This window comes from Henckelia pumila, chromosome 2, assembly GCF_033568475.1.
Source record: "Henckelia pumila isolate YLH828 chromosome 2, ASM3356847v2, whole genome shotgun sequence".
Lineage (NCBI taxonomy): Eukaryota > Viridiplantae > Streptophyta > Magnoliopsida > Lamiales > Gesneriaceae > Henckelia > Henckelia pumila.
The window spans coordinates 192,070,445-192,142,533 of NC_133121.1; the positions used below are offsets into that span (position 1 = coordinate 192,070,445).

The window sequence follows — 72,089 nt, forward strand, 5'->3', positions numbered from 1 at the left end:
TTCATGCCTAAAACAGAATGTAAATAAAAATAAAATGCAACCACATGCACATGATATGCTCACAAGTGTAGTGTTGCCTCTCGTGTTGACAACATCATCAACAACACCATAGTTTTTCAAAAAGTATTTGACACTTACACATATGATTACCTTTGATTTCAGAAAATTTCTAGAAGTGGTAGCGTGCAAACTAAAAGAACAGTCTTCATTGGACTCAATTAGGTAGCTTTTTCCATTTTTTCCTGATTATTTATTATGTTTGTACATATGACATTGGTCATCGAACTTATTAAAAAGTTGAACAATGAATTTGCGAAACCACCTTTCACATGGACAAGAACATGGAATACACGTACATCCCTAAACTACTTAGTGGTTTAGCTAGAGTTCGATTTACAAGGGCCAGTGTGTTTAATAAAAATTTTACTGAAAAACTTGGCGCCTGTCGAATCACTGTAATAGAGATTAAAACACTCCACATCACAAAGTTAATGCAAAATTCCTAAAATCCTAAACATGCATGAAAAAGAAAAACAACAGTGTGTCTATGGTGTTGTAACACCGGCGACAACACCAGCAAAGGGTTATAATGCACACATGTTGAGAGACCTCTGAAGAGTAAAGAATCTCTCGAAATCTAAAATTTTTGTGAATATAACTGCCAGTTTGTTATTATTTCCAAAAAAAACCATTCGGATCACATCATTTTCTACCAAATCTCGAATAAAGTGACGCCGAATATCAATGAGTTTTGTGTGCGAGAGTGTTGAACTGGGCGTTTTGAACTGTCAATCGCACTCAAATTATCGCAATAAACAATGGAGGGTTCACTTTTAAATCCACAATCCTCTATCATTTGGTTCATCAAAAAAATTGTGAACAAAAATTTCTATTTCCAGGAAAAAAACACCCTTCCATAGTGCATTTTCTATCATTCAAAATCTTAGCACATAAACACATTGTAAAACCAACAAGAATGGTATTTGTCTCCCTAGTGTACCACAATATCAAATCCAAGGTCTCAGATATGTATCTTAAGATACGTTTTACTTCTTTTAAATGCTTGACCTTAGGATCAGATTGATACCTAAAGCATAAACACACATTAAACATGATATCAACATGAATTGCAGTTAAGTACAAAAAACTTCCAATCATGATGTGGTACATGGTGTTGGCAACACAGGTTGCAACACCATTCTTACACAGCATTTCACTCGATCTCATTGGTGTTTTCATGCTTTTAGTATTCTCATTACAGAACTTTTTCACCAAAATTTTGACATACTTGCTTTGGGACAGAAAAATACCATCATGCATTTTCTTCACTTGAAAACCAAGAAAATAATTCAACTCAACTATCATGCTCAATTCAAAGATGGAAGACATGCATTCAACAAAATCATCAACATGATTTTGAGAAGAAGCACAAAAAATGTTGTCATCCACGAAAACTTGGCAAACAGGTATTTTACCTTTGAACTTTTGAATAAAAAATATTTTATCAACCTTACCTCGTTTGAAGACAATTTCAAGATGATAGTCAATCAACCTTACCTCGTTTGAGTAGATGGAACTCATGCATACTGACCCAATTACCTCGACGTAGTACACTTTGTCCTTTGTTCGAGTTTGCATTGTTCCAAAAACATCTTCAATAATATGTGACGATGGATGATTCTTCTGTATTTTGCTAAAAATGTCCTTACCATCATTTAACAAAGCAACATCATCATCGCTTGGTTGATTATCTTCAGGTTCAGTCACTGTTGGACCCAGTGTTAAGGATAAGGTCTTGCGAAATAAAGTCATTCCTCTGGTTTTAGTTCAGTGGCAGCGCCGAGGAACTGAAAAATCCACTTGAGAGCTGGAAAGCAGGATGCGTTCAGAACATCCTGAGTTATTTTGATTTTGTTTTCGAGTTGTATTCAATTGTGAACTCTTTTAACGTATAAATGAATAAGGATGTTTTTGCACATTGTTTCGCTTCCAGTACTTAAGATTTGATTTTGAGGACGAAATATCTTAAGTGGGGGAGAATGTAGTAGCCCGTAACCAAATAAAAAGATTAAAGAACTAATCGCAATTAGGAACCCTGAGTTCGGACGCTCCGAAAGGAAGATCGAAGGCTCCGAACGTGATCGGAGGATCCGAAGTCAGGATTGGAAGCTCCGAACGTGTTCGGACGCTTCGGCGGCAGGTTCGGACAGTCCAATTGGGGTCGTGTATTACATCATTGATTACGTCATCAAGATGACATCACGGCTGACGTATTGATGGGACTTCGGACGCTCCAAAGTTGAGTTCGGACGGTCTGAACGTGTTTGGAGGCTCCGAAGTGTGGTTCGGACGGCCCGAACTTTGTCTATATATAGGGGTGCCGAGCCTCATTTTCAGACGCACCAATCACCTCTCTTCTCTCAATTCCTTGGTCTTCCAGCTTATATCTAGAGCATTCTAGGCGTTCCGTTGGAAATCCGAAAGTGGCGTAGCGGTCCAGGCATCGTAGCGGAGCTGTGTCCTTGTTTTGAGGCAAGCGACAGCAAAGGGCTGACGACGGACGCAGGCATAGCTTTTTCTTCCTAAAAATATTTAGGAGTATGGAATAGCTTGGTTAAGGCTTTTAGAGCACTTTAATGATATTAGTATCATTTCGCAGTGTAGTGCGGAGTTTAGGCGTGGACCTAGAGCTGGTAGAGCTTGCCTAGTATTTGAGGTACGAAAGTACTGTTCAAGATATCCTGACTGAGTATGCATGTATTATGTGACTGCATGATTTACATGACATGATATTCTGCTGCATCCATTTGCATATCTTACTATCTCTTTTGAGATGCCTGTAGTAGGGTTTTACCATATCATGTTAGTGGATGGAGTATGGACTTCCATCGATTTGGGTCTAGAGTGTCCACTGGTATTTTGGTATGGGAGCCATCTCCTGATGCGAAGGCACAGAGTGCTACATACCAGGGCCCGGTCTGTCCTTGTTATCTGTTCCTTTGCCTCTGGTTTAGTAGGCGGTACACTTGCATTCATGTATTCATATGTACGGTATACTCATACTCTCGTGCTGAGCGTTTTATGCTCACGTCTTGTACTTTATGCTCTGGACACCCTATTCCATGGGGCAGGTTTGCGATTGGATGAGGCGGGTGGATCTAGGAGGGACTAGGCAGTGGATGACTAGTTGGAGCTTCGCCTAGGGTTTTATTTTATTTTATTGGGTTGATACAGTATTTCGATTTGGTTGTATAAATATTTGGGTATTTGTAGATTCCTTTCCTTGGGATTGTATATTGATTATTGCTTCCGTAGATTAATTCTGGTTTACTGTTTGATTAAGTTAAATGCATGCTTAAGTTTCTGTTAAGTAGGTGATCTGGGTAAGGGTCACTACATATAGTGACCATACCTCGTACAAAACGCAGTCTTTGAAACATCCGCATCACGAACTCGCAACTGATGATATCCTGATCTCAAGTCAATCTTAGAATACACTGAAGTACCCTAAAGATGATCAAAAAAATCATCAATGCGTGGTAAATGATACTTGTTCTTAATCATCACTTGGTTCAAACGTTTATAAACGATACAGAGACGCATAGAACCATATTTCTTCGTGACGAACAACACTGGCGCTCCCCAAGGCAAAACGCTCGGATGAATATATATTTTTTCCAACAAATCCTCTAGTTGTTGCTAAAACTCCCTCATATCTGATGGAGCCAGACGATAAGGTGCACGAGAAATAGGTTCAATCCCTGACACGATCTCCATCCCGAACTCAACCTCTCAGACAGAGGGAAACCCTGGAATCTCATTGAGAAAAACAACTGGGTACTCACAGACAACTGAAAACTCCTCAAGAGCCCTAATCCCCGTGGACCCATCAATATCATAGATAAGGTAGACTTCTCCACCAGCCTCTAAAGCCCAGCAAGCTCTCAAATGTAACACTCGGAATTTTTAATACGTAAATTTGCATGCATAATTAGGGAAAATAATTATTTAAAAATTTAGGAATGTGGGTTAAATGATATTTATATAATTTATATGCATGGTTTAAAGTATTTTAGCATTTAACCCGCAATTGCGTGATTTTTGAATTTTTGAGTAATTAATTGATTTTATCGCGTAAACGGAACCGTGGACGGACGAGATATTAGTTTTTCACCCAAAATATTTTATGAGATTTTTAGGAGGCTTAAAATATTATTTTAAGGTATTATTTCACAAAAAAATTGTAGTATTTATTAATATATTTATATGTGTGCCCATTTTTACCCAAAATAAGTCATTTTAATGACTTTTAAAGATTTTTAAAAAATCCCCTATTATATTATTTCGAATTTAAGGATTTAACATCAGATTTAATTCTTGTATTTAGGAGTTTAAATTGTATTTTAATAATACAATAACTAATTATCTATTTTTTAAAAAATATTATTATATTATAATATTATACCCTAATTAAATTCTACCCGACCCCACGCCTAACCACAACCCAGCCGACACTCTCATCTATTTCAACACCTTCTCCAATCTTTCACCATGCCCCATAGAAGACAAGAGACTCCATAGCCGTTTCCTTCAAGGATTTTTAAAGTTCTTCATCGATCCGTCATCTCGGAGCCCGTACACGCGTCTATATTCGAAAATAAATTGAAATGCATGTTGAATTCTCTTCTTTAACACCATATAAGCTACATAATTGTTTATGCATCAGAAACTTTTGATCTAGCAGGTTACATCATGAATTTATATTAAGTTCTTGCATATATGCCTAGGATACTCATGGTTTGCATGTTTCCTTGCATGAATCTCATGTTTTTTGACATGGTGAGAATCTGGGCTGCTGGATCTAAGTTAAAGGAGTGTATCAGGGTCCCAAGGGTCAAGATAGGTCGGGGTTTGAGGCTGATATAGGCTAGAAATGAAGCTTCCTTCTTCTGATGTTCATGGACGCGCAGATTGGGGTTCTGAGGAAGAAGACTTCGTTCTCTTTCCTCAGGCCACGGTTTGGGCTGAATTTTAGCTTGATGGAAACCTCTGGATGTTTTCTAGGATTGAGAAGTGGTTTCACCGAATAATATGGCCAGAGTAGAGAGAACATCGGATTTGGCAGAACTGCTCAGGCCTGCTCACGAGCTGAGAACAGCCTGAGTGTTAGGCTTTGTTCTATTTCCTCAGGCCACGATTTGGGCTGTTATTTAGCTTTTTGGAAACCTCTAGATGTTTTCTAGGATTGAGAGGTGGTTTCAGAAAAATATGGTTGGAGTAGGGAGAACAAACGGTTTTTGCCGAGCCGCTCACTTGTGCGCTCGAGTTCACATATGGGCTGGTGTTTGGGTTCATTCTCCACCTATAGTGCATGGTTTGAGTTTGTTCTTAGCTTTTTGGAAAGATCTTGAAGTGGGCTAGCCAGTGGCAGTGATTCGCCGGCCAGGGGCTGTCGGAGCTGGCCGAAAACAGGCCATAAAGGCCTGCTGCTCACGGCCGAGAGAGGTGAGAGATGGGGGTTCGGGTTTTGGGTTTTTTGGCCGGCCGGGTCGGGCCTGGGGGTCCGGGTCGGGTCCGTCGGATCATGGGTCAAGTTAGTGGGTCCGGGTCCTGGTTATGTTAGTCGGGTTCGGGTATTTTTATTTTTTAGTAATTATTAGATTAAGTGTTTTATTTGGGTTAAGTTAATTATTTTAAAATTTTATTTGGGCATTTAAATATTTTATTAGGCCTTAAAATAAGTTATTTCAGTAAGCCCAATAATTTTAATGGGTTTTGGAGCACATGGGAATTATTGGGCCAGCCTGTGAATTTTTGGGTTTGTCAATGATTAATATTGAGCTTAATTAATTTATTGGGCTTAAATATTTTATTTGGGCCAATTATGTTAAAGTATTTTTATTTGGGCTTATTTATGATGTTTGGGCTTAAATTAAGTTATTGAACCAGTCTTAGAATTTATGGGCTTTAAGGCTAAAGAGGACCAGCAGTCTGGACAATCCCATGAAAAATAATTAAGTCCGAAATATATATTTAATTTATTTTATGCATGAAGTTTATTTTAAGTATAAGAATATATATATTATGAAAATTAATTAAATATATATTACGGATATTTTTTAAGTGCATGCATACATTAAATATTTTTATGATGTGTTTATGATTGAGAATTGAGCATGAAAAATATTTTTATGGAAATTGAAGTGATGTGGCGGCACAGAGGTAGTTCTAATACCGGCATAGAGGTGGTTTTACCACTGGCACAGAGGTAGTTTACTACCGGCATAGAGGTGATTATTCACCGCCACGTACGTTAGTTCTTTTAGACTGATCAGTCGGCTCAATTATTAGTCACATTCATGGATATGACCAGACTCAGTTTTTATGATTATGACATGCTCAATTATGCTATGTATGATTAGTTATGATGTATGTATGACTGATGATGACATATTTTTTTTATGACGCATTATTTTAAGATCATGCATGTATGTTCACATATGTTATATGTATTAGTATGATTATATGTTTGCATGATTTTTAAACATTGTTATTATGAGATAAAACATGTTGGGCCTCTAGGCTCACTACGCTTATATGGTGCAGGTGAGTATGATGATGACACAATAGCTCCGACCGGCGGTGAGGGCCTATGAGTTCACACGCAGGCGGCACCCGTGACCGATGCTATCATTGTTTTTATGTCATGAGATTTTATCAGTTATTTTAATCAAGTCTTCCGTATTTACTTATTATGGTGGTTTCAAAATATTATTTTTATTATGTATGCTTGGCGAGTTGAATGATGGTTTGTGCATTGGTATCAATGAGAACGAATGCGGGAATACCGCCTAGAATAAATGTACCTGAAATAACATTCTCGTTCTCCTACTGACTCTAATCCTGACTTAGTGCAAAAACCTATCCAAAAACACGAGGCCTTTGATTGGTGCTCTCTATAGACTGTCCACGAGACCTCTGTGGAATAGAAGACTGAGAACCAGGACCAGACACTGATCATCCGACAATCTGCGAACAATCTCTCTTCATGTGGCCAACCTAGCCACAACGAAAACAAGCTTCTGGTGTCCTACGACACTTCTCAGTCAAATGGCGGCCTCCACAAGTCGCACATTGACCCTGGATTTTCTTCTTCCCAAAATGGTGAACACTACCTGAACCAAAACCAAAAGAAGAAGAAGAAGAAGACACACCCTGCTTCTTGAAATATTAAGTCCTCGGTCCCAAAGAACTAGCTGGTCTAGATGACAGAAAAGACATGTTACGCCAAATACTGTCCTCCTCTTGATGACATCGTCTAATCAAACCTTCGTAGGTCATGTTGTCACCAACAGCAACACAGTCATGGATCTCCAGACTAAGACCGTAAAGGAAAAAATCATACTTGGCCATGGAGCTGGCAGCAATATGTGTAAAATACGGCAATAACTCAAAGAACTTTTGCTGATACTCGTCGATAGATATCGTGCCCTACTTCAGACTCAGCAGCTCACTATTCTTTGCCTGCCGAAGTGCGGGAGGAAAAATACAACATCTGGAATGTTGCACGAATCTTCGCCCAAGTATCTGCGCCTCTCTTGGCCACAAAAGGTGCAGACGTGAACTTTCACCACTTCCGAGCACGCCCCTCCACTAGAAAGTTAACAGTCTCCATCTTCTGTTCCTTTTTGCACTAAAACTCCCGGAATCAGTTCTCCATGCGCTCTAACCAATTCTCCAGCGACTCACCTCCAACCAAAGGTTTGGGAACCATATGTATGAACCTATGCATACAAAAATGGCGACGATCATCACGATGATGACGATGGCCTCGTAGATTCTCACAATCATCCTCGTCACCCCAGCGTCCACCCCCGCTATCGTGACTCTCATCGTAGTTCGTCATCTGATAAAAGGCAACAATGATTATCCCCAAAACTATTTTCCTAAATCTCAAATTCAATGCATGCTCTGATACCAATAAATGTAGTGACCCAGACCGGAATCAACTATCAACAAAGTCTTAAGAATGCAATTAAATCTTACAGCGCAAATAAAATAAATCCAGCAAAAACTTAAACAATAAATACAAAATCACCGGCAGAACAACCAGCTTAAAAATTGAATAATTTTTTACAACCCCATCGAATGGAAATCACTAAAATCCAAAACTAGCAACCTGATATAGAAACGGGCAAAAAAACTCGAACCGCTGCAGCTCAACGACCGCTACCTCCGGGTCCGTCCAACCTAAGCCCTGCCCGATAAAATAGGGTGTCCAACACAAAATACTATGGACGTGATCATAAAACTCCCAGTAAAGAAGTATGAATATACATATACTATGCATGCTCATGCAATATGATGGGTGTTGGAAAACTTATATAGAAGACTGCAAAGTCAAAGAGCCATGGTATGCAGCACGTTGGGCCGTTGCATCAGGAGGTGACTCCCATACCATAAAAACTGTGGATATATCCAGACCCAAATCCATGGAATCCATCCACTAAAAATACGGGGCTGAGCGACCCCTACTATGGCTATGCAAATCAAGGCATAAAACTGCCACAGAAAACATGCAAACATAATACATGTATATTCAACCTGATATCTTGGATAATACGCCCGTACCTCTATCCATAAAATCAAGCACCCTAGCAATCTAACAATCCAGGTGCTCAAAGTCCAAGCCTATAAGCAATAATTTCCATATCACATATAATACTCTAAAAGCCTTAACTAATCTATTACATACTCCATAATCTCTATAGGGATCCAATGTTATACCTGCATCCGTCGTCAGCCCGCTGATGGTGACTTTCTCCAAACTTGGGCACAGCTCCGCTACTATCCCTGTAGCGCTCTACAACTCTCGGTCCTCCATTAGGACACCTAGAAAGCCCTAAACACGAGCTAGAATGAGAGAGGAGAGGAAATGGTGAAAGTGAAATAGGAATCTCTCGGCCCCTATATAAAAGCGCAGATCGGATGGTCTGATCTCTGAGATCAGATCGCCCGATCCTCTTCAAACCACCACCATCAAACACGTGTCCAATCTTCTAGAAAACTGGCTTTTGACAGAGTTCGGACCATTCGATCGCACACTTTGGATCATCCGATCTTCTATGACATCACCTTGATGACCTCATCCCATGGACAACTGGCCTTAGTTGCGTTCGGATTTTCCAATCTCTTTGTAGCTTCCAAACCCCACTGATCTTACAAACTCCCCCTCTTTGGATACTCCGATCCAGGAGTTTGTACCATCCGATCTCCCTGATGGCTTGAGACCCTTCGTTCATTTTCGATTGTTTTGAATCCATTTTTCAAATCCTTAAACTCATTTGGGGCTTCCTTAATCATTTTTTAGCCAATTAAACAAAACTAGGCATTGGATTAGCTTAATTTGTATGGGCTACTACAGGATGCTCCATTTTTTATCTATCAGTTGTCAAGCCTTTCTTCGCCTCTGCTCATATGGAACATGGGAAGATGCTTTGTACTATTAATGGAAGCAACTGTTCCTTCGATCAGCAATTTTTAGAAGATGCATTTGAACTGCCTACCAAGGGTTTGTGTAAATGCTTCGAACTACCAGATGGAAATGCTTCACACTGGGCTTTGGAATTCTCTCTTGATGGCACCCCAATCAAAATTCTATCCATTAAACAATATATAAAGGTACCTTACAGGTTGTTGTCCAACATCGTGGCCAAAACACTTCTTGCTCACGTTGGGTCATATGATAAGATCACTCTTGAAAAATTTCAATAAATGGCCTCCATCGCCTCTAAGATAAATGTCAATTGGTCTGACATTCTTTATGGAATTATTTGTGAAATTACCAAAGGAAAATGTCGATCAGAAGATTTTTCATTACAAATTTGTCACTTATTGGGCTTACTTGGTGTTGATCTATCTGCTACTGAGCCTCTTTATTAATTCAAATGGCTCAACGTGGTTACCATTCAAAAGTTTTTGAAAAATAATGAAGTAACTGATGACACTCTTAGAGAAATCAAGAAAGAGATCGGTGTTGCACAGGTGGCTCCAGTTAAGAAGAAGCGCTCTGTAGCGACCCAAACTGGATCCACTACCTAATTAGAGTTTAGAGCATAATTAAGCATGCATTAAATAAATCTCTGCAGAAGACTTAAATAAAAGCAAACCGACAGAGTACAACCGATTAAACAATTTCGATTATACAACCTAATCGAATAAACTTAAATAAACCTACAGCTAATCCTGATATCTTCAAGGGTCACTGGCCTCTCCAAGCTCCTGGTACACAATCATGTACCTACACCTGCCCTGTCGAATGGGGTGTCCAGATACACAAAAAAAACTAGACGTGAGCGACTATGCTCAATACATAAGCAATGATATATATAATATATACAACACATAAATGTATTTAAAACAAGGTAAAACAGTATACTCAGGGGCACCAGGAATATACAAGGCTGTGTCGGATAGCTAATTCGTGGTGCCGCTCCTATATTCCCCTATAAACTATAGCGTCTACTCCACCGTCGTGGTTGCTCCTAGTGATAGCAAAACCAGGTGCTGAGTCTCCCCAGACACGAATCCATAAGGAGTAACTCATCACCGATGGAAACTGTAATGACACACATCATACCAGATGCAGTCTACCGTAAAATCATGCATGTCCTAAAGCAGTAAAACATATAAACACGTAGCACATACTCATACAACACATATAATATATATCATGCTGGCCATCTTAGTCAGTACTTAGGTACCTTACTACAGGCAGTCCTAGCAGTTCCACTCTAGGTTCTCAAGCCTATCATCAACTCTACAATGCAAATACCCATGCATTATTTAGTAAGCTCTAAAAGTCTTAACTAAGTTATTGCATACTCCTAAATAATTTAAAGAGATCATAGATATATCTGCGTCCGTCGTTAGCCCACTGATGGCGACTACCCAACCACTTGGGCATGATACTGCTGCGCCTCCGTAGCTACGATCACAGCTCCGCTACTACGTCAGACACTGTCTGACTATGCTAAAATATATATTTTCTACTCCAACTCTAAAATAATAGTACCCAAAGCGCTAAAATAGAGCCACTCAGGAGAAGGAGAAGAAGTTGGTGCGGTTGTGAAATGAGCTTCTCGGCCTCATTTTATAGACAAGGGTTCAGGTAGTCTGAACCTGCCTTTGGATCGTCCGAACTCTGCATGCGTGACCACCTGATAGCACTTTGGACCATTCGATCGAGACTTCGGATCGTTCTATCTCGATATTACATCATTCATGACGTCACTCAACCGGACACCTGTCTGGCTATTGTTCGGACCGTCCGATCCATCACTTCGGATCGTCCGAACTCAACTTCCATCCAATCAGATAATTTCTTTATCTTATCTTATCTGATGAAGATCGGACCGTCCGATCCCTCTTCGGATCGTCCAAACTTCACACTCCCTAACATCTTCAAGCCCTTTGAACTTGGACACTTTGGATCATCCAATCCCAGGTTCGGAGCCTCCGATCCTGCCTAAAACTCGGAACATTCCCGGCCATTTCCAAGTGTTTTGAATCCATTTTCGGACTCTGTTAATCCATCAGGAATTTCCTTAATCATGTTTTACTTAGAGGGTGTTTGGCAAAGCTTAAAAAACTCTTTTAAATAGCTTATAAGATGTTTTAGAGCTTTTAAGCTCCAAAATTTTGTTTGGTAAAAATTTTTAAAAGTAGCTTATAAGTTGTTTGACAGTTTATAAGCTGTTTTTAAAAAAGTAAGGAGGGAGGTACTTTTTTCAAAAAGACCTTTTTTAAATAATTATCTTCACCAAAATATTCCTCATTATTTTTATTAATTCCACTCTTATCCTTCACATATTTTAATTTATTTTTTCAGTTTTTCTAAATGTAAATATAAAATAGATTTAAATATATATAAGTTTAATTTTTATTTTATAAAAGTGCAAAACTACTTCGTTTTTTATATATATAACTATTCATATTACATTAATAGTATTATACCCTTTTGGTAATTTTGTTAATAAAAAGATCTTATAATACCAAACACATCAATATTTTTAAGTTGTTTAAAATAAGTTTATCCAAACACTTTAACAACTTATTTTTAAAATAAGACCTAACAGCTTATAAGCTCTTAAAACAGCTTATAAGTTCTAGGAGCTTAAAAGCTGTTTTTAATAAGTTTAGCCAAAAACCCTCTTAATCTAAACATGATCACTTGATTAATTACTCATTAATCGTTAATTCTGGATACGGGTCACTGCATTCCCTCCACCCCCCCCCCCCCCCCTTTAAAAGACTTCGTCCTCGAAATCTAGGGACATCCCGAGAACATATTAAAAACCCCAACTGGTTCATACCATTGTCCAACCATCCAGTGGTTCCTCAACCACACTCGGTGCAGAACGCTTATAGTTAGGAAACACTCATCCTAACGCTGCTCTTGCCACAAAATAACTCGAATCTCTCCTCAATATAATTTAATCATCACAAGGTTATACTTTAATGTAACTGCTTCTCGTGATTCACAAACTGGTTCATTATTCCCATGTCCCCCTGAAGCAACGACAAGATTCTAAGGAATTACTAGGAACCCAGACCACCAAGTCTAGTACTAATCACAGTTAACGTTCCACGGTTATAACTCATCAACGTGCCCTGATGAAAGCTACCATTGTTTGACAATCATGACGTTAAATCATATTTTAACCATTGACCTGCGAAGCTATACGAATATGTCGTAATGGTAATCATCGCATCTCTGATGATCTACATCATCTCGACCATAGGTTACTCACCTATGAATTTCAATCGATGGACATCCCCTGATAGTTATACATACTTGCAATCACTGTACACACATCGAGACTAAGGCAAAATTCCACCAATATGCTCGATTGGGACATTCCATAGTTCACATACATATGGAAACGCTTCCTATTCTTGTCTCAAAACTCGAATAAATCACCTTGGAGTCTCTGATGACACCATCATCACTAGCTACCTATCATGAATCCGACCATTGTCCATTGCTGAAACGCAATATCCTTGACAAACAGTCCTCACGAATGTGACACACTGACTTGAAAGAACGAATTCGATTCGTCATTATCTTGCGAAGTCTTCAATCCAAAAGGAAAACCTCGTTGGCTACTAATTCAATCATCGACTATCTCAATCACCTCAACAGCATCACGCATCTCATGCTGGAAAACTAGTGACACAACCTGCTAGATATTGAGAACTAGATCCTAGCTAATGTCACATATCATGATCAGACAACTGATGTCCCCTTGCTAATGTCCATTAGCTTTTCCAAACACTCGTCAGACCTAAACATAGCAGTCAACACAAGAACACCCCGTCAAAATGTTCGGTTGACACCCTTGATATCGTTGTTAGTGGACAAATCTCACACAAAGCAGAAACTTGATCCCTTTCGTTACTCAACCTTGAGTATACTAATGCTGATACTAAGCAATTGCTTAGATTAATTACGCCTTCTCCTTAACAAGAAACACTATCCTTGGAAAGTACCCATTTCACTTGCTCGTTTCTACTGTCAAGTTATCGCCTAACTTGACCATTCTAGTCCAATTGCAATCGTCCCCAAATAGCACAATCCCAAAAGATCTATCTCGGGCAAACCAAGAGATTCTCCATTACCCAAATTGTCGACTGCAACACATATAATATATATCATGCTGGCCATATCACTCAGTACTTACATACCTTACTACAGGAAGTCCTAGCAGTTCCACTCTAGGTTCTCAAGTCTATCATCAACTCTATAATGCAAATACCCATGCATTATTCATTAAGCTCTAAAAGTCTTAACTAAGCTGTTGCGTACTCCTAAATAATTTAAGGAGATCATATCTATACCTGCTTCCGTCGTCAACTCATTGATGGCAACTAACAAACCACTTGGGCATGCTACTACTGCGCCTCCGCGGGTGCGAGCACAGCTCCTCTACTCGGACACCGCTCCACTAATTTTTCAGACATTGTCTGACTATGCTAAAATATATATTTCCTACTCCAAATGTAAAATAAGAGTACCCAAAGCCCCAAAATAGAGCCACTCGGGCAAAGGAGATGAAGTTGGTGTGGTTGTGAAATGAGCTCCTTGGCCTCATTTTATAGACGAGGGTTCGGACCGTCCGAACCTGGCTTCGGATCGTCCGAACTCTGCATGCGTGACAAGTGTCACCTGATAGCACTTTGGACCGTCCGATTGGGACTTTGGATCGTCCGATCTCGATATTACATCCATCATGACGTCACTCACCAGGACACCTGTCTGGATACTATTCGGACCGTCCAATCCATCACTTCGGATCATCCGAACTCAAATTTCAGCCAATTAGATAATTTCCTTATCTTCTCTTATCTGATGAAGATCGGACTGTCCGATCCCTCTTCGGATCATCCAAACTTCACCCTCCCGAACATCTTCAGGCCCTCCAAACTTGGACTCTTCAGATCATCTGATCCCAGGTTCGGAGCCTCAGATCCTGCCTAAGACTCAGAACATTCCCGGCCATTTCCAAGTGTTCTAGATCCATTTTTGGACTCCGTTAATCCATAATTAATTTCCTTAATCATGTTTTACTTAATCTAAACATGATCACTTGATTAATTACTCATTAATTGTTAATTCTGGATATGTGTCACTACACGCTCAAAACCACTCAAGATCAAGGACATCTTTGATTAAGAAGATGATGCAAAAAAATTGGATAATACTCCACTTTATAAAGTTTTTGGCACTCCCTCGCCTGCTTAGAAATTAGATGAAGCCAAAATAAAAGGAAAAGCAGGTGATCAACCAGAGACAAAGAAATTAAAGTTCTTGTCTGATGTCACATCTGTGCCTCCACTATTCATACCACCCACTGATCAACAACCACCGATCGAGGAAGCCTCTCAACCACCAGCGGTCAAGGAGGCCTCTACCACTCCCCAAACCTCTACTCGATCGGTGAGTGGAGTCAAAAGTGTTGAACCAACCATTGCATAATCTTCTAGAGTACCAAATTTGGACTCCAAGGACAAAAGCAAAGTCAAAGTGGTAGCGCCAAAGAAGAGACATTTTGTTGCTGAGATAGAAGCAACTATCATCTTGTCACAAATCCTCCAAGATGTGCGCCTAAGGCTGAGAGAGTTTGAGGATTGGTTTACACGACTGAGATTACCTTCTCTCAGATTCTAAAGGATAAGAATTTGGTCAAACTGGAAGATAAAATGCTTATCCTAACCTCATCTTTCAGCATTGAGTTAGCTCTAGGGAGACAAAAGCTAGTTGACTTTCAACTTCATGAGAGCTTTCTCCAATACATTATCCTCAGTGAGAGAGAAATTTTGATCATAATAGTATGACTGCCTCAGATGATTTTGAATTCTTGGAGCGATTGAAGAATAGTGTTGTTGTGGTTGCGAATGTCATTCATGATTGTCGGGTGGAATATGAGATAAGTTCTAATCTCATTGATGCTTACGTAGAGGCCTATATAAAATAGGCCAAGGACATTTTCTCCACCATGGACGCTCATGGTGAAGGTGACAAAGGCGAGCATATCCTCATAACAGAGGAAGAAATTTTTCTAGGCATTCAAACTGAAGATGCAACCGATAAAACCTCTTCATCTGAGAAAAATCACTCTAAGGAGATGGTAACTCGTCCTCCTCCATTAATTGCTGCCTCATCTTCTCGAGTCAAATATCCAATTTCTCCTTTCACTTCACCAATTGGAACTTCTTCAAGTGATCTGACCCAGGTACCTCTCCCTCCCTCATCTCCAATTATTCCAACAGGTCCTAATATGGAGACTCCTCTTCCAGAAATATTTAGACTACAGTGGATGAAGTAGTCAAGTTGATGATGGAGTTATTTTAAGGATCATGAAACACACATGGATACAGAATTTGGTCACAGAAGCCCATCTCCTGAGACTATATTTGAAGATTAACCACCTCAGTCTCCTTAAATGCATATCTTAGAAACCACTGTAGCATGTTCACCAGAGATTCATGTCTCTGCCCCTGCTGAAACTCCATCCCAGCATCCACCAACTCCTTCTGAGTACATTGCAGAGACACATGATGCCTCACCTTTGATGCCAATCGACGAAGGAACTTCATGTGCTCAGTACATGGAACATAATGCTCAAACCAGCAACTCCAGAACCATCTCAGATTCTGATGATGAAAATGAGATCAATCCCAAATCTTCCCATGATCAGATCATAGTTCCAACTTATCAAGCATCTGACAAAATAGTTTTTGATCATTAGGAAGCTCTCGATGCATCATCTTATCCCTGGATTCTCACTTTCTTGCAACCAATGTTGGAGCCGCTGATTCTTGCAAGGCCATCATGACCAAGGTGTCTGCCTACTTTTCAAAAACTCAGAGATGTGTGAAATCGGTAAATTCACAAAAAATTTCCACCACCAACGCCATCTCCAACATCTCAGGCCAAGTAACTCAGAGTGAGTAGAGCCTTAATCAGAATATAAACTCCCGGATGGACACTTTACATGCAGCATTAGGTGCTGACATTTATGTCCGGATAGACACCCTTCAAGCAGCCCTTGTGTCTCAGCTTAGTGAAATACTCGATCATTTATCCCAAGGTGATGCCAAAAAGGGGAAGAAGGGCATCTTAAAGTACAAGAAGCTAAACAAGCTCATGAAGAGGGAGTTGAAGAGTCTTGGTGGAAAAAGAGATGAAGATGAAAAGAGAAAGCGACGAGGAAGAAACTGGATCAGAAGATAGACATTTCTTTTGCAGTAGGTGTAATAGGTTAATCTATTATTGTATTATGGAAAGTCAATTCATTTACTTAATGAATTCATTATCTTTTCAGCATCAGTATTTATCTTGCGGCATAGGTTTTGTTATCACCAAAAAGGGGAAAATTATTGAACCCTAAGTTTTGATGGTAACAAAACAATAAATCATTGTTTTAGATCTTGCTACCTTTTCTATGTAAAATAGTTATCGACCTCTAGCCTTGAAAAACAGGTATCTACCGCTTGCTTTGAAAAAGAGGTGTCAACCGTATGCTTTGAAGAAGAGGTATCGACCGCTTGCAAGTAAGACTAGGCATCGCCTGGCTAAAGGTTCCTTGACCGGTCAACTACAAATCATATCCCTCGACCAGTCATTAGCTCAAGATATACTCAACTGGCTCTAAAACACTTTCCTCAACCATTCAAACATACAAGCTAGCACTTCTCAATGGTCCTAAGAAAAGACTTCCAATACAAGAAATAACACTCTTAAAGAGCCGCCCTACACATTTATGAGCAGCCAACAAGGAATTTTTGAAATTAATCAAAATGATTTCTGAGGAATTTGATCTCGAAACCAGTCTTTAACTGTTACCTCCTAAATTGAGAAAGAGTTAAATCACACATTTATTGAAGAATCCATTTGACGCATGAAGGAAAACAACTATAGTACCTTTGCATTAATGATTCGGGACTCTCCATGCAAAAGACAATATTCAAAAGATATACGCATTAATGACTGCAATAAAGACGTTGAGACTCTCCATACAAAGGATGTTATAAATAGGAGATTTCCCGAAGAGAAATCAAGAAGCTTAATCACTACAAATTGAAAGATCTCTCGCATAATGTAGTGATCGGTCCCGGAATCACTAAGTAATCAAAGCTTAAGCATGCAAAATAACTTAATAAGAAATAATCAAATAAAATAGTTAAAAGTTAATTAATTCAAATAAAAATTATTGGCTTGAATACAACCTATCCCAAAACAATTACTGATAAATATTATTCAACCCAATCGAAGATAATGCTAAACTCCAAAAAGAAAAACATGGTACAGTACAATTTGCGCTGCTGCTACTCAACAAACGCTGCCTCTTGTTCCATCCAACCTAAGTAATGGGGTTTCCAAAGCCAAAACCGAGGATGTGAGCTAACAATGTTCAGTACGAAAGTATGAGTATACACATTCTATGAATGATAAATTCAAATGAACGGGTACCGGAAACCTATCATGGTAGAAACTCTTGCTCAACAAATGGCATCATGGTATGTAGCATACTATACCATCGCATCAGGAGGTACTCTCATACCATAAGAAATAAGTAGAATATCCAGACCCATATCCATGACATCCATCCACTAAAACCTCGGGGCTTAGCAACCCCTCTACAGGAAATATCAAGGCGTAGGATCAACGTGATAATGCATGCCGCATAATAATTGTGACCTAATAAATGCGCATAAGTCATTCCATATAAACTATGCAAACATAATACATTCATACTCAACCAGGGTATCTCGGATAGTACGTTCGTACATCAGAATAAGAAAACTAGCAATACTGGCTTCCTAGTCCAAGCCTATTAGTAGACAATCATTGTATCACTAATCGTCTACTAGAAGCATTAACTAGACTAATAGCTACTCACTAAAGCTAATCAGAGTCTAGCGACTTACCTGTGTTCGTATTCAGCCTTTGATGGTGATGACCTCAAAACCTAGGCACAACTCTGCTACAACCCCGGTAGTGCCTCGATATTGACTGGCCTCCGAAACAATGCCAAAAACCCACTAAAAATGAGCCAAAAACAAGAGGAAAGAGAGGGAAATGATCAAGGAATATTGAGCTCTCGGCCCTTATTTATAGACCACAGTCGGACGTCGTGTAATGTCTGATCCCTAGTTCGAAGCTTACGAAAGACTTCAAAACTTCCGATCGTCCTTCCGAACTCCCTCTACTGAACGCGTGTATCTGATTGGACAACACACTCCTGTCAACACAGTTCGGATCTACCGAACTCTAGTTCGGAGCTTCCGAACTCTCTCAAGTCCAATCACCCAATCAAAACCCATACCTTGTCTGATTGACACAAGATCGGACATTTCGATCTCCAGTTCTAAGCTTCAAAACTGCTCGATACTTCTGATCACCAACTATAGCTTTTGAACCGGTTTGGTGCTTTCAAACTATTCTTCGGAGCTTTCGAACTTTCCCAACACTTGAAGCCCTCGTAACCAGTTTTGATCATTATGAATCCGATTTTCAACTCCTTAAATCCAATTTAGAATCCCTTAATCATGTTTAGGTAGTATATTAACTTGATTAGGAGTCGGGCTACTAATTTCTCCCCAATTTAGGAGGAAATCCAAACTAGAATAATCAGAAAAATACTCAATGAAACAACCTTATTACAATGCTGCGATTTTAAAATACAACTGAACTACACAAAGGGAAACAAAGTACAATAAAAACAACTTTGGATGCTCGGAACGCATACGACTTTCTAACTCCCAAGTCGTTTCCTCGGTTTCTCGTCGCTGCCACTGAACCATAACTAGAGGAATTCGTTTATTCCGAATACATTTGTCCTTGTCGATAATCCTAAGCAGTCTCTCAACGTACGACAAGTCGTGCTCAAGCTATAACTCTATTGGATGCAGGATCTCATCTGTAATATACTGACGGAGTAACGATACGTGGAACATATTGTGAATGCTAGAGAGATACAGTGGTAACGCCAAATGGGAAGCCACATCTCCAACCTTTTCTAATATCTTGAACGGACCAATAAATCTAGGTTCTAACTTGCCCTTTAGACCGACCGAGTCTCATCACCTTCCAAAAAGGCAATTCTTGCATGAAAACATGTTCTCTGCCTCAAAATGCAATGGTCTGCGCTTGGTGTTGGCATAACTGGTATGTCTATCTTGTGCGGTCTTGATCATCTTCTTGATCAACTCAACCTTGTCCACGATCTATTCGATCAATTCAAGTCTTTCAACCTGCCTTTCCCCTAATTCATCCCAAACCAAGAGTGTCCGAAAAAGGCGACCATAAAGAGCCTCGAATGGTGACATTCCAATACTACATGATAGTTATTGTTGTAAGTGAACTCTATCACCGGCAAGTGATCCTACCAAGATAGCCCAAAATCCATCACTGAAGTCCTCAGAATATCCTCTAATGTCCGAATAGTCCTCTCGGACTGACCTTCAGTCTCTAGGTGATATGCAGTACTAAAACTTATAGTAGAACCCAAAGCTCACTGAAAGCTACCCCAAAACCATGAGGTGAACCTTGAATCTTATAGCTGACTATGCTCAAAGGAACTCCATGCAATCACACAATCTCCTGGATGTATAACCTTTCCATGCAATCAAATGTGAACTCGGGGTTATACGGAATAAAATGAGCTGATTTGGAAAACCTGTCTGCAATAACCCAAATGGTATCACACTGCTTGGAAGAAATTGGAAAGTTGGAGAAAAATTCCATCGTCACATGCTCCCACTTCCATTCCCGAATCTCCAAGATCTGCATCAGCCATCTGGTCTTCGATGCTTAGTCTTGACCGGCTGACAAACAATACATCGAGATACAAACTGGTAAACATTATACTTCATACTTTCCCACCATAATTTTGTGTGTAGATCCTTATGCATCTTGGCACTGCCTAGGTGCATGGAGAATCTACTACGATGAGCCTGAGACAGAATCTCCTCTCACAAGGTTGAATCATCAGGTACTACAACTCTACCAGACAAACACAACAATTCATCTGTCTAAAATTGAAAGTCAGACATGTTGTCTCCCTGAGAAAGTCTTGATAACTTTTGCGTCCTTGAATCAGAAAATTGCGTATGTCAGATGCGGGAAAACAATGATGGCTCAGCAAGCACCAAAAACACATGGATCCCTTGTTGTCCTTTCATGTGCCAGAACATGAAGTCTAAATTACAACACTCCTGAACTGTATTAGCCACTGCACTAGTTCAGAGAGCACTAACACTCACCTTACGGCTAAATTCATCTGCTACTGGATTCACAGAACATGGATGGTACTTAATCTCACAATCATAGTCCTTAAGAAGATCATCCAACGATGTTGCCGCATGTTCAACTCTGTATGAGTGAACAAATACTTCAAACTCTTGTGGTCCAAAAATATCTCGAACCGCTCGCCATACAGATAATGGCGCCAAATCTTCAGTGCAAACACGATCGCTGCAAACTCTATATCATGCACTGGGTAGTTCCCTTCGTGAGTTTTCAACTACTTGGAATCATAGTCAATCACATGCCCATTCTGAGTCAACACACTACCCAACCCTTGAAGAGATGCATCGGTGTAAACCACATAGCCTCTGTGTCCATATGGTAACACAAGAACAGGCGTTGTAGTCAGTCGACTCCTCAAATCATCAAAGATCTTCTCACAATTGCAAGACCAGACAAAAGGAACATCTTTCCTTGTCAATTGCGTCAGCGATCTAGCAATCCGTGAGAAATTCTTGATGAATCGATGGTAATAGACTGTTAAACCCAAAAAGCTACGAATATCTAAAGCTGTCGCAGAACGCGACCAATTTAATATAGCTTCAGTCTAACTCGGGTCAACTAATACACCTTCCCGGGAAATGGCATGACCAAGGAATACCACTCAGTCAATCCAAAACTCGCACTTACTGAATTTGGCATATAACTACTTCTCACATAGAATATGTGGTACAAACCTCAAGTGTTGCACATGCTCGTCAATACTATGAGAGTAGACAAAAATGTCATCAATAAAAATCACGACAAACTTATCCAAATAATTGAGGATAACTATTTTCATCAAATTCATGAACACTGTCGGTGTGTTACTCAATCAAAAAGGCATACTAAGAACTCGTAATGACCAACCTGGTACGAAACGCTGTCTTTGAAATATCCGCCTCTCAAACACGTAATTAATGATACTCTGACCTTAGGTCAATCTTGGAATACACAGAGGTACCCTAAAGTTGTTCGAACAAATCATCAATATGTGGCAAATGATTCTTGTTCTTGACTGTTGCTTGGCTCAATTGTCTATAGCCGATACAGAGGCACATGGAACCATCCTTCTTCTTGACGAAAAGAACTGGCACTCCCTAAGTAATCGATCGGATATATCAATTATCCAAAAAAATCCTGCAACTGTTGTTGCAACTCCCTCATCTCTGCTGGTGCTAGATGATAAGGTGCATGAGAAATTGGTGTCGTACTCGGCACAAGATCAATCTCGAACTCGACTTCTCAAACTGGAGGAAACCCTGGAATCTCATCCAGAAAAGCATTGGGTACTTGCAAACTACTGGTAGCTCTTCAACAGACCTGCTCCCTGTAGATGTATCAATAGCATAGATAAGGTAGCCTTCCCCACCCGCCTCTAGTTCCTGAGCCTTCAGAGCTGATACGAGAGGCATAAGGGGTCGTGCTCTCTCACCATAGAAAAAATCAATTATCGCCCTTAACCAGATGAAACTGGACAATATTTTGATAAAAAATCCATAGTATCTCGATAAGAAGTCAAAACATCGATCCACAAAATACAGTCAAAATCCTACATTGCTAGAATCATAAGATTCACTAATATCTTAGAGCCCTCAAACTCTAATGAACAACCCAAGACTAGATGTTTGGCCAAAGCCAAATGACATGTCGGGGTAGATACAGAAAGTAATACATCTAAGGATATGTACGGCAATCTATGGAGCTTAACAAAATGTGCCAAAATGAATGAATGCGATGCACCAGTATTTATGAGAACAAAAGAAGGAATTCCACACAAAATAAATGTACCTATGATAACATCCTAATTCTCTTTTTGAACCTTATCTTGGATCAGCACAAATACTTGTCCGGGAATATGTGGCCTTTGGTTGGTTTTCCTAACTGACTGTCTTGATGGCCTCTGCGGAACTGATTCTTGAGAACCCGAACCAGATGTTGGCACTTCACTCGTTTGCGGGCACTCCCTCTTCATGTGACCTATTTGGATATAGCAAAAACAAGAACCACCTTCTCCACGGTATATATTAGTAGGATGATGTCCTCCACACATATCGCATTGACATCTATTCTTTCCAAAGTGTACACACCTCCACCAGAACCTGAACCTGAAGAATATGCACAAGTCTTCTTGAAGGACTGTGTTTTAGGACCCAAAGAGTTACCTGGTCGAAAGGAGGAAAAATTCTTGTTGCGCTTGATGTTGTCATCTGCCTGCCGACAACGGTTAAACAACACTTCATACGACGTCGGATCATCGCAGATAGCTACACGATCATGTATCTCTGGATTAAGGCCCTGTAGAAAGTGGTCATACTTGGCCTCGGAGCTATTAGCAACATATGGGAAATACGATAGTAGCTCAAAGAACTGCTATTGGTACTCGTCGATACTCACGTTGCCCTGCTTCAAGTTCATCAACTCATTCTTCTTTGACTGACTGAGTGCTGGAGGGCAATACAGTTTCATGAAAGCCTCACGAAACTCAGCCCAAGTAGTTGAGCCTCGGGCAAATACAAAGGGCGTGGAAGTGGACCTCCATCATTTGCCGGCACTCCCTTCCAGAACGAAGTTAACAACCCGCATCTTCTGCTCATCAGTGCAGTGATAGACCTCTAAGTAGTTCTCCATCCTCTCTAACCAGTTCTCCGCATCTTTCGGAGACTCACCGCCTGCCAATGGCTTAGGAGCCATCTGCACAAACCTACGCAAGTCAAAGCGGTGTTTGTAATCTCTATGGTGACAGTGCCTTCGAGGATGTTCTCTCTCCTCGTCATCTCCCCCAATGACCACCGACAATCCCATGGCTCTTGTCTCCATGCCTACCATCGATAAAAGTAACAGAATTTCAACATCAAGATAGTTTACCTAGATCCAAAATCTCAATGCATGTTCTGATACCAAAAATGTAGTGACCCATCCCAGAATCACTAAGAAATCAAAGCTTAAGCATGCAAAATAAATTAATAAGCAATAATCAAATAAAAAGGCGGAAACTTAATTAATTCAACTAAAATCTATCGGCATGAATACAACTAGTCCCAAAACAATTACTGATAAATGTTATACAACCCAATCGAATATAATTCTAAACTCCACAAATAAAAACCTGGTACAGTATAATCCACCCTGCTGCTCAACAGTCATTGCCTCCTGGTCCGTCCAACCTAAGTCTTGCCCCAAAGAATGGGGTGTCCAGAACCAAAACCGAAGACGTGAGCTAACAATTCTCAGTACAAAATTATGAGTATACACATGCTATGAATGCTAAATGCAAATGAATGGGTATCGAAAACCTTTCATGGTAGAAAATATTGCTCAACAAATGGCGCCATGGTATGTAGCACATTGGACCGTCGCATCAGGAGGTACTTCCATACCATAAGAAATAAATGGAATATCTGGACCCAAATCCATGAAATCCATCCACTAAAACCTTGAGGCTGAGCAACCCCTCTACAAGTAATATCAAGGTGTAGGATCAACGTGATAATTCATTCCGCATAATAATTGTGACATAATAAATGCGCATAAGTCATGCCATATAAACGATGCAAACATAATACATTCATACTCAACCAAGGTATCTCGAATAGTACATTTGTACCTCAAAATAAGCAACCAAGTGATACTGGCTCCCTAGTCCAAGCCTAAAAGCAAACAATCACCGTATCACTATACGTCTACTAAAAGTCTTAACTAGACTTATTACTACTCACTAAAGCTAATATGTGAGACCTCGGTTCTAAACAACTAATCTCGGATTAAACAACAATTAATCAACCAAGAACCAAAGTTTAAAAGCAATCAAAAGTTTTTTTTTTTTTAAAGAACGCCTCGCGCCCGTGCGAGATAGCCATCTCGCGCGCGCGCAGGCTGCTCAACCCGAGCCCAAACGAGGGCTCGTGCCAGTGCAAGGTGCCATGCTCGCGCGCGCGCGGGCCAACAAACCCGAGCCCCATGGGAAGCCACGCGTGTGCACAAGGCACCACCTCGCTCGCGCGGGGCAGACCTGGGCAGAAATGCTCAGGCTGAAAAACAAAGATTCCGCGCTTGCTTCCGGCGTGCATTCGAATACAACCATTAACACATGGTATAGAGAATACACAAAATCAAACATGCTTTCATCAAGCCTAAGAGAAACAGGAATCTAAATCTATACAACACCACATGCTTCGATTCTAAATTACAATCCGAATACAACAAATTCGAATAACAGACATAACAAGTTCGAGTTCTAACATGCTTCAATCTTAAACTAGATAAACATGTTGATTCGACTCCTAAACCGAGTCCCACTACTAACTCTCCCTCTTGCTGTTAACCAGGTCTCCGCTGACTCGATCCTGCCCCACCTGTTGCCAAGTACACATACAAAACAAAGCAACAGCCGGATAAACCGATGAGAATGATAATCCCAGTAAAAGCAACATAACAAGTAATACAACAACAAACATGCTTTCAAGGTAACAACGTAACCAATATCATCGTAATGAAATGCATGTCTTTAAATCGGGATATCAATTCTGATAAACAAGGGATTGCTGCTGTGTTTTTTGGGATCCCGAGGATGAAACCACGTAACGACTCACCGATTCTCCCAATCGAGGTGGTGTCACGTATCCCAATCCCCTAGACTTCGGTGCGACTATGATGAGTATGCTGACACTAGGTGAACTTCTACAACTCAGGCCACTCGCAACATAGCCCCCAAAATGTCTAAAACAAAAGGGTTGTTCTGCCCGCTGAAATCAAAGTTGGCTCAAGATGAATGCAAAACAAAACATAACACATAAGCCATATAACCAAACTCAATTAATCAACAAAATACGAGTTCCACATGCTAGAACAAGTATTAATGCAATATGTGTTTTTAAGAGAAACTCGAGAACCAACTGTCCCGAGTATGCTAACCCGCTACGATGACTGCTTTTACCTTTCAATGCAGCAGTTCCAACTCTGGATAAGCTACAACAAAAGATTGTATCAAAGACTATACAATCTAACAACTACGGTTCAAGGTAAATATCTTTACCGTTCTTTGTCCAATCTCTTGACGATCAAATGTTGTTAACACCGGTCTTGACAAACTCCAAACGAATCTGTTCAGATACAAATAGAAGATCAACAACGACGATCAATACACAAGCCAAAGATCAATAACTCAAAACGGTTCAAATTTCCAAAAACTCAAACCGGCGGCATAACGGCTATAACTGAACCAACCGGAAACGCAGACAGCAGTTCAATATTGATATCAACCCAAATCAATACTAATACAACAATAACAAGGCAATTCCAACAAATCTCAAAACCTCATTTTTCGAAAATGGCTTCCAAAAATCATAACAATTCCGAACTTTGCTCTATTTCAAAACCGACAGATAATAAACGCTCATAACTCTGTCAAGAACAACATACTCGAATCTCGAACGATTCTAACAACATCAAAAAAATAGAATGTATCCGATCATAGAAAAACTTATGATAGAACGAAGCTCTCGCAGCCGTGATCGCTAATCTGCCTTCAGAAATAAATTCTAACGGACGGATCGTGCTCGGGGAGAAATCTGAAAGCATGGGAATCGTTGGAGGCAGCTTCAATGGAGTCTAGGCGTGATGGGGGGGGGGATGGAGTGAAAAAGATTATTCAACACTTGCTTAAATATCTAACAAATCCAATATTTGCGTTTTAGTCCCTGAAAAATCCAAAATTTGCAAATGGACCCTGATCAAAATCAAGTCGGCTCTTGAATTCTGAAAACTCTGATTATCTCAAATAAGCTCAATTAAGATAAAAATGGGGCATTACAATTCTTTCCCTCTAAGAAGAGATTTCGTCCTCGAAATAAAAAAGAATCACAACTCATAAGATAGAATAAAGAACTAAAGACAGTAAGAAGAACTCACGTCGTCCGAATAACTCATGAAAACATTGTCTCATGTCGGATTCTGTCTCCCAAGTTGCTTCCTCGATGCCGTGGTGGCTCCAATGCACTTTCACCAATGGAATCAACTTAGTTCTGAGTTGCTTCTCCTTCCGATCAAGGATCTGAATCGGTCGCTCGAAATATCTCAGAGTCTCGTCTAACTCGGCTTCGCCAGGTTGAAGAATATGAGAAGGATCTGGATGATACTTCCGCAGCATAGAGACGTAAAAAACTTCGTGAATACCAGATAAAGATGGAGGAAGTGCAAGTCTGTAGGCAAGATCATCTATCTTCTCGAGAATCTCGTACGGCCCGATGAATCTCCGAGATAACTTTCCTCTCTTCCCAAATCTAACGGTGCCTCTGAAGAAAGGTGAAATATTCAGAAAGAATCGGTCTCCCTGATCGAAACTCAGAGGTCTGTGTCTAACATTAGCATGTTTCGTCTGTCTATCCTGAGCTGACTTCATTCTAGACTGAATGATCTTAACTTGTTCTGCCATATCTCGAAGCATATCCGGTCCCAAATCAGGTGAATCGGACAAATCATCCCAAAACAGAGGAGATCGACACTTTTTGCCGTACAAAGCCTCAAAAGGCGCCATATCGATACTCGCTTGGAAGCTGTTGTTGTAAGAGAACTCGACAAGAGGCAAGGAATCTTGCCAACTAGTGCCAAAGTCTAGCACTACCGCTCGAAGCATATCCTCTAACGTCTGGATAGTTCGCTCTGACTGTCCATCGATCTGAGGATGATAAGTTGTACTCAGATGCAATCGAGTACCAAGTGCCTCCTGAAGACTGTGCCAAAAGTGCGACGTGAATCTAGGGTCTCTATCTAAAACGATCGACTTCGGCACCCCATGCAATCTCACAACATTGCTAACATACAACTCAGCCATCTGATCGTGACGATACATCATCCTGTACGGAATAAAACATGCAAACTTCGTCAATCGGTCGATCACTACCCAAATAGCATCGCATCCTCGAACAGATCGTGTTAGTTTCGTGACGAAATCCATAGAAATGTGATCCCATTTCCATTCAGGAATAGATTGACTGTGCAACAGACCACCCGGTTGCTTCCTTTTTGCTTTCACTTGCTGAAAGTTCAAACACCGAGATATAAACCTCGCAACATCGCTCTTCATTCTCTTCCACCAGAACTGGTTCTTCAGATCATTGTACATCTTACGACCTCCAGGATGAACACTGAACCGACTGCAATAAGCCTCTCGGAGAATACGCTGTCTCAACTCCGAAATATCAGGCACAACAATACGGTTATTCACAAACAAAACGTCATCTCTAACCTGGAATTCAGACTGATGCCCTGATCTGACTTTCTCCACTGAAACCTGAGTGCTCGGATCAGTCTTCTGTGCTTCTATGATCGCAATAAACAACTCCGGCTCGGCTTGAATAGCAAACACTCTGATAATCTTCATATTTGTTTCAAAATCTAAACCAGAAGTGCAATAATCATCGATCAACTGAGAAACACCAATAGTAGAAAGAGATAAAGAACAAAGCTTTCGGCTCAAGGCATCTGCAACTGCATTTGACTTTCCCGGATAATACTTGATTTCACAGTCCAAATCCTTCAACAGATCTAACCATCTTCTCTGTCTCATATTCAGTTCTGTCTGTGAAAACAAGTACTTAAAACTCTTATGATCAGAAAAGATCTCAAATGACTCACCGTAAAGATAGTGACGCCAGATCTTCAGAGGAAAAACAATTGCAGCTAGTTCAAGATCATGAACCAGATAATGAGCCTCATGCGGCTTCAGCTGCCTCGATGCATACGCTATCAGATGATTATGCTGCATAAGAACACAACCCAAGCCTTGGTTAGAAGCATCACAATAGACTGTGAAACCTCTAGTACCTTTCGAAATAGAAAGAATCGGAGCATTGGTCAGTCTCCTCTTCAGATCAACAAAGCTAGTCTCACAATATGTAGTCCAGATAAAAGGCGCATTCTTCTGAGTCAGCTGGGTAATAGGCTTGGAAATAGCTGAAAATCCCTCGATGAATCGACGATAATAACCAGCTAAACCCATAAAGCTTCGGATCTCAGGTACTGATGTCGGTCTAGGCCAATTCATAACCGCTTCAATCTTGCTGGGATCAACAGAAATCTTATCTCCAGAAATAATATGACCGAGAAAGACAACTCGATCCAACCAGAATCCGCATTTAGATAGTTTGGCAAACAACTGCTCAAATCGCAAAATCTGCAAGACGATTCTTAAGTGCTCTGCATGGTTAGTACGGTTCTTCGAGTAGATAAGAATATCATCGATGAATATAATGACGAACTCATCTAAATAACATTGAAAGATGCGGTTCATCAAACCCATAGAAACCGCTGGTGCGTTAGTCAAATCGAACGGCATGACTATAAACTCGAAATGACCATACCTCATTCTGAATGCGGTCTTAGGAACATCTTCCTCTCGCACTCTTAGCTGATGATAACCTGACCTCAGATCAATCTTCGAATAGACAGAAAAACCCTGTAGCTGATCAAAAAGGTCATCTATTTGGGGTAAAGGATACCTGTTCTTGGCTGTAGCCTGATTCAATTGACGATAGTCGATACAGAGCCGCATAGAACCATCCTTCTTTCGAACAAACAGAACAGGAGCACCCCAAGGCGATACACTAGGTCTGATGTATCCCTTGGCAATCAAATCCTCAAGTTGCTCATTCAACTCTCTCAATTCAATAAGTGCCATACAATAAGGAGTTTTGGAAATAGCTTGGGTACCTGACACCAAATCGATGTTGAATTCGATCTCTCGAATAGGCGGTAATCCAGGAACATCTTCCGGAAACACATCAGCAAAATCTCTAGTCACTGGTATATCAACCAATTCAGGGTTAGATTTCAGTACATCAACTGCATAAACCAAAAATCCTTCTGCACCTCTCTGTAACAAACGAGTCATAGATAACACTGAAATCAAAGGAATTCTAGATCGAGAACCCTTACCAAAGAATTTCCACTCGTCTTCCATTTCAGGTCTGAACCTGACAACTTTCAGAAAACAATCGACTGTTGCCCTGTACTGGGTTAAAGCATCTATACCAACAATACAGTCAAAATCTGACAGCCCAAGTACAATACAGTCGAATTCTAACAAATTTCCTTCAAAACAGAGTTCACAGTTCCTGAATAATCGGACAGAAACAATTCTTCCACCCAAAGGTGAAGTAACAGCTACTACAGTATGCAACAACTCAGTAGGCAAAGCATGCAATAACACAAATTTCTCAGAGATAAAGGAATGGGAAGCACCTGTATCTATCAAAACATGAGCAGAATAACCGAAAATCGAACAGTTACCTGCTATAACATCGTCAGGTGCTGCCTGAGCCTGATCCTCTGTCAGAGCAAAGACTCGTGCCTACTGTCTCGGAGGCTGGTTCGCACTAGGGTTACCTCCCTGTCTGTTCTGCTGCTGAGGCTAGAAAGAGTGAACTGCAGAAGACTGTCTCTCAGGCTGAGCTGTAGGTCTAGATGAACTCCCACTCTAAGCTCGATCTCTACTACGCTGAGTGCACACCTTGGAAAAGTGTCCCGGTTGCTGACAGGTGTTGCAGTTCCCGAATATTCCCACACACTGATCCGGTGAGTGTCTTCCCCCACACTTGCTATAGTACATGGATGAAGATCCAGAACTCTGTCCTGAACTGAATTGTTTGGAACCACTAAAACTATAAGAACTGTTCCCCTGCCTCTTGAACTGTTTTCCCCTTGCTTTGTACTGATCCCTTCTGTTTCCCCCACTGTTTCCACCTTCATACCTCTGCTGCTGGTTCTGATACTGAGGTGGCTGATTCTGATGCTGAGATGGTTGGTTCTGAGACTGCCTCTGCTGCTGAGACACCATCTGATTACCTCTCTGTCTCCACAAGCCTGCTTCAGCTCCCTTTGCATGATTCATGGCATCCGCAAAGTTATCTGGCCTAGCAGTGTTCACTAATGTGAAGATTTCGGGATTCAAGTCGTTGATGAACTGATCGGCTTTGGCTTCTTCACTGTCGGCAATGTGCAGTGCAAAACGTAACAAACTATCAAACTTGGATACGTACTCCTCAATGTTCAGATTCCCTTGCCTCAGATTGGCAAACTCTGCTCCCTTGTCCTTTCGGTATGAAACAGGAAAAAACCGCTTATAAAATTCAATTTTGAAAAAAGACCAATCGACAACTGTACCTCTGTTCTCCAAGGATCTCTTGGTCGTGATCCACCAGTTCTTGGCCACACCACAAAGCTGATGAATGACTAACCTGGTTCGGCGGTCATCAGTATAATCAATGGAATCGAACAACTGATCAATGTCATCCAACCAACTCTCACAGTCAACTGGGTTCTCAGTACCCATCAACAACGGCGGATTAAACGACTGAAACCTCTTCATAAAGGTTTCCATGGGAGTAGCTGTAGCATCCAACTGATCAAATTCAGTGCTAGCTTGTTCAGTCGTAGGAATGACTGGCGGTGTGTTTCTGTTAATCACTCGATGAGGACCCATCTGATAATCAAAGGTTAGGACACAAGATATCTCAATCGCTACAATTCGGTGCTCTTACAACCGCTTGGAATACCGGATACCAGTCGATAACTGAAGCAGTTATATCTCAAATAGTTCATACTTTATAAATTAAATCACAAAATCATGTAATTAAATAAATTCTCAAACAATAAAGCATGCTCGCATGGAATTAAATAAACAATTAAATAATTCAAACACATGCGAAGAGCCAATACATGCAGACTCGAACAACCCCGCTCACTCTAGTTCAACAAAGAATCTTAAGTCTCTGATACCACTTAATGTGAGACCTCGGTTCTAAACAACTAATCTCGGATTAAACAACAATTAATCAACCCAGAACCCAAGTTTAAAAGCAATCAAAAGTTTTTTTTTTAAAAAAAAAAAATAACGCCTCGCGCGCGTGCAGGCTGCTCAACCCGAGCCCAAACGAGGGCTCACACCCGCTCGAGGAGCCATGCTCGCGCGCGTGGGCCAACAAACCCGAGCCCACCAGGAAGCCACGCGCGCGCGTGAGGCACCACCTCGCTCGTGCGCGGCAGACCTGGGCAGAAATGCTCAGGCTGAAAAACAAAGATTCCGCGCTTGCTTCCGACGTGCATTCGAATACAACCATTAACACAGAGTATAAAGAATACACAAAATCAAACATGTTTTCATCAAGCCTAAGAGAAACAAGAATCTAAATCGATACAACACCGCATGCTTCGATTCTAGATTACAATCCGAATACAACAAATTCGAATAACAAACATAACAAGTTCGAGTTCTAACATGCTTCAATCTTAAACTAGATAAACATGTTGATTCGACTTCTAAACCGAGTCCCACTACTAACTCTCCCTCTTACTGTTAACCAGGTCTCCGCTGACTCGATCTTGTCCCACCTGTTGCCAAGTATATATACAAAACAAAGCAATAGCCGGATAAACCGGTGAGAATGATAATCCCAGTAAAAGCAACATAACAAGTTTACAACAACAAACATGCTTTCAAGGTAATAACGTACCCAATATCATCGTAATGAAATGCATGTATTTAAATTGGGATATCAATTCTGATAAACAAGGGATTGCTGCTGTGCTTTTTGGGATCCCGAGGATGAGACCACGTAACGACTCACCGACTCTCCCAATCGAGGTGGTGTCACGTATCCCAATCTCCTAGACTTCGGTGCGACTATGAGGAGTACGCTGACACTAGGTGAACTTCTACAACCCAGGCCACTCGCAACATAGCCCAAAACGTCTAAACAAAAAGGGCTGTTCTGCCCGCTGAAATCAAAGTTGGCTCAATATGAATGCATAACAAAACATAACACATAATCCATATAACCAAACTCAATTAATCAACAAAATACGAGTTCCACATGCTAGAACAAGTATTAATGCAATATGTGTTTTTAAGGGAAACTCGAGAACCAACTGTCCCGAGTATGCTATCCCGCTACGATGACTGCTTTTACCTTTCAATGCAGCAGTTCCAACTCTGGATAAGTTACAACAAAATATTGTATCAAAGACTATACAATCTAACAACAACTACGGTTCAAGGTAAATCTCTTTACCGTTCTTTGTCCAATCTCTTGATGATCAAATGTTGTTAACACCGGGCTTGACAAACTCCAAACGAATCTGTTCAGATACAAATAGAAGATCAACAACGACGATCAATAAACAAGCCAAATATCAACAACTCAAAACGGTTCAAATCTCCAAAAACTCAAACCGGCGGCATAACGGCTATAACTGAACCAACCGGAAACGCAGACAACAGTTCAATATTGATATCAACCCAAATCAATACTAATACAACAATAAAAAGGCAATTCCAACAAATCTCAAAACCTCATTTTTCGAAAATGGCTTCCAAAAATCATAACAATTCCGAACGTTGCTCTATTTCAAAACCGACAGATAATAAACACTCATAACTCTGTCAAGAACAACATACTCGAATCTCGAACGATTCTAACAACATCCAAAAAATAGAATGTATCCAATCGTAGAAAACCTTATGATAGAACGAAGCTCTCGCAGCCGTGATCGCTAATCTGCCTTCAGAAATAAATTCTAACGGACGGATCGTGCTCGGGGAGAAATCTGAAAGCTTGGGAATCGTCGGAGGTGGCTTCAATGGAGTCTAGGCGTGATGGGGGAGGGATGGAGTGAAAAATATTATTCAACACTTGCTTAAATATCTAACAAATCCAATATTTGCATTTTAGTCTCTGAAAAATCCAAAATTTGCAAAATGGACCCTGATCAAAATCAAGTCGGCTCTTGAATTTTGGAAACTCTGATTATCTCAAATAAGCTCAATTAAGATAAAAACGGGGCGTTACATAATCAGAGTCGCAATTTACGTGTGTCCGTAGTCAGCCCTTTGATGGCGATGACCTCAAAACCTAGGCACAACTCCGCTATGACCCTGGTAGTTCCTCGCTATTGACTGGCCGCCAAAACAACGCCAAAAACCCACTAAAAATGAGCCAAAAACAAGAGGGAATAGAGAGAAATGGGCAAGGAATAATGAGCTCTCGGCCCCTATTTATAGACTATGATCGGAACGTATGATCCCAAGTTCGGAGTTTCCGAATGCACTTCAAAACTTCTGATCGTCCTTCCGAACTCCCTCTACCAAACATGTGTCTTTGATTGGACAACACACTGCTGCCGACATAGTTCAGATCTACCAAACTCTAGTTTGGAGCTTCCGAACTCTCTCAAGTTCAATCATCCAATCAAAACCCGTACCCTATCTGACTGACACAAGATCGGAGATTCCAATCTCTAGTTCGGAGCTTCCGAACTGCTTGGTACTTCCGATCACCAACTCTGGCTTCTAAACCAGTTCGATGCTTTCGATCTAATTTTTGGAGCTTCCGAACTGTCCCAACACTTTAAGCCCTTGGAACAATTTTTATTGTTCTGAATCCAATTTCAATTCATTAAACCTAATTGAGAATTCCTTAATCATGTTTAGGTAGTATATTAACTTAATTAGGATTCGAGCTACTACACATACTTAAGAAAGCTCCTTGAGCACTCAAAAACTTCATATCTACATTGTTCACACTAACCCTCGCTTACCCAGAAAGCTATCCGATCATATAGGATCAATCTAGGGTTTTGAAAGTTTGGATCTACGAATTCAAACTTAGTTGAACGTGTTATCAGTATTATAAGATCCGTGAATCTTATTTTGTTGAAATCTAGGAGTTCCAAATTAGGCAGTGTATAATCTTGATTGTGAAGTGGGCGTGTTACAAGACGTTGTAATAGTCAAAGTCTTCTAGTGGATTCCCTCCTGTGTGGAAGAAGGAGAGACGTAGAAGGATTCAACCTTCGAACTTCCATATATACTGTCTTCCTTATCTTCATATTTACTGCTATATTTTCTTAACCTCTCATAGTATTTATTCCACGTTTTTCAATAAAACTGTTTGAATCATTCTGCACTTTTAAGTTGTTCAAATATCTTCAGAAATTGAGAAAATCGATTGAGTGGATTAACATTCATTCAGTCCTTTGTTTACTTTAAAAAATATTTTAAAAGTGTGTATTCACCCCCATCTACAAACACACCATTCCACAACATAAGTTATATGTTCCAAAATTTTGGTATTCCAAAAATCGATATACCGAAATTTTCGATATGATATTGGTATAAAATTTTCATATACCATAATTTTCGGTACGATATACGATATATGTTTTCGAGTATGATATGTCACCCCTAGATATGCTGGGAGAAATAAATTTATTAGAAATAATACATTACTAAAATGAAATTTATTTGCATAAATAGAAAACTAAATAAGATGTGGTAGACTATAGCGTATTGAATTCTTCACAGTTGAAATATTTTGTCACTTTTCCATGAAAAGAACAAAATCAGCAAGTTGATGACCAACACCTGCAAAAACACAATTCCCTTAAAACAGATTCGCTACCTCACCGATGATGTTTTGAAGATCTTATAAGAGTCTGTCTTTCAAGATATAACGGTAGTACGAGTAGCAAAAAGTTGTTATTCGGGCGAACAGAAAATATATACCTGATCGTATTCATTCTTTAAAATACAATTATATAAAAATATACTAGAATGAAGAACCTTTTTTGTCCATCTTTTCTCAAAATAACAAGACATGAATATGTATAGATTTAAGAGGATATTTCCTCATTCATTGCACTTCACCCATCTATAATTAATTATTTGAATTAAATTCACCCATTGAATTTATTCCAATTAACATCATCTATAATTAAATACTTGAATTAAATTCACCCATTGAATTTATTACAACACTAAGAGGATATTTGACTGAGCTTATATAAGCTCTACAAAGTCGCTTATAAGATGTTAAAATTTGTTTGGTAATTTTTTTTTCAAACTGCTTAAAAACTGTCAAAATAAGATGTTTGACAGCTTATAAGATGTTTTTTTAAAAAAATTTATTTTTCATTTTATCTATACAAAATATCCTTTCATATTTTCATAAATCCCCATCATATCTTCCATTCATTAAATATTAAATATTATTTTAAAAAAAATTCCCAATAACATAATTTTTTTCTAAATTAAAATATAAAATAATTTTATTTTTTTAATATAAGTTTATTCTACGAATTTCGATGATCATAGTTTATTTGGTCTAGATTTGTTTGAATTGATCTGGCGGTGAAGATCGATCTGGAAAGACTAGACTAGTTTCTTTTTAACCAAAGCTTGGTCCAATAATATTACTAATCTAACAAAAGATTTCTTATCATTTTAGTCTTGTTTAGATCAAATAAATAAGTCCGATTATGATATAGATTGAATGTGTTCTAGGTTTTGTACAACGTTTCATCTAGTCTACTTGAACTTGATCGAGTAGAAAACTTTAATGTTTGTCATCACAATTAAGATATTGCCTTATCATATACTACTCGAGATTTAATAAAATGTGAAATTTCTAAATTACTAAAGACTAAATGATCTATTAACTCCTTTTGTCTGTATGTACGTATTGAGATGACAATTTTTGCCACACGTAAAACTGGAAACAAAACGGTTTCGGGGATATATTTTCGGGTATAGGTTTAGGTCAGGGGATTTCATAGCAAATCGGGAGAGGGGCGGAGGGCATGATGATGCTATATTCATTATCGAACTTGTAATGATTATGATGATGATGATCATAATAATAGTTATGATGATGATGATGATGATGATAAATTTTCTCAACAATTAACAAATGAGGGAAAAAAAATTCTCAAATCCATAACCTTCAAAATGTCCATGATCTAACCTATTACCCATATTCTCCTTCTGATTTCTAGCCGATTTCCAGGTTCAAAAAGCTTTGACCTCGACACAAAGTAGCCTAGGTTCAATTATGGTCATTTTTATTTCGATTGAAGAGATTTTTGTTCATACTCGAGCTCTCTTGCGCAACTCAAATTACACTTTTTTGTGATTTTCTAGTCATTTCCATCGAGGGGATTTTAACCAAGCCCAACCATTGCGCACTATTCTTCTTGTGGGAGTCATATTCAAGCTTAAGAAAGATTTTAATAAGCCCTACTATTTCCATCGAGTTATTGGTAATCACTTTTGAAGTAAACTGAGACGCAAATAAGGCTAGAGTTTGAAAGAAATTCTCGTTTTTTATTTAAATTTAAAATAAAACAAAACAAAACTCTCCAACATTACAAAATTCCTATATAAATAAACCAATACCTATTCAAAATAAAAGGAAACTAAAACAAATCAATCCTAACCAAATATAAATCCACGGTATTTAGGAAACTAGAATAATGCAATATCAAAGGTCCATTGCATCATTCACTCCGGGCCATGAATCCTTCTAGTCAAATTTGCCCCATATTAAACAAGATGTTTAACATTGAACATGTCAGGGGTATGATTACCAGATGGAAGGCGAAGATGTTATACATTATCATTAATCCTGGAAGCGACCTCAAGAGGACCGATTTTATGAGAAACGAGATTATTGTATTAATTGGAAGTACCAGTGCTGCAATTGAAAACATGATTATGAAGCAAATTCGGCCACGAAAAACTTTGTATCCCGTATCTTGATATGATCACCATATACTAGTGTTAACCATACACTAGAGGCTCCGCCAAAAGTAACCGATGAATTTAGTCGCCATCCGACATGATGGAATGAGGAAAACCATTAGCATAGGCATCAGGAAGAACATTAAAACCATTGGCAGAAATTCTCATGTCAGACAAGAGAAAACACTGGTGGCTAAGTGCTTTTTCCACCCGATAAAGAACACCTGACTTATACTTAATGACAAAATAAAATTGTTGAAGATAGGAAAGTGATCCAGGAGACATGGCACAAGGAGACATTTTCCTGGATTTAGAGATGCTTCAAAGTGTCATGGTCCTTATAGAAGATATGTTTATGGTTAAAAAGATAGTGGAGCTAATGACATGAGGCTTGAAAAATCGTGTAGAATTCAATATCATAAGTGTTGTAGCGGAAACGAGGACCCTACAAATTTTTTCTAAAGTATCAACAAAGTGCCCCAAGTGGCTAAGAATGCCACCAATACCCATTTTAGAAGCGTCACAATGCAACTCAAAGGACTTAGAAAAATATTTCAATACCAAATAGGAGCCCAAACTAGACAATTCTTGATATCCTCAAAGTCCATGGCAGCCGCATCGACCCAAATGAACTGAACCTAGTGCAAGCAATCAATAATGGGTGCCATAATAGAATTGAAATGCTGGATAAACTGGCAATAGAAGAAGACCAACCCATGAAAACCATGCTCATCGGAAATACTTTGAGGTCATGAACAATTGTGAATCAAGGATACCTTAAAGTGGTCAACCACAAGGTGTGCACTGGAGACAACATAGCCCAGAAAGAGGACCACGTTGTAATGAAAGAGCACTTGTTGAGAGCGGCATAGAACTATTTGCAATGAAGAGTGGTCAAAATATTTTCGAAATAGACAACCACGAATTTTCCAATTTATGGGTGCATGTCTTGGTTCATGACATACACAAACTTGCTCGGGGAATTGGAAAGGCTAAATAGCATAACGAGCCACTCAAAGAGGCCCTCAAATGTTTTGAAAGTCATTTTTCATTTGTCACCCAGATGGATGCAGAGGTGGAAGAAACAGTCGATAGTTTGGCAATAAAGGTAAACACAAAGGTAGTGTTGGACATATCTGTTTGTATGGCTGCTCGCAATAAAAACGAGGTTTAGTAAGGGGCAAACTAACAGGAGAGCTGGGGGGGGGGGGGGGGGGGGCCTTGATCTCACGATATGGTAGGAAGACGATATTAATCCTCTTGAAATGAAATGTATAATTGTTGGTGCGTCCATCATGGGTGGTGTGGATGTTGTACTATCACGGGTGGTCGAGAAACAAGTGACAAGCATCCATCGAAACCAAGTCAAGCACAATGGTAGTGCAGAGGTGGAATAAGCAGTCAATGTTAGGCAATAAAGGCAAACACAATGGTAGTGTCGGACATATCTGATTGGATGTATGTTCGCAATAAAAATGAAGGTGTAGTAAGGGGCAAACTAACAAGAGCTAAGGGAAGCCCTGGTCTCACGATATGGTAGCAAGACAATATTAATCCCCTTGAAATGAAATGTATAATTGTTGGTGCGTCCATAATGGATGGTGTGGCAATCGTACTACCACAGGTAGCCAAGAAACAAGTGACAAGCATTAACGAAACCACTTCAAATAAGTTTTCAAAACAAAGATCAAAGTTTGATGATTCACAGAAATTTCAGAACCCTATAGGAGCCAAGATATATATAGTTTATCAGGCTTGGGATGAGTCTCTATTGGAATAGATAATTGACGAAATCAATGATAAACTGACAAATATGGATTCCAGCAATGCAAGTGTAATGAATTAAGTTTAAGCAGCACCAATTATCACTAACGTGTCATGGACAAAAGCAAACACGACGCAAAAAGAGAGACTGTGTTGTGTCAACTTTGACGATTACTTCATCACATGGTTTCTCCAACCCCGCAATATTATCAATGTCATCAATGATAGCCATGGAATTATTAGTCAAGAGCCATCGACGATCGGAATTTGCGCATACAAAAGCATGATGACCGACTTCACTGCAAGAGAAACGATGAAACCCAAGCCCTATGATATATGAACGAACCGACAGAGCAGGAATAACACCTCGTGGAGATTCCAAAAAAAAAAAGAACATCAGAATAACCCTAAGCAAAGACAAGAGGCTACCCGAAAGATTCCTGTGCAATAGGAGTTGATGTGCTTGACAATGGCAGAGCTAGGATTCCAAATCCACTCGGGCTAGAATGTTTTAATGAAAAAATTAAATAATACATAGTAGTTAACATAATGAGTAAGCTATCTATGTGTTTATCGTATTTTAAAAAAGATGCGAATTAACAATATTTTTAATAATTTTTCTATGGAACTCATAAGCTTAAAAAACCTTTGAAAAACTTGGACAATGTAACCGTTTGCATCTCGCAAGAAACTAATGAAGTTTAAAATGAATATCTATAAAATCAGTCAACTTGCCTTTTTCTTGCTTCATGTAGAAATTTGGACTCTGAAAATACGACTCTAGCCTTCTCACGATTAAACGATGCAAAAATCTTTGAAAAACTTTGAGAGAGAATTTCGAACTTGTAGGGGGAAGATGGCGGCTACCAACGTGTAAAGCTGAAAGAAAAAAAAGAAGTTTTGACGCTAACCTATTTGACTACGATAGGTTGAACTCTAATCTTTAAAAGAAAAGCTTATGGACCGCAACTAGCCCATAAAGTTTAAAATATAACTTTTTAAAATAATTTTCTTTCCTAAACTTTAAAATTAAATAATATACAATAATTTTAAAACAAAAACTGCATAATAAAAAATTCTTAAAATCTTGCTCGTATGCTAGTCTTGTAGGGACCCGATCCAGATCACCTACTAAATAACTTATTAAGCATGCAATTAAAGACAATCTTAAAACAATAATCTAACAGCGGAAATAAAATGAGTTTAACAATCCCAAACCGACAGTATACAACCGATGACTAAAAACCCAAAATAGAAATGGTGTTATACAACCAAATCAAAAACAATATCAAAACCTACTGAAACAACCCTACAACAGGAAGCACAACACTGTAGCCACGGGTACACTCTCAACCATGCCTCGAACCACTAGTCTCGCCCAACCTAAGCCTTGTCCCGTCGAATGGGATGTCCAAGAAAACACAATAACAAGGACGTGAGCGAACTACGCTCAAAACATAAGCACGAGTATACAAATCTACTATGATGCATGCAAATGACGGTGTACTGGTCAATTGCCTAGTTCTGCTCAGTCTAGGCGCCAATGAGTGTATGGTATCATCTGGGACCAACTCCGCTGGGTACATCCACACACTCGCCAAGGATCACCGTAGAGTTAGTCTCCGTTATCACGGCATCTCACGATGTCCAACAATATATACATTTAGGTGTCCAACAATATATCAAGAACGTAGGGCTGAGAGACGCTACTCAAATGGCTATCTTGAAGGAGATTCGGCTCAACATGAATATGCTAATGCAACTTAATGTATAAAGAAGTAAAACATGGATACATGGCACGTAAGATGCAACATATAAGCATGTATACTCGTTGGCAATCTCAGTCAGTACTTACGTATCTCTCTAAGACAGTCCTAGCAATATCAGTCTAGTGTCCAAGCCTACAAGCAAACAATCATTGAATCACTAAAGTTGGTCTAAAAGCCTTAACTAGGCTAATAAATACTTTCTATTACTACTAGAGATCTCGGACTATACATACGTTAGTCGTCAGCCTTTTGCTTTCGAAGGTCCCAACTCTTGAGCACTGCTCTGTAGCTCATCCGGAGGCGCCTATTTGTTGGAGAACTTTTAAACATTTTATATCAAAAAACGAGAGTTTTTCTCAAACTTTAACTTCATTTATGTCTCGGTTCAAATTAATTGGTATCTAAAATCATTTTCTCGCTCTAACATGCCTCCTAGTCGTCTTGTCATGAGAAACAACGATGTAATGTTCGAAAATTTGTAATTTCACTCACGAGAATTTAATTAATTATTATAAAAATTATGAGTTTAAATATTTAAATTTTGAATGTTTTATGTAAAAGTTATTTTTTTATGTTTATCAAGTATGATTATAATGCTGGTGACAGAAGAGAATCGAGACTTGTAGTAACTCGTATCCCGTTTTACGAGATTAAATGGCAAAACATGGCTAAATAATCATAATCCTAATTAGCCAGATGTTTATTTGGATCAGAAATTTAGAGTTGGTCTTCGTAACCATCGATCCCTCCGAACTGGGTTCGGAAGCACCGAACTAGAAGCTAAGCAGTTTGGAAGCTGAGGGTGAGATCAGAACCACCAAACGTTATATAAACTAGCAACAAATGCACATTCATGCGTTTGTAAAATAAATGTTATTTTTATATGTATTTTTTTGTGGGTAGAGTTGGTAGAAGGTTTAGTGGATAATGAATATGAAAGAGATGATAGATTAAAATCAAAACAAAAGTTGATGTCCTCTAAAAAAGCAATTAAGAGCTTCTCAACTATTATTAAATAGTAAAAATAGCAGTGATAAATTAAGGTAGCGCTTGAGAGCAAGAAAAAGCGTAGAAATGCTATGAAACACCACTTGATGCCATCCTAAAATTTCATTTTTTAAAAAAAGGAGAAAAAAAAAAAACAAACACCGCAACCTGCATTCGTAAAACAAACGCAACTCTTCCAAACTTGGCCATAACTCCAACGGAGGGAGAAAGATGGAGGGATGGGACCCAACAACGAAATCGTCGCTGACCCAGATCCCTCTACTCTCCGTGAAAGCGGGCCCACGCGACGGCGGCGCGTGGACGCAGCGTTTGAAGGAGGAGTACAAGGCGCTGATTGCGTACACCTCGATGAACAAATCCAAAGACAACGATTGGTTCCGGATCTCCGCCGCCAATCCCGAAGGAACCCGGTGGACGGGCAAGTGTTGGTATATCCACAATCTTCTTAAATATGAGTTCGACCTGCAGTTCGATATTCCGGTCACCTATCCTGCTACCGCGCCTGAAATCGAATTGCCTCAGCTCGATGGAAAAACGCAGAAGGTTTTTTCTTCTTCTTTAATTATTATTATTATTATTATTATTATTATTATTATTATTATTATTATTATTATTATTATTTTAATGATCTTTCGGAATTCAGTTTGGTTTTTTGACGGGTTCCTAGAGAGTTTGTTTTGCACAGAATTAGAACTGAATTTCATTTAATCACATAATGCTATTGCTAGTTCAAAATTTTAGGGTTCAGTTCCTTTATACTCAATTCTGTTTGAGTCCCTGTTTCTTGATTTTTGTTTTATGATTTTTATTGTTCCAACAAGCAATTATTAAATATGACTCAAGTTTTATTGGTTGTTGTTGATTCGTACTTTATCTCCTCATCAATATGGGAGTAATAAATGATAAATAAAAGATGAAATGCAACACATAGCAAGGTGTAAATATCACGAATTAGGTGCAGAAATAATGGTGCAGTGTCAGTTGAGAGGTTCTCTCTTCTATTGTTTAAGTCCCAGTATTGGTGCTTCCATAAGATTTCATGCCAGGGACATCTGTCTACATGGTCTGAGTAGTTTTCAAAAATATAGATATTGCTCACAATTCATGTCATATATAGGATTAAGGATAGTAAGTGGAAGTGGTTTTTACTGAGCCAATGCGTGCGGGGTGCCTTCCGAAAATGGACATGCTATATCGCTCATGTTGGCTTTACAAGTTATCGTGTCGTGGTTCTCTGTCTATGAAAAGACTTCTCACTTTTTAGACTAGTGCTATAGACTGGGCTTTTCTACCGTGGTTGTCTCTTATCATATTGTTATTTTTTCGAAATCGTCTTCATCTTTTTCTCGTCATGGATAGTACAGTGCAATATCTCATCTTCATTTTTTTCTTTTCTGTTGATGTTGCGTTTAATATCTTTGGTTTTTTACTTTCGATCATCTTCTTTCCAAAGCAGACATTGTGATGTTTAAAACTCTGATTTTCATTTTTTGTATGTATTATGTAGATGTATAGAGGAGGAAAAATATGTCTAACAGTGCATTTCAAGCCGCTTTGGGCCAAAAACTGGTAATTTCAACTCGGTTTCTCAGTTTTTCTTGATTTGTTTTGGGTTTAATTTATGGAAATTTACTTATTATTAAATTGTGTAACTTTGTGGGTGATGGCATTGTTTGAAAGGGATGGTTACTTTATAGTATATTAGATATTAGATTCTAACTAGTTTGTATTTTCTTGGAAATTCATTTGATTTGCCAGGGTTGTGTTTCTTATGCTAAATTTAGATGTAAAATTTTTGCAGCCCTTTTATTAGAAAAGAAAAAGAAAAAGAAATGATGAAATTGGTGACTGCCGTTTTTATGTTTATAATTTTGAGATGAACTTGAAATTGAATGACATGTGGTAGTTAATATGTGTTTGGGCACACGGGGAAGTAACTAGGCTATGTCTTACGTTTGTAATTTTCTTCTGCTTATATATGGCCACCATTATAAAAATGTTTAATAATGTCATCGTAAGATTTGAAACTGGCATTAGTTACCACGAAATATTGAGTGGTAAATGTATCTGGTTCATGATCGGGTTACATGCCGCAATTGTGGTTGGTTTTTTCTTGGTATGGTGGCTAACTGGGGTTTGGTCTCTCATGATCCGTTGCTTTGATAGTCAAATTAATTATTGGGTTTAATAATAATTAGTTAGGTTCCTTGTTGAGGATGATTTGGAACAGGAACTACTTTTGAAAGTGAGGGCAAGGTAAGTTGGGACATATTTGTTCCTGGGTCCTAAATTTTAAACCTTTAATCCTGAATAAAGGTATTTTGGTCCAGCTATCAGTACAATTTGTAGCCCCTAGAACTGATTTGTAACAACATAAATTCAAAATAAAAAACGTTATACTTGATCATTAACTGGAGTTACAACCAAATGGCTGTATGAAAGCATCGATTTCAGTAATTTAAGCTCCTCCACAATTTAAAATTCATTTTGGTACTAGTGCATGATGTCCACTTCTTTACCTCCTTGATTATCTCTCCTCAGTCGTTTTGCAACCACCAACTAGACAACAAGATCAAGAAACAGATCAAGTTTAATGTAAAGGAAAATTTCAATATATTATTGTACAATGACATAATGTTTTTCCAGAAATTAATCTCTACACACGTAATACTCTCTCCTCTCCCTAGTGAAGTTAGTAAACTGTCTCTAATCAAGGAATTACTAAATACCTTAGCTACCTTGCCAGTCACTTTTTATTCCCCTCACCAACATGTGTTCCCTTCCTCTATTCTCTTGGCCCGTGACAAATACCCTCATCACCAACATTCTTGTCCTTTACTAATCTAAGCTAAAACGTAGTTTATTAACAAACATATGTGGCGATTGTATCACATTATTTTGATCAACTAATTTAGAACAATTGCTTATTCTAATTGCTTATAGTTCTTTATAATGTAACGATGAATTTAGTCATTTATTTTTATATTACTTTATGTTGATATAGTTGAACATTTTCACCAATTACTCTTCCATGACATACATCCGTTCATTTTTTTGAGCATCACATTTAAAATATTACGACTATAGTTAAAACAACAATGTATAGGAGGAGAATAAAACACCGGCTCAAATTTGTACAACTGAAGTTGCTTTCGAACTCCCAACCAAATAAGAACCAACCAATGGATTACCTGAAAGCACATGCGATAAATATAATCTTGGGAACTTACTTATAAATGACCAACACGAACCTTTTGAAAAGAGCGAAGAAGAAGAGTGTAGTTCAAGGTAGAGCACGAGACAGAGCTGCATGAGTAGAGCTCCTGCTGCACGTGGTTGGACAAGAGCGGGTGTGAATGTAGAAGATACGCATTGACAGAAACATTTTACTATTTTTTATCATTAATAATTGTTTCAACCTTTTCTACAAAGAACTAAATAGTCTCCTAAATGTTGTGAAAATTGCTAAGGACAACAAACAGACGGCCGTGTAGAATATGTTCTTCTATACACCATGTAGTGTGGTTTACGAACCACAACCATGTCCATTATCTACGAAGTAGTAATCACGCAGTTTATTTTCATGACATAGTAAAATATTATTGTATGTTTAGTAAAAACATTTAGTTACTTGTATTGTCTCGTTATTTCTTTTTTCTTCTTTTTCTACAAGGACATCTAGACACATGTTAGTGCTTATGAGAACTTATAACATGATAAGGTTCTCACACATTTCGAACATTATTAAGTTATTGGTTATATGATTTTTCACGTGAGATTTGTAGATTTTAATTTACTTATATATTAAGTTGTTGGTAGTTATTTTTCGATAACGACATATTCCTTTCATGTTTTTTTATTAATAAAAACAGAAATAATTATTCTTGGGTATGTATTACGGAGCACTTCAGGGAAAAATTGAAAAAAAAATGTTCTTACATACTGTTTTAGTGGTTGGAAGTGTGAAAGTAAAAGAAGATGAAATGCGAAACTATTATTTGATGATGCAGGATAACTACGACAATATAGGTTTTAGTATTCCTCTTAGTTTCATTTGATCGAGATTTCTTGTTCCAATGTTTTTGGTTACCACTTAAATTTGTAAATCTTTCGTTCATGGATTTATAAATGACAACAAAAAACATTGAAACAAAAACACTCGAGTCAAATGACATTATGAGGAATATTTGAAACCCATGTTAATTGTCGTAATTGTTCTGTATTATTAAATAATTATTATCTATTTTCTCATTCTGTCATTCGTTTAGTTTCAAACTTCCAACCACTAAAACAACATGATAAGATCATTCTTTTTCAAATTCTTCTTGAAGTGCTCATTAATATGTAGATTAGGAATAATTGATTTTTATTAATCAAATGAAAGTGAAAGAAATATGTTACAATCTATAAATAACCATAAACAACTTAATATATAAGTAAATTTACCGTTTTCATTCTACAAGTGCACGTGGATAGCCATATAAATAATGACTGGATACTATTCCAAACAGGTTAGAACCTCATTATGTTCTAAGCGCTAAATGATATCTAGGTGTCCTTGTAAAAATAAAAGTGAATAATGAGACAATACGACTATACAAGTAACTAACTTGGTATTAAAGATATACTTATATTTTACCACATCATCAAATTGAGCGACGTGATTCCTCTTTCGTAGATAATGCATATTGTTATAATTAGTAAACCACGCTCCATAGCGTATAGAAGAACATCTTCTACGCAATTGCCCCTTTTGTTGCCTACTTCCCTTGGCAATTTTCACAACATCAGGAAAAGTATTTAGTTATTTGTAGAGAAAGTCAAAACATTTATTAATGCCGAAAAAATTCGGAAAATGTTAATCTTAACGCCTATCTTCTTCCGTCCAAATAGGTTCAGCATGAGCTCTACCCGTATGTACAACTTCAATACCCCTTACTCTGTCTTGAATTTCACCCTCATTCCTCCCTTTTCTCTCCACGTCACTGAAAGACAGTTGGATTTGGCCATTTACATGTAAGTTCCCATAATTATTTTTATTGGATATGCCACTGGTTGATTCTAATGTGTTTGGAAGCATAGAAGCAACTTCAGATGTACAAATCTGATATGCTTGATTTCTTTCCATCTGTAGGATTTTTTAAGGTGATGCGCCATAAAAACTATAAAATTATTGCATCCTTTTAGAAGAGTAATTAGTCAAAATTCTTAATATTGCACTAAGTTCATCGTCACATTCTGAAAAACTATAAACAATTAAAATGAATATTAGTTCTAAATTAGTATGTTCATGAAAATCATGAGATACAATCGCCACGTGTGGATGTAATAACCAAGTTTTGCTTAGATCAGGTGAATAAGTACAACACCAAGGTATATGATAAGTGAGCAAATGATAGGAAAAACAATTGGTTTGCAAACTCATAAATAAAAAACCAATATAAGAAATAATTACGTTTAATATTAAAGTGATGGATGAGATAATCATAAAACCTTTGCAATTTAATGGAAGTATTAAAAACCACAAATTCGTATCGAAATGCAATATATGTTTCAAACATTCAATAATATATATTGAAAAATAACATCACTAAAAACACTTGTACAATGAAACACAAATCTAATAAATTTAATAAATGCAACATAAAATGAGATGTACCAAAGGGTTATCCATGTGTACCTTTTCTTACACGACTATAGATTTTAAATCCACTATTTCTACATAAATAATGTTTATATATCATTAAAATTTCAAAGAAGATAGTATACAAAAGATACCAAAAGATAAATTAAACATAAAAAAAATTAATTTCCGGGGAGTACCATGCACCCCTTATGGAATAATCGTCCATCATTAACTATTTATTGCGAAAATTGTAATTCCCTCTTGCTCAGGTTTTGTTTGATTGCTTGCAACATCGGATCTTGATCAATTTCTCTTCTTTTACATCATCAAATTCCATCTACACCAACAGAAACTTATTTGGTCGTTTGTTCCCCCCTTCCATTCTTCATTATGCATTTCTCCCTGCTTAATATTTAACATCGAACTTGTATTGCTATCCTATGTTGATCTGGAGTGGTTACTCTATTCTGTCGCAAGCTACTCAAGGACTTATGATCCATCATACATTTAACTTTTTCCCTGCAAATAAAGTCTCAAATGTTGCATCGCCAACACCAACTCGTCGTACGTGGGCTTTGATAGTGCCCTTTTTGCGGGTTCGCCCTCCTGTGATAAAACAACCTTGTACCCCTCCCAAATGCATCACATTGACTAAAAACTCCTTGTTTTCAGTCTAGCAATATTAGTATGTGTGTAGTGCTGATGATCTCCTTTCATTTCTCAAACACCTTTTAGGCCTCCTCGTTTCATCTGAAATTGTGTTTCGTCAACAACCTTGTCAATGATTTAACAATCATACCATAACCCTTTTTGAATTTTCGGTGATACCTAGATAAACCAAAGAATCCACAAACCCCTTTTGAATTATGTGGCATGGGCTCCATTGACACATTGTCAACCTATGTTGCGCGGGTGGGTATCGTATCGGATTCGACATGGATATGGTGGTACGGAAAATTATGAAAATGTAAGACGATACGGTATTAAAAAATATATAAATATATTATATAAATGTATTGATATAAATTTTGTATTAATATTATATTAAAAATAAAAAATTGCTAGAACTGATGGGCGGCGGGCGGCGAACTTCATAGGAGTGATACTGAGATGATCGACGATGAGAGAAGCCGAGCAGAAAAGAACAGGAATGAACGACTAATTTAGGGCTTTTTAGGCCCAATTCATTTTTATTTATTTATTAATTAATAATTAGTCCTCAATAATTTAGTTTTTTTCTAATTAACCCCTAAAACTCTTAATTATTTTCAATTTCGCCCACACATACCCGGAAAATGTGTCCTTGCCGTATCCTAGTCGTATCCACAACATATCTGCCCGGTCAAACTTAAAAAAAGTCAATGACACGGATTTTGCCGTATCCGACCGCCTATCGGCGTGCCATACCCGTACCCATGTCCGATACTTTAGAAATGTTGTTTTGGGAGCATCCGTGCTACATAGGTGTCAACCTTCCCCAAGTGGCAAGTTCTGAAATAATATAGCCCAGATAGTCTATCACCTTCGACCAAAATTGGCATTTCTTTCTATTGAGCGCTGACTGATCAAGTGACAGTACCTTCAAAACGGTTTGTAGGCGCAACAAATGGTAGGCCCAACTCCCAAGACCTGTTATAAGTCAAAATATTGTTGATGAATACCAGGACACTTCCGGATGCAGAACCTGAACACCTAATTCATGGTTGTGTGGAACGTAGTTGTAACATTCTTCAGCCCCGAAAGGTATCTCAAGAAATTCATAGTGGCCTACATGACTCCTAGAATCTTTTTCTGAAAAATGTCTTTAGGCCAAATCTTATCTCTATTTGATGTAGCCTGGTCTCAAGTCTAACTTGGAAGAAAGCGTAGCTCCAGAAAACTCATCTAAACAATTCATTGATCACTGGATAAATATTTCGTTCCGGTGATAGAGTAATTGTTAGATGAACTTCATAGAACACCATATTTTTTCCAAGTTGAACTTGAAATCGGGTTATCATGAAATAACAATTGGCTTGAAGATATTCCTATAACCACTTTTAGAACTTACGCCCTTGACGTTTCAGGCACTCATGATGTGTTTAGGTTCTCTCTAAAGAAATGCATCCGAGTATTCCTTAATATTATTTTGATAAACAACTCATTGGTTGATCATTTATCTCATTTGTAGAGATTGTTATTAAATCAGCTCTTGTTAAGTAGGAAGAAATGCCAGTTTGGACTGCAAGAAGTGTATATTTGGGGCATATTATATTATATCAGCATAAGGAATGGTTATAGATGCAAAAAGGATCGACAATATGAAGTGGCCCACACCTCAAATCACAAAAGAAGTAAGGGGTTCTTGGGTTTGAATTGGCATTATTGGAGATTCATTGAAGGGAACGTAATGGTTATTAAACATTAACTGAGTTGTTGAATAAAAACAACTTTAGGTTGAACAAGGAGGTGCGTGCTATATGCTTTTTGAAGGGACAGAGGAAATTTTAGTTCAGCACCCATTTAAAAAAGCCAACTTAGCATGGAAATTTTGATTGAATGTGATGCTTCTGGGAAGGATGTAAGGGCCTGTATTATCACAAGAGGGCAGACCAATTGCATTCTTCAGCAAAGCCTCCACATGAGTAATTAATGGCTTTAGTTATTGCTATACAACATTGGCGACCATCCTTACCAAGAAGAAGATTTGTGGTAATGATTTATCAGAAACCATTGAGAAGCTTGTCGAAACAGTGATCACCACCCCCGACCAACATTATCGGATAGTTGGATAGCCAAATTGATGGGCTATGAATTTGAATTTAAATATATAGGGGATGAGTAATTGTGACTGATGGCTTATCAAGGAGGGAAGGGGAAACGGAGCCTTAATTTTAATTGCTGCGTTGTGCTGCATGCAAAATTTTATGGGGTTTAGAGTCAGATTTTGGTCGGTGATGGAAGAGTTTCACAGCACACAGATGAGGGGACACATTCAGGTGCATTTGGAACCATGAAAAGAATTGCGAATAATATTTTTTGGAGGTTATGAAGCAAGATTTATATTTTTTTGTGGCTGAATGTGATGAACGTCAAAGACAAAAGGTATCAAGGCACAACTCCAGCTGGTTTATTGTAGCCTTTACCTATTGGTAATGCGGTAGTGGATTTTATTACACTGTTGCCAAAGAAGAAAAGGTACGATGTCATTATGGTTGTAGCTGATGGATTGACAAAATATGGTCATTTCATTATGCTAAAGAATCCATTAATTGTTAAGTTGGTAGCTGAAGCATTCATCAAAGATGTGGTCAGGTTACATGGCATTCCTCAATCTATCTCAAGTGACAGGGACCCTATATTCATGGGCATTTTTTGTCCAGATATTTCAGATTGCATTGTACAAAGTTACAAATGAGTTCCTCATATCATCCGGAAATGGATGAACAATCGGAGGTCCTAAATCGTTGTTTGGAGAAATGTCTATAATGCTATGCTTCGGAACAACCCAGTATGTGGTCGCATTGGATCCCATAGTCGGAATATTGGTACATCAGTTAGCTGTAGGAACCACACATTCAAGGCTGTTTGTGGGAGGAAACCACCCATCTTGATTCAATTTTTTCCCGGGGGAAATACAGGTGGCGCAATTTCTCAAGAATTACAAAATTTAGATGGGTTATTATAACGGTTAAAATTTAACTTACAACGAGCTCATCGCAGAGGTGTATTATTCGGGTTGGTGTGATGGTTTTTGTAAAGTTTAAACCCTATCGGCGACCATCAGTGAGTTAAAGGATCAACATAAAATTAGTTTCTAGATTTTTTAGGCCATTTAGCACTATACAGAAGGTTGGAAAGGATGCCATCAAGCTTCAATTGTCACCAGGCTCAAGGATTCACCGTGTTTCATGCTGTGTCTCAAAAACTTTGGGGCTATAACCACAGGAAAGAAAACTACCCAGTGAGATGGAAGAAGCCTTTTCTAGTGATTGTGAACCTGCACGCATCTTGGCTAAAAGGTTTAAGCAATAAGGAGAACCAATTCTACAAGTGTATGAGCAATGGTAAGGACGATCAATTGAGAAGCCACATGGGAAGATGCCACTGAGGTAACCAAACAAATTCCAACTTCAGATTTTTTGGGGGTGGTATTTTATGGCTTAGAGAACAAGGGCCAAGAAAACAAAAATGAAATTGCGCAATTATAAATATATGTTTATTCTAGAAGAAATAAGTGAGCACACTGGGGAGAGGAAAATAGAATGTGAAGTGAAGAGAGTTTACAAATTCGGTTATTTTCTTACTAGAGATAGAGATAAAGAATACCATAGCTGTGGCCAGTAGGGTAAGGGAATGTTGCCTTTTGTACAGAGAATCTTCTCCGGGCTAAACATTTATTCTCCTTTTATCAACCTATGAGAATCAATCACAGTTTGTACAATTTCAGAGCACTTATTATCTGTGAATATTATAGTGACTGTGTCATATTTCTTCTAGAATAAACTTGTTTTGTAGTGGTCCTTCTATTCTTTTTTCTCGGGCTCTATTCTCTAATTCCCTAACAGTCTCACACATGATTCACTGACATAACAGCAATTTAGAATTAAGTGAAACAATTGTGCCAGTTGCGAGTTTAAGTGGTGAGTATTCCAATAATATTATGCTCTCTTGGTAGCAAAGTATACTATTTTCCCCTTTCAGCAATAAATGAACACAAGAAATGTGGAGGATTCTTATTTACACATTTTTAACACCGAAGCACAATTCGGGCTAAAAACATAAATTTAAACCCCAGCATTTCACTCACTGAAATTCTTAGTTTTCTTTGTTTATTTCATTGCTAGTTGGGTAATCAAGTGATCGCTAATGAGATCTATTTGGCCATGTCCACTTTGGTTCGCATTCGCCCTCGAGTTTGGGGCTTGGAAGGTTGACTTAGTACTCTCCTTTTCTGTATTATAATTTATAGTTGAAAGGTAGAGGAATAGTAATTTGCCTGTCCATCATACTTTAAAAGTACCAAATATTATTCTCTTGAGTTTCGATTTGTGATTCTAACTCCATTTCCTGCGTTTTGCTAGTCCTAGGTTTGGTATAGCACATGCACTTTGTTTGGGTCTTGCTCCGTGGCTTGCTGCAGAAATTCCAATTCTTGTCGATTCTGGAATGATCAAGCACAAAGATGATGCAGCATCATCCAACGAAACTTCGTGACCAACGGCGTCTTGAAGATGTGATATAATAACAAGAAGATTTTAAAATATTTTGCTTAGGCTACATTGTGTAAGCAATTTGGCAACAAACTCATGCTTGTGATTCTTATCTGTCAACCAGTAGCTAGATTAACTTGTAGATCTGTCGTGTTTTGCATGACCATTACCCGTGAATGAATCGATCGGAGCGCATTATATTCGAAAACTCTATCCCGTTAAACTTGAAAAGATTTCAGATGCTATTGGAGTTCAGTCAAATGAAGAGCAAGAATGAATAGTTTTTTTTGTTGGTGTGGTTGAAGAAACAGTGTGCGTAATCGTGCATGTCGGTGGTGGTTCTCACTTTGAGAATTGGGTTTCTAATCATTTACCGAAATGCATGTACATAAATTCATGAGCAATCGAAGAGTGTGGGAGAACGTGTGTATTGAAGCTGGAAGATCTTTAAATTTACACAATAACTCATAGAAATTATTATTATTTATTGTTTATATGAGGATGAGGATCCCCCTACTGTGGGTGCTGTGCCGTTTCCTCCATAGCACACGTGCCTTTTCCTTTTTCTTTTTTGGTTTGTTTTCTCTTTTCTTTCAAAGTTTTGTAATTTTTTTTTAATTCTTTAACTCAACAAGTTTGTTTTTCTTCTTTTTTTTGAAAAACAAAAAACAAAATTGGCTTTATTTTTTATTTTCTAATTTATCCAATTTTCCTTTTCAATTTTTTAATCCAATTTGCTTGTTTTTTAAAAAAAAATTTGTGCCTTCAATTTCTACATGTTCAACTCGTTTATTTTTTCTTTTCAATTTAAGTTTTTCTAAATTTACAATAAATAAGTAAAAATTCCGAAATTTTGGGACCTGAATATTCTGGAACGTGAACCCGACATATTTTGAGACTTGAATATTTCGGACCGCGAATATTCGGGATTTCTCGGGTAGGGAGAATAAATTCAGAATTTTTTTTAGTTTTCAAGATTTCGTTCAAACAACACAAAAAAATGATTATTTATTTAAAAAATGCTATTTAGAAATTTATATTTCTAAATATATAAAATAAATATTCGACTTAAAACATATAATATTTAAAATATTTATGATAATGTTTAAGTTTTTTTGTTAAAAAAAAACATCATACGATATATCATATAATTATTAATAAAATATTATGATAAAAATTACTGGTTAAATTTTAGTAAATAGATTGTCAAATTGCATCTTTTATTCTAAGTATTTGTTCTAATTAGATAATTATAAATATGAATTAATTAAATTATTAATTTAATTTTTAAAAAAGACAGGAAAATAAAATATCATTTTATGATTCTACTATACAATCGTTCTAACAATAAAAAAATTACGTGAATTAAGTCAACAATTAATTGTTATATATGTTGAAGTACAATAATATTTAGCCCAATATATTATTAAAATTATTAATAAAATATATTATAAAATTATTTCAGGAGGGGTCGAGAATCACATCAGGATAAGGTTTTATTCTCGATCTCTCTCCCTATATTAATCTAGACGAAAAAAATTGCAAAAAATCGGTTCGAGAAAATGTTGGGTTGTAGTTTTTTCGGGATGAGAATGAGATGTGATTCAGGAAGGGTCAAAATTTCGAGAATTTTTGTCGCCCCTACAATTTTTGTAAAAAGAAATAAAATTAGATAAATTAAAAAATAATAAAAGCCAATTTTTTTTATTAAAAAAAGAATGAAAGAAGAAACCTATCGAGTAATTTGAGTTAAACATACAAAAAATACAAAAACTTGAAAGGAAAAAAAAAAAACAACAAAAAAAAAAGGGACAAAAAAAGAAAAAGGAAGTGTGTTGTGGAGGAAACGGTGTAAAAATGTAAATAATAAAATAAAAAATTCATATATTTTTACTTAGATCTATAAATACATATATTATTTAAATTGGTATTTGTATTTAATTTTATTTTCATATACTTTATTTGTTATTTATTTGTGAAAAGATCATGTACTTTATTTGTAACATCCATGTCGTGACTCGTGAATTTCGGTTGATTTGCCTTGTGCACTCCTATAATTAGGGATGTAAATGAACCGAACGGTTCGCGAGCTATTCGGAGCTCGACTCGGTAGAAAGCTCGTTCGAGCTCGTTCATTAAGCTTATCGAGCCGAGCCCGAGCTTAATTTTGAACTCGAAAATTTTCACGAGCCGAGTTTGAGCTTAAAGATGTTTGGGTCGTGAGATCGCGAACATGTTTGTTAATGGGCTCGGGAGCCCGAGCTCGGGATCGGCTTGTTTAGGAGGCTCGCTAGTATGGGCTCGAGCTCGGCTCGTTTAGGAGGCTCGCGAGCTCCAGATTGGGCTTGGCTCGTTTTGGAGGCTCGCGAATATGTTCATTAAATTTATGTGGCTTTATCTAATTTGAGTTTGAGTAGACAAATAAAAAATATTAATATTAGTGCAAATGACATGATTAGAACATAATACTTTGTTGGAATAAAGATGAATTTACAATATATAGGATGCAGCCACAATTTGTATTTTTTATTTTAACTTTAAAATCATTGTATTAAAATTCTCTTAAAAACACAATAAATAAAATATTTATATGTGCAATATTACTAATGAATGACAATTCAATCAATACATTTTTAAAAAACTGAAATAACATTTTTATTTAAAATGTCTTACGAGAATTAAAACAATATGTGATAGATGAATGATATTAAAAAAATTTTGTTAACAGAAGTTGTGAAATTTTCTAAATTAAATTTGTTGAGTTAAAACTTGTTAACTCAATATATGTATATATGAACAACATTTTAATAAAATTATATAATATCATTAAGTAAAATATTTCATATAAAGGCGAATCGTATCACAAATAATGCTTATATCTCATTATAAAAAATAATAGTGTGATGGTTTTTTAAAAATATTTCAAAATAAATATACATTTTTTGAAATATAAAAAAAATATTATAATAATTAAGCCACACAATAAAGTTTTATATACTTGTGAAATAAAAATTGACGGTGTTGATTTTTTTCAAGGGTAAGTGCTCAAAACTTGAGTTTAGGATTTTTAGTTGAGAACTTCAAATTTTATTTGAAGATATTAAGAATAACGAAGCTTGAATTTTGAGTTTATCAATTATTTGATCGTGGAGTGAAATTTTTGGAATGATGAATACAATTGTTTACTATATAGCATAGAATAATGCACATTGAACTTGTACAGATTGAAACCAGTCGAAGGATTGTGGTTGAAATTTGGATCTAGAATTTGATCTATAATAAATTCGAAGATTTCAAGATATATCATGACTTGAGCAGTTAATAATGATGTTGTAAATTCATAAAGATAAAAGACTTTGATAAATGAAATTGGTGCATTTTTCAAATTAGGCTATGTTGAAGGTTGAAGTTTTAGATAATGGTAAGCTTATAAATCAAGTTATAGTCAATTTGATCGAAAAATTATAATCGAAAAAAAAAATCAAACTCGAGCTCTGTTATATGTTTGACGAGCCAGAAAGCGAGCTCTCTAACAAGTCTGCTTAACGAGCTCACTTAACGAGCCTGAGCTTCGTTAACGAGCCTGCTAACGAGCCTTGCTTAACGATCCCGAAAACAAGCTCACTAACGACCCTGAAAACGAGCTCTCTAACGATCCTGCTTAACGAGCCTGAAAACGAACCGAACTCGATACAAGCTCGTTTAATATGATAAACGAGCCGAGCCGAGCCCGAGCTTTTATATACTAAACGAGCCGAGCCCGAGCCTTATGATAAAATTTTGGATCGAGCTCGAGCCGAGCTCGAGCTCTTATTTCTGTCAAACGAATCGAATCCGAGCCTGATACTGTTCGATTCGGTTCGGTTCGGTTCGGCTCGGTTCGACTCATTTACATCCCTACCTTTAATCTGCAAAAGGACATAAGACCTCTTGAATTAATTTAATAGGTTAATAAAAATGAGCAAATTGGTGATAAATCCCCAAACCCAAACTTAACTTTGCCCTAGCTCCCTACCCATAAGATTCTTTGCAATAGCTCCCTAGGACCACAAAACTTGAATATTTAATTGTTTAATTCTTGTACTGGATTTATGCTTTTTTATGCTTAAAATCTAAAGACTTTATGCTAAAATCTGAAGATTTTGTGCTTATTCATGGTACAAAGAATTATCCATAAAAATGGTATCAGAGCCTTAGGTTAATTATTCAGACATAATATTATTCGTTAATTCATGCTTTTCTTTGTTGAGGAGAAGATTTTTTTTAAAATATGACTTCAAACGAAGGTTTGAATCAAGATGATTTTATTCATATGAAATCCTATAAACAAGTTAATCTATTCACAATAGATTACTTACAACAGGTTGTGATTAATGCTCTTAATTTTGAAGAGATAAAGAAAAATGATTTCTAACTCTCAATTTTTAGAGATTACCCCAGATTCCTCTAAACTCTCCGGAGATCTTAGAGAAATTCAAAAGACGGCACAATATTAAAGCAATCAGTTTTATGAAATATCTCGGCAAATTGAAGAAATCCTTAAGAAACAAGAAGAAATTCTTGAAAACCTAAAGGATCTTCAAAATAAAATCATAAATCTAGAACACACTTCGGGTTCTAGAAAAGGAAATACAGGAGGAAGGTTACCACTCTCATTTGGTACCGAACCTTTGTTACATCAGAAAGGTAAAACCAAAATGGTCCATAAACCTTTAACCAATGATGAAATGATGATTAATCTTATAAAAGTAGTATCGAGAAAAACACTATCTGATGGCTACTTTAGAAAGATTAAATCTCGAGGATCTAAAAGATCTTGCGGATTCTTTTGCGAATATCAAAGTAGTAGATCTAAAAATGAATTCTCCTGAGGGTGAACAACCCATAGGGAATCCCCCAAGATATGTGGTTAAAACAGAAGAACCACATAGTGAGTTCCAAGTTGGAGAAAATTCACATCCAGCAGGAACCAAATCGAGAAGGAGTAAAATCCCACTCCATCAAACTCCTTACGGAAAAATTGTTTTAGATCCAATACATCCTTACGGGGTTATGTTAAACCTTGATGTTTTGGACTTTAAAAATAGAGAAGATCTTATAGATGATTGGACGTAAGATATGAGAATAGCAGCAGAGACATTAGATCTCAATAAAGAATGATTCATTAAACTTCTAGAAATGAGTCTAATGGGATCTGTTAAGATCGCATGGGAGATGACTATGCAAGAAACTAAGGAATCAATCTTAGCAGGAGAATCCCTCAGAGAGATTGGAGAAAGAATGACCACCCTATTTAAAACACAATTCATAGGGGTAGACTATTTCAATAATCAAGATACAGAGAAAAAGAGAAGATATACTCAAGCTCTTTATAGCCTCGAGTTACATGATATCTGCTTAGTTGATGAATACATTATGTTATTCACTAAATACAGATGGAATTCGGGAGTCGAGGAAAATATAGCTATTCAGCTATTTTTTGCAAAAATGCCAAGTTCCTGGAGAGAAATGCTGATTAAAGAATATGTTCCAGGAAATCTTGATATATTGGCAAGACGTGCCTCCTTTTTGAAAGGAAAATTAGTAAAATGGTGCCATATGGCAGCATTACAGAAGAACTACAAGAAAATAATGGGTATAGATAAGCGTACAACTTTGTGTTGTAGAGAAAATGATCTTCCAACGATCATTGAAAACAAATCACAGGGATTTAAAAGAAAAAAATTCAGAAATAATCCCTATAATAAAAGAATGAAAAGTTCTTGAAAACTAAGAACATTTTGGTCCAAACAAAAGGCCAGATCCTATAGATCAGGTAGAAGTGGACCTACAAGAACATCCCCAGCAACAGGCTCATCACAAAGCAGGGGAAGAACACCATCAAGAAGAACTTTCAGAAGAACTCATACAAGAGCAAGTGAAAGTTTCAAGGATTGCAACTGCTGGACATGTGGAGCAAGAGGACATATATCTACAAATTGTCCAGAAAACGAGAAAAAATGAGTTAAACTCTTTGAAGCAACACCAGATATGGATGATGCGGTCTTCTTTCAAGATCTAGTCCAAGTATATCAATTTGAGGATATCCCCTCAGATGAAAGCATATACGAAGAAGAGATATTGTTTAGTCGAGAAGTTTCTGAAGATGAATCAGAATCAGAATCAGAATAAATAGGAAGTGTTTCGCCATGAAACACATGAAAGTTTGGCTGGGTTCTTTAGTCAAACCACGATATCTCATAATATGGTCCAAATGATTATGAGAGAAAATCCAACATTACGGAAGTACCAAGGATTTTCGGCGGAACAAGTTGAAAGAGTCTTATGAAACCTAGGGCTAAGACAAAGAAGACATAATTTGATTTATAAGGTATCCAGAAGGGAAATGGAGATCCCTATAGAATTAACCAGTAATCAAATTGAAATGCAATTAATTCCCTTTGAAGAAATTCGAGAAGAATTACAAAAATTAAAAGCAGAAGTAGCAAAGACAATGTCTTGGATTCATATTGGATCAATCCAGATTATGATCAAGGCTAATTTTAAAGAGGGAATAGATTCACCCATAGATATCGTAGTATGCGATAAAAGAATGGGGAATATACAAGATGCGGTTCTAGGAACTATCGGGAAATTTATGTGTAGGAAAAATTGTGGGAGTTATTTATCCAAGAATAGCCTACAATTTAGCTGATAGAGATTTTAGTCGAGCCTTGACTTTGCATCAAAACTTCAAGGAAAAAAGACTAATGAAGGAAGGTAATAGGCCATATTCTATTACGTATCAAATTTCATATTCTCTTTCTAATACTCACCATTCTGAATTATTTATTAGAAATGAGTTCATTGAAATTCCAGAGATCTTTGGAAAAGTTGCTCAAGCAATATACCCGAAAAGAATCGAGTTTTCTTTAATTCAGGAAACATACATTCAAATTAAAGACAGACCGGTTCTATACAGAGACCTTAAAATAGAACCCCGAAGGTTATCTTTCCAAGGAGACATAATGACAAGCAGGAGATGGGACAAATATTCTATTCAAGAAATTCCATCAGAAGAAAAAGAGTTTTCTATAATAGGAAAACTTAGATCTCCAGGAGGATGGAAAGAAGTGAAAATAGTATTCGAAATTACAAGTCATCGGAACTTGTTCCCTTGTAACTCGATTTACTATTTGAAACAACAGGAAAAAGAAACTTACCAAGGAGTGATAAATATTGGAGAATTGGAAGTTCAAATCTGGGGAATTCCAGGAAAAGAAATGGATCAACTCATTCTTGGTCTATAATTCCTGGAGGACTATAAACCATGGAAACGCCTTGAAAAAGGAATAGAGTTCATGGCAAAAGAAAAGACTTGGAGGATTCTACGAAATGGAAAACCAAGAGAATTGGATAAGGGACAATCCCTTAAGCAGATTCGAGAACTCTGTTCACAGACAGAGGAAGAAGCAACAGTTGAAATTAGTAAGTCATGAACATGATTTACTAGAATGCATTGAAGAAGTAGAAATGAGTAACCATACTCTACCTTCTGAGGCCTTAGGGAAACTAAAGGTAAATAGTCTTAATCGGATTATTGAGTTACAACACAGTCTATTAAAAATGGCGGAGCCATTTAGTAATCCCTTTAAAAAATAACAACAAGTACTTTCTTCATATATATTCCGATAGGGATGTTATATTATAGGCTGAGTATTTTGTAGCTTATATTGACTCGGGAGCAGGAATTTGTACAGCAAAAAGAGGAGTCTTTCCTGAAGAATGTGAAGAGGAATTGCCAAAAATTGCTGGACGAGATTTCTCTCGAAGAATTTTAATTCTTTGCAAAGGAATAAAACAAGCAGAGATCCTTATGAGAGGTGCAGGTCAAACACCTTGGTACAAGGTAAAAAAACCACCAATCTATTTCCATGATACAGGAGCTGATATCCTGTTAGGAAATAACTTTTTACAAATGTTTAAGAAGTACACACAAGACAATGAGTCAAGAAGACTTATGTTCACTACAATTTGTGATCATAAAATTATCGTTCAAAGACTCAAGGTTGCTTTTTATCGACAATTGCCGATAATATTTTGCAGCCAGCGTGGTGAAAAAGGACAACTTTTTCACCAAAAAATGAAAGATCCAAGAAGATTTGGAGAAACCATGTTGAAAATAACAACAGAACAAGAACTCCAAACAGAGGATATGGAGCTTCTCAAGGTAAATCTAAATCACAGAGATATAGAGTTAGAGAATAAAGTATCCCTTGAAGATGTCAAAAAGTGGCTCAAAGAAAGTTATAACGAGCATCCTTTGGCATGGTGGGATAGAAATCAACTCAAAACCAGTCTTACTCTAAAGGAAGGCAAAGAGTATGAATTCGTCAGATATAAGCGTATCCCGATGAACATAACAGATCAAAGGGATATGAGAATGATTATCAAGGAACATTTGGACCTTGGTTTAATCAAAAAAAGAGTTTCACCATATAACAGCCCAGGTTTTCTTGTTAGAAATCATGGTGAAATAAAAAGAGGGAAACCCAGGCTAGTTATTAACTACCAAGGTATTAATAAAATCCTGGAGTTTGATGGATACTTCATACCGAGTAGAGAACACCTAATTATCTATGTACGAAATGCTAGAGTGTTCTCAAAATTTGATTGTAAGTCTGGATTTTACCAGATTCGAATGGAAGAAGGAAGTAAGAAATTCACAGCCTTCTCTACTCCACAAGGACACTATATTTGGGAAGTTATGCCTATGGGATTAGCTAATGCACCCCGGATATTTTAAAGAAAGATGGATAACCTTTTTAAAGATTATTTCAACTTTATGTTTGTTTATATTGATGATATTCTTATAGCATCAAAAAATATAGACGAACACGTTAAACACTTAGAGTTTTTCTCTAAAATTTGTAAACAAGAAGGACTGGTTTTATCTGAAAAGAAAGCAGTCATAGCAACGAGGAAAATTGAATTCCTCGGTATTGAGATTGATGAAACTGAAATAATTCTACAACCCCATATTGTGGAAAAGGTAAAGAATTTTCCAGATAAACTAAAAGATGTAAAACAACTCCAGAGTTTTCTTGAAGTAGTTAATTTTGCAGGGATGTTCATTAACAATCTAGCAATGTACAGAAAGGTGTTCAGTCCTTTGTTAAAAAAGGATGCTAGATTTATATGGACCGATGACCATACTAAAGGGGTAAAACAATTAAAAAAGATATGTAAGAATCTCCAAAAAATGGCTATACCCATAGATGAAGATGATCTGGTATTATTTACGGATGCCAGTGACGATTGGTGGGCAGCAGTCCTTACCAAGATCACTCTAGATGGGGAAATACCATGCAGATACTGTAGCGGTCTTTTTTTTCAGAATCTGAGGCCATTAGATGGCATATCAACGAGAAGGAATTTTATGCTGTTAAAAGGGCTTTTGAAAAATGACCATTATTTTTACTTGCTAAAAAATTCACTCTGAAGGTTGATAACACCCAGGTAAAAGCTTTTCTAAAAAATAAGATTGAATCTAAACCTGAGAAAGCTAGGTTATTAAGATGGCAAGCATTATGTCAAAATTATATTTTTGATATTGTTATTATTAAATCTCATGAAAATATTCTTGCAGATTTCTTAACAAGAGATGGAAGGCAGTGACGTGGATTCCATCATGAAAATGCAGAGGCATCTCAGGGAACACCTTGGGTTGCTTCAAAACGAATTCAACCAGTTAGCCATTAATGCTGAAATGGCCGGCAGGTTACAACAAGCTGATCGGATCAAAGTATCTAATCGAATTACAGGATGTATGCAAGCTCAAACACAACTATGGGCTGTTATTCAAGGGCCAATTATGAAGGCTATAGAGAAACCATTGGTTTTTCATAAACAAGATATGATAAAACCATTGGTTTTACAAGAACAAGAAATACAACCACCGGTTGTGAAACAAGATGTTGAGGAATCTAAAACTCAAGAAACAAGTGCTAATCTATCATCAGCCTTTGATGATCTGGATGAAGCAATAATTGATGAGGATAACTCATCAAGTCAACCCTCCACCTCTAGGGTAAAAGAAAAAGAGATCAATCTTAGGCCCAACACTGGCAAGGGTAAATCTAATATTGATACTAATCCATCTATTATTTCTCCATTCCAAGTTTATCAACAAAGGTGAGAGAAATTGAATACAAGGAGTGAAATCAACCCGAACACTTGAAGGGTTGATGTTGCAGGAATATATCCAAGGGTTTGGCTAAAAAACAATGTCAATCCTAAAGATGTAAAACTCTGGTATGAATTTGGGGCTTTGGCCTCAGTTTATACAACATCACCAAGCTTCCCGGAGATATCACAGTTACCAAAATGGATCCAGGAAGCAGTCCAAGAAACATGGGCAAATAATGATCATTTGGCCAGAGGAGATGTTCTTGAGTTATACTTTTTCAGTGCAGCTCCAGAACCAACAGTGAAAGGATCACACGAACCCTTTCATTTTATCAAGCTAAGGAGACCTGATATAAACAGTCATAAATTTATCAAAGATCCTAAAACTGAAGAAATACCCTTGGTGTCCACTTTCGGGGAAAATGATATCTCAACCAGAAGGGCATGGGGTATTTGGGTCTGTCTTACTGAGATGGATAAAGTCAAGTTTCCATTCAATTTTTATCAGAATTCTGTGAATGGATCGTTCCTGTTAAACACAATGACAGGAAAAACTACAGCATTTGCGGAAGAACTCTTCGAAAAGAAGAGAAATCTTTTGTGGAACAACAAGCTGCCGGGGAGTAAAGAAACTCGTCGAAAATTCTGTAACATGGCTCATGTTGGACAATGGTCAGAGAATATCTGCCCAGAATGCCCAAATCAGAAGGAGCTAGAATTTGGAAAAACCTTTAGATCCCGAACGAATCAAAAGGATTTTTCCGAGACAAGCAAAGGTGGACAAGGACCACCGAAGATGCGTTTTTACAGGGGCCTACTTCAAAAGCAAAAGATGCCCCGACAACAATAAAACAGACATGTGAGGAGAATAAAGCCAAAAGAAAGTGGCAGGCATGTGATTCCTCCACTAGTAAAAGATGCCATCAATAATGGCATAAAGAAATACAAGACAGCTGTGAGATTCCCTGAAGTTTCTCGGTGAAACGAGTGGAACTACAGCTATAAATACAGGCATTTGAGGAAGCTGAAGATATCGATCATTTCCTTCAGTTTTCTTACAAATAAGTTGTTGTAATATTTCTCTCTCTTTGTATTAAGTTTTCTTTTATGTATTTCAAGAACAAGGCTACTATGAGTAGCTAAACAAGTTGTCTTCTCCTCTTCAAAAGAGTTGATTTATGTAATAATATTATGTCTGAATAAATTTCCTAAATTTCTCATTCTTTCATGTTCATATTTTATAATTAAATTTATATATCATACGTCTTAAGGTAGAAAACGAATTAAGGCTGTGCTGGGGTGTCGTTGAAGGAGCTTGTGTAGAAACCATCTATTGCGACTGCGTGGTTGGAGTGTGAGGAGCACTTCGTAAAACTCGGCAGGTATGACCCGACAACATTATGGTCAAAAAGGTATTTAAATTTAATTCATCTTACGAAAGCATGTTGGACCCTAATCTGGAGTATATCGGCTGGAAACCTTGCGTAACTAATAGTCTTGCATGGCCGGGACTGGTTCGATAGGTATAACAAAGCCACGTACAAAGGATTAGTTTTAATTATATTTTAATTCAAATATAGGGACCACTAGGGAGTGAAAATAAAGAAAGGGGTGGGTAGGGAGTTAAGTTAAAGAAAAGTTTGGTAGTGGGGAGTTTAAAATAATTTGTCCAATAAAAATAATTAAGCTTAGTTTTTCAATATTCAACCTGAAAACACGTCAAGTATTAAAAAAAACATGTATTTGATATTCTTTATTTAGCCTTATTCACATAAATTGACTGAAATTCTATTAAACTTACTTGCTAGGGCCTAGGCAATTTTAACAATAAATATATATAAGTCGCGTTTGCATACGCGTTACGCGTTACGTGTGTGATTAAAATATAAATATTATTTATTGTATACATGTATTATATTTTTGTTTAAAATCAATTTAAATTTGAAAATAAAATGAAAACACAAAAATGGAGATTATCATGACCAAATGAAGTTTAAAATAAAGATACATATTTTGTTCCTCTTTTTCACCAAATTAATTTTAATTTGGTTACTAAGTGGTGCTCTTCTTTAATAAATAAATATATATATATATATATATATATATATATTTTTTGTAATAGAAGACATGAATTAAGAGATGGAGGTAGTGGGTTGCCGCAAAAAAATATTAGATAAAAACAAGAATTTTAAAATTTTAAATAATATAAATTGAATCGTAAAATATAAAAACTTGTATAAATTAAATACTAAAAAATTCCTAGCGAGTTTGATTTGTCTACTAATGTGTAAAGAATTATGGTGCGGATTTATTATTTGATTCATTTGTTTGATTGCAAACAATAAAATTACAATTGCAATTCACAAATTTCAAATCTATCTCCCTAAACGCAACTTAAGAGGTTTTGGACCTTTTTTTTTTAAATGACGTGGGAACCCGCAGCCACTACTTTTTCGATGTGCACTGGGTAAATCCTCGGACTAATGCAATAGCCTGCAAATTACGTTAGTCAGGTAAACCACACTAGGTAAGCCCTGTGTGACAGACTAGTCCAAGAAGATCAACGTAGGAGAAATTGAAATCCTGACCTCTGACCAAGTTTACCTACTCCACCAACTTGAATACCACATTGGGGCGATTTTGGCCCTCTTTTGCATACATGTGTGCTTAGTGCAAATTACCCTTTGAAAGTCTTTTGGCTAATTTAGTTATTGACTGAACGTTCAATTCGGTTTATTTGATTTTAATGAAAAATTATGTCGGCTCGGTTTGCATTGGAAAAGTTCAGTTTATTTGGTTATTCGGTTGGATTGAGAGCCAAAACAACTTATTGATAATTTTCCGGGCCATGTTGTTAATTTGTCTGTGTGTTTTTTTAACTTAGGTAGTGTTTAGAAAATCTAAAAATAAGTGATTATTCACAATTTTTTTTCCCACAAATTTGTTAAGAAAATCCATAATCACTTATTTTTAGAGTTTGTAAACACTACCTTAAATAATAATAAATGAAGCAGTACATGCATAATTATGGACTTACGTACGTAACATTATGCAGTTAAATATATCACTTTTATTATTTGTCAACACAAATTATCATTAACCATATAAAAGCATAGTTGTTTGTCATATATAGTAAATTCTTATCAAAATGTAGTTACTAAAAATCGAAATAATAGAGAAATTGTAAGGCCCGGGATTATTTGATTTATTCCGAGATTATTTGATTTTAATCCGAGGATATTTAATTTAAGAATTTTTATAGTTTAGATTTAAATTCTAATATTCTTAAATTATTTAGGATTGAAATTGAATTTGAAAGAAGGCCGACGACTGTTTTGCAATTTATGAAATTTTGAAGGGCCAAAGTGCAAATTCGGCATGTAGTCGAGGACACATGGATTTCATATATTTTGATACGTGTATTATGTATATTTCCTTCAGCATTTCAGAGCAAAAAAACGTGAGAGACCTTTCACTTTCAGAAATTCATTTTGTTCTTCATTTTCTAACTTTGATATCTTATGATCCCGCCGTCCGATTTTTAATCCAAGCGTAGATCCGCGAGTCTTGCAAGAAGAGCTTCGATTGGACGTAAGTATTCTTATGTTTCCAGCATGTTTGGAAACTAGAGTGTTGGAGGAATCAGATTTTGATGCTATATATGTGTTCTTGAGGTTATAAGCATTGTATATTGAAGTCGGATCGAAGAACGAACGCCGTATGAATTTATTATGAATTTTTGAAGCTATATTCGAACCTATGCCTACTGAATTATGCTGGTTATGATTGTTAGACTTGATAGAATTGAGTTTCGGTTACCAGTTTTCAGTCGTTGCGCTGCCGGTTGGAAATGATTGAGTTCGAATCTCTAAGATTGAGCTGAGTTGATTGGAGTTGTTTTCTGATATATTTATCTTGTATATGTGCTTATTTCAGATTGTAGTGAAAGCCATCGAGCTCGAGAATTCTGTATTCGAACCGGGATAGAATTGGAACAAGGTTTGAAGCCACTTATTTTGAAGATTGAATGATGAACTTGAACAGCTTTTGATATATGTTCTTGTTGTAGATTGCTCAGATTTGAATTGTGTACGATTCAAACGAAACGAAAAAGGTATAAGATGACATCGATCATAAGGCTTTGAAACTCGAGAACTATGATTCTTGAGTTATCTCGCAAAAATCACATACTTGTTAAATATATTTTCTTTGTTTAGAACTTGAATTGTGAATCCATCTCATGTAAATGAATCTTTGAATTATATTGCTTACCTTTGATGTTGAGTCGGTTATGATCTACGAAGTTTGGATATATCCAGATCAAGATCGGTTACGAATCTTGAGACCGAGATCGGATACAAAATCTCGAGAATCGATTTCCTTTACTAAATATGCATTTTATTTACGTTATAGCTTGAATTGAGTTGCTAACGTTAACGCATTTTTATGTCGATTATACTGAGAATTATATTCTCACCGGAGTTTTCCGGCTGTTGTCTTGTTTTGTATGTGTGCATGACAACAGAAGGGGCAGGAGCTAGTCAAAGATGACGTGGGTAGCTCGAGAGAGAGTCTTAGCAAGTGGGGACTCGGGTTGTAGCAGAAGATATGAACTTAGTTTTTTTATCATGTTTGTTAGAAGTCAAGAACTTTTTGTAGTTTGAAGAATACATGTGAAACTCTTGTTTAGTTTAGCCTTTTCATGTATTTGCATTACTAATATGATGTAAGACTTGCATAAGATTATTGTTGGAACTCAATATAGATGGTTGTGCATGTTTTAGAATAAAAAGAGCAGGTTTTGAAGAGATTAAAAGATCCAAGAAGGGCTGCAGAAAACAGGGCAGAATTTTGCCCAAGGAAACGCTCGAGCTGCAAATTTTCACAGTCCGAGCGCTGCCCTGAGCCCAAGTTTCTGCCTTAGGAATTTTGAGGGAGCGCCCGAGCGGTAGTTTTTGACCGCACGAGCGCACCCCCATTTTTTTTAAAAAAAAATTTGCTTTGATCTTTCTCCTCACTTGATTAATTAATGATGCTTATTTATTAATTGCCTCATAAGAATCGAAATTAGCAACCCGAGGTCCCCACAACAGGTGGTATCAGAGCGAAGTTAGTTCTTGGACTGAACTAGAATTGAGTGAGCGGGGTAGATCGAGTACTCTTGATTGACCTGTTTATTTTATTGCTAGCATACTTTAATGCCTTAAGAATTACATGCTTATCTGAATATTTGAATTGATTGAGAATGAATCAGAACTGATTGTTGCTCAGAACTCGATCTCTTGAGAACGCATGAGAATGCTAATCAGAGAAGGAGGGGCACAAAATTATTGAGATGATTTTGTATTGTGCACTAATCTGTTTGAATATCAGATATGCCTCCTCTACAAGAACCAGTCACTAGACAGATAGTTGCTATTCCTCTGGCATAACCAACACCAGTACCACAGACAGTGGCAGAACCTCCGAGTGCTCAGGGTACTACATCTTCTGATCCGATGAGTGCGACTGCAACACCAATGGAAACTTTGTTAAAGAGATTTCAGTCGTTTAAACCGCCAACACTGAAGGGAACTGAGAACTCAGTGGAATGTGAGAGTTGGCTATAAGATATTGATCAGTTGTTCGAATCCCTCGATTATTCAGATGATCGTCGAGTCAGACTTGTTGCACATCAACTTCATGAAGTTGCAAAAAGTTGGTGGATAGCAACAAAGAGAGCATTGGAGAATCGAGGTACGGTTATCACCTGGTCTGTGTTTAAAACTATTTTTTTTATCAATGGTTCTTTCCAGTCTCCTACAGAAAAGAGAAAGGAGCAAAATTTGCTAGTTTGCAGCAGGGACAACTGAATATCGAGGAATATGTAGCCAAGTTTACTAGTCTGTTGAAGTTTTCTCCGAACATAGCAGAAAATGATGAGGCTCAAGCAGATCAATTTATCAATGGGTTGAATCCGGAGCAGATGCACTGAATAGAGCAAAAGGGGCAGAAGCTGGTTTGATCAGGCAACGAGGAGCACCGTTCGTACCACAACCAGCTAGAAAACCTCAGGATCAGCCACAAGCTTCTCAACCACCACCCAGATGCGAGGGAGAAAGTAGTAGCAGTAGTAGAAGAGACTTATTTAAATCCAAAGGGAAGCAGTTCAAGCGATCAGGAAGTGGTTCGTCCAGTTCTAGTGGGTCACGATAGTTTAGGTCTGGACAAAAATCTAGTTCTTCAGAAGTATATTGCAACAAATGTGGAGGTCGTCATGCCAGCAAAAAATGTAGAGGAGTATCTGGAAGTTGTCATATATGTAACCAGATTGGTCATTTTGCTAGAATTTACCCGCAACATGGTTTTGAGAGAGCACCGTGTGTGAGTTCATCTCAACCAGCACCTCAGTCTGATAGGCAATCCTCTGCAGTACACTCATTAATCATCCACAACCACAGGCTGGACCAGGAGGAAGCCAGACTCTGAGACAACCGCCGAGACAACAGGCTCGAGTATTTGCCTTAACTGAGGATCAGGATCAGGCAACACCTAATGATGTTATAGCAGGTAATTGTTCTATCTCTGGTTATCCTGCTTATGTGCTAGTAGATACGGGTGCATCACATACATTATTTCTGAACAATTTGCTATATTACATGCATTGCTTGTTGAGCCATTGTCTACTGTAGTATCTGTCTCTTCACCTTTGGGGACAGGTATTGTATCCCTTAAATCTGTCAAAAATTGTATACTGCAGTATGAAGGTAATGAGATAGAGATAGATTGTGTTGTACTGGGGTTGTCAGATTTCGACTGCATTATCGGTATTGATATTCTAACCAAGTATAGGGCGACAGTCGATTGTTTTCAGAAAGTTGTGAGATTCAGACCTAAAATGGCATATGAGTGGAAGTTCTACGGTAAAGGTTTGAGATCTCGAATTCCTTTGATATCTGTTCTATCTATGACTCGTTTATTACAGAAAAAAGCAGAGGGATTCCTTGTATATGCCGTAGATGTGTTGAAAACTAGTCCAAAACTGACTGATTTGCCAGTAGTTAGTGAGTTTGCTGATGTCTTTCCAGATGAGATTCCAAGATTACCTCCATTGCGGGAGATAGACTTCAGTATCAAAGTGATGCCAGGTACACAACCTATTTCTAAAGCTCCTTAATGAATGGCATCAGTCGAGTTGAAAGAACTGAAAGAACAGCTAGAAGATTTTCTGGCTAAAGGGTACATTAGACCAATCGTTTCACCTTGGGGCCCTCCGGTTCTGTTTGTACGGAAGAAAGATGGATCTATGAGACTTTGCATTGACTACAGGCAACTGAACAAAGCAACGGTAAATAATCGTTATCCTTTTACTAGAGTAGATGATTTATTTGATCAGTTGCAGGGTTCCTCAATGTATTCCAATATCGATCTGAGATCTGGATACCATCAGCTGAGAGTCAGAGATGAAGATATACCCAAGACTGCATAAAGAACGAGGTATGGTCATTTTGAGTTCATTGTTATGCCGTTCGGACTGACCAATGCACCAGCAGTGTTTATGAGTTTGATGAATAGGGTATTTCAGAGGTATCTTGATGACTTTGTGATTATTTTCATTGATGATATTTTGATATATTCAAAGAATCTGTGTGATCATGCAGAACATCTTAGAACTGTGTTACAGACTTTGAGAGCAGAGAAGTTATAAGCCAAGTTGTCAAAATATGAATTTTGGTTGAATAAAGTTAGCTTCCTTGGGCATATAATTTCGAAAGATGAGATTTCTGTTGATTCGAACAAGGTCGAAGCAGTGATCAATTGGCCAAGACCTACATCAGTTTTGGAAATACGTAGTTTTATGGGCTTAGCGGGTTATTATCGCATTTTTATCAAAGATTTTTCTAGCATTGCGAAGCCTATTATGCAAATGACACAAAATAATGCACCGTATGTTTGGACTGAAGCTTGTGAGATGAGTTTTCTTGAGCTTAAGAAGAGGTTGACAAGTGCATCAGTCTTGGCGATCCCTTCAGTTACTAGTGATTTCACTGTTTATCGTGATGTTTCTCACAAGGGATTAGGATGTGTGCTTATGCAGCGAGGACATGTCATTGCTTATGCCTCGAGACAGCTAAAGCCACATGAGATTCGATATCCAATTCATGATCTTGAATTGGCCGCCACTGTATTTGCATTGAAGATCTGGCGACATTATCTTTATGGTGAGAAATTTGAGATTTATTATGATCATAAGAGTTTGAAATATCTTTTTTCGCAGTCTGAACTGAACATGAGGCAACGAAGATGGTTAGACTTGTTGAAAGATTTTGATTGCGAAATCAAATATTATCCAGAAAAGTCGAATGCCGCTACAAATGCCCTAAGTAGGAAAGTATGTGCTCTATCCTTATCTACTATAGGCGTATCCAATTTGATAGAAGATTGTTGTATTTCTGGATTGATATGTGAGAAAGATATGAGGCCTATTCGGGTTTGTGCTATCCATGCTGAGCCAGAATTGTTAATTCAAATCAGAGAAAACAGAAAGATGATCAGAGTACTCAAAGGTCTGTTGAGATGGTCAGATCAGTGTATCAATCTGAATATCAGGTTAGGATTGATGATGTTTTATATGTGAATAGCAGAATTGTGGTTCCAGATGTTTCAGATTTGAGACAACAGATATGGAAAGAAGCTCATTGCAGTAAATTCAGTATTCATCCTGTGGCAAAAAAATGTACAATGATCTGAAGACTCAGTATTGGTGAAAACAAATGAAGTCGGATGTAACAGCATTTGTGTCTCGATGTTTGAATTGCCAAAAGGTAAAAGCCGAAAGAAATAAATCAGGTGGTTTATTGCATTTCTTATCTGTTCCTGAATGGAAAGGGATCACATTTCCATGGATTTCGTTACGAAGCTACCACATTCATCCAGAGATTGCGATGCCATTTGGGTGATTATTGATAGATTGACGAAGTCAGCGTGCTTTATTTCATATAAGATGACATACAGACATGACCAAATGGCAGAGATCTATATTAGGGAAGTGGTCAGATTGCATGGAGTGCCAAAGTCTATCTTATATGATCGAGATCCTTGATTTACATCTCACTTTTGGCATAGCCTGCAACAAGATCTAGATACTCGTTTGCACTTA

General features: G+C 37.5%; 1 protein-coding gene across 1 annotated transcript; it reads left to right on the plus strand.

Moving 5' to 3' along the window:
* Window positions 1-42,075: 42,075 nt before the first annotated feature.
* Window positions 42,076-53,108, plus strand: LOC140882925 (ubiquitin-fold modifier-conjugating enzyme 1). The gene is made up of 3 exons (XM_073289187.1): window positions 42,076-42,508; window positions 43,473-43,534; window positions 52,655-53,108. The coding sequence occupies exons 1-3, from the start codon at window positions 42,176-42,178 to the stop codon at window positions 52,785-52,787; spliced, it is 528 nt and encodes a 175-aa protein (XP_073145288.1). The 5' UTR covers window positions 42,076-42,175; the 3' UTR covers window positions 52,788-53,108.
* The last annotated feature ends 18,981 nt before the right edge of the window (window positions 53,109-72,089 follow it).

What these genes read in the sequence shown, in the direction of transcription:
- LOC140882925 (XM_073289187.1), top strand. Translation starts at nt 42,176, where the DNA reads ATGGAGGGATGGGACCCAACAACGAAATCGTCGCTGACCCAGATCCCT. An exon ending in TCGATGGAAAAACGCAGAAG is followed by an intron (nt 42,509 to 43,472) that starts GTTTTTTCTTCT and finishes TGTATTATGTAG; the next exon opens with ATGTATAGAGGAGGAAAAAT. An exon ending in CCGCTTTGGGCCAAAAACTG is followed by an intron (nt 43,535 to 52,654) that starts GTAATTTCAACT and finishes GCGTTTTGCTAG; the next exon opens with TCCTAGGTTTGGTATAGCAC.